The sequence below is a fragment of the Zea mays genome, chromosome 10 (assembly GCF_902167145.1).
Source record: "Zea mays cultivar B73 chromosome 10, Zm-B73-REFERENCE-NAM-5.0, whole genome shotgun sequence".
In the NCBI taxonomy this organism is placed as follows: domain Eukaryota; kingdom Viridiplantae; phylum Streptophyta; class Magnoliopsida; order Poales; family Poaceae; genus Zea; species Zea mays.
In genome coordinates this window covers 145,810,180-145,880,263 of record NC_050105.1, presented here as the reverse complement: position 1 = coordinate 145,880,263, position 70,084 = coordinate 145,810,180, and the positions used below count along the sequence as shown (strand labels likewise).

Here is a 70,084-nt window from a genome sequence, read left to right as displayed (position 1 = left end):
GTTTATATATTTGATTAATTTTTTTTGCGTTCAAAAAACAATAACAATGCATTTCCCAAGGCCAGAATAAAAACATGTAGGGAAAAAGTTGGTGTCTCTTGTATGCCTCAAGTGACCTCGTGCAGCTGTGTAGTGCTGACAGACCGACTAAAAGCTAGCTGCGACCTGACGAGCCGTAAATTGGTGCAGAGTGTTTCATCCAGGTACGGAGTGAAGGCCATGCCGACGTTCTTCCTCATCAAGAGCAAGGAGGTGGTGGGGAAGATCGTCGGGGCGAACCCAGACGAGGTGAAGAAGCTGGTGGATGCTTCCGCCGAACCCTTGGAGACTCAGATAGTCGTGGAGTAGTAGTCGTTTCAGACTTTTTTTTTTTTTGAAGAGTCGTTCGTGTCTTCCGAAACTGCTTCGGGAGACTGTGCGACCGTGAGTGCTTCTTGGTCAGGGTCTGGATCGTCCCGGACTGTCCAGTGTCGCCCGTGTGCGTGTGCGTGTGCGTGTGATGGGTTTCTGTCGCTTTGTAGCAGTAGTAGCACGAAAAATTTGCTATTTTAGCCTTTTTAACGTGGGCTAAATGTTATTATGTGACCCTCTGTCTATGACTTGTGGGACCATCTGTGTCTATGATTTGTGGGTCTGAATCTAAAATAGAGAAGTTCACAACTGAGAGTGACAAAATAGCAAATTCAGCCTTTGCCTGTTGGGCTGGTAGTGGTACTGCTAGTGCCAGGTGCTGGCTGACTGTAGTGTGACTCTGAATGCTGCATCTGTTCTGGGGTTGAGAAAAAAAAAATAGAAACCAACAAAACGAGCTCCCTTCGAAGCGCATTTGCAGTGCAGCTTCCCTCTTTCTCGATTCTACATATGCACGATCTGGACACTGTCTTAGGGCACCACCATTGACGACAGGCATGGCTTCAATGCAATTGCTATCTATCGACAGATCCATCCATCAATCAACCGATCGACACTTGGATCGGCTGCCGTTCAAACCAACGCGTGATGAACAAAACTGTAAGCTCTATGTGTGGCCCCAATCACGACGCAATATCATGGGCCTGTTTGTTTCGACTTCTGGCAGCTTCTGGCCACCAAAAGCTACTGCGGACTGCCAAACGCTCAGCTTTTCAGCCAGCTTCTATAAAATTCGTTGGGGGCAAAAACCATCCAAAATCAACATAAACACATAATCGGTTGAGTCGTTGTAATAACAGGAATCCGTCACTTTCTAGATCCTGAGCCCTATGAACAACTTTATATTCCTCCACACGTAATCGTAATGATACTCAGATTCTCTACACAGCCAGATTCTTATCACAGCTAGATTTTTAAAAAAACTGGTCAGAAAAAAACTAAACCAAACAGGCCTATGGATCCGGCTTTTCGCTCAATGATAGAGGGTAGGCTTTATCTTGGCCCGATCCGAGAGAGGCACTCATGAAGTGAAAGGAAAAGATGCCACCACACCATGCATGGACTGTTGTCTCCCATGGTTTTATTACTTTTGACCTGACGGGTCGTCGGCAGAGTAAAACTCTGCCACCGACAAGTGACAAGCTACCTGCCTACAACGAACTGCAGCAGATGGGGTCAAAGCGCCTGTTATCTGTCGCTTCAACAGATGGCTTGCTTTCTGCTGGTATCAGCTTCAGCTGGTTATTTCTCTGATTTTTTTTTCATCCAGGTTTATTTGCTTTACTACAGAGAGAATCTGTTGTTAGTTTGGTGACCACAAGGCACGCTTCTGAAGTCTGAACTGCCTGCAGGCTGCACCGCTGCAGTGCTATTTGTATTATTATATATCATCGTCGGTGTTGGTAACAGCAACTAACAGGACTTTTTCTCACGCTATCTCCCTTTCTCTCTCTCTCTCTCTCCTTCACGTGGCGCCATGCACGAGCGCTAATCAGACAAGCAGCACCAGCACCAAAAACAAGAGGCGAGGGTGGCCTGGCCAAAGTGACCCACCTCACCAACCATCACTCACCCAGTCACCCTCCATAACTCTTCTCCTCCTCTCTCCCAGTCTCACTCCCCTCACTTCGTGCATGGTCTTCAGAGTAGTAGAGAGAGCAGGAGGAGGAGCACGAGAGAGGAGCAGCGAAGAAGAAGAAGAAGAGCAGCAGGCAGCTTCCGATGTGCTGCTACGTGGGCAAGGCCACCAAGATCTTCCTGTGCCTCGTGGCGGCGCTCCTGGTCGCGGGCCTCGTCCTCGGCTTCGGCCTGGCCCGCCACACGTGGGGAGCCGAAAGGACCCGGCAGCAACCGGACTGCCGCTGGCCCGACTGCCAGCAGCAGCACCAGGGCGGCGACCCCCCGCTCGTCCCGGATGCCGTCACCACGCAGCCCAACCCGCTCACGCAGCCGGCCGTCGCCGCGTTCCCCGGTGCCACCGCCACCCCGTCGCCGTCCGCCGCCGTCGCCGCGCCGCCCACGGGCGTGCCGTACTTTGGACCACCTGGCCCGTTCGTCGTGGGCCTCGGCCCAGCTGCTCATGCGTGAGGGGGGCTGTCTTTTTCTTTTTTTTCTTTACTTTTGCTCGTAGTCCTCTCCCTTCTGGAATCAGTGCTTCAGTATTGTTTATTATTACTGTATCATTTTTTATATGTTTCGCTAGTTTTTGACCCGTTTCGCTGTACAGTTTGGTAAATTAATCCGGTTCTCCCCCTCTCTTTCGTTGGATGGATGGGATCACAGCTGTGCATGCATGTGTATTGAATTACCATCACCACGTCGGGGTCTCCGGTTCATGTTCGTGCCGTTTGGATTTCGCGAAATTTCAGGGAAATTCATATCCAATTTCTAGCCGTCGTCGTTATCTTTACCGTTTCATCCCCCGCCCCGCCCCACACGACACGATTCCTTGCATCGTAAGATAAGACGCTGGCCTCCCCGGCGCCCCCTTTCTCCGGCTCGGCCAGCCAATGGAAACATTTCATTTCCCGCTCGTTCTGTCCCGCTGACAGACGGGCCCGAGCACCCCGGGCCCACGTATTAGCAGGCATACAATACAAAACTCCGCAACCACCGCGCCGGCGCGGGTCTCGTCTCGGTCCTCTCGCGACGCCACTGCCCCCATCGTCACGCCGCACGAGCCACAACCGCCTCGCCGGATCCCCCCACGCGCGCCGATTGGCCGGTTCCGCCGCCACGGCACGTGCTCCCCGCGCGCCGGCGTGTGGCTTCTCGTCTCCCGTAGGCCTCCGCACGCGGCTCGCCGATTCGGAGCAGGTGACGTCGGTGCCGCTTTTTCGCTAGCTCGCTCGCTCGCTCCCCCGTGGTGTTTTCTTGGACTGGTTCGTTTCCTTCACGGGAAGCTATGGTTGTACTGCTTTTTTTAGGTTCGTTTTGTTTGGAAGTGGGTGCTTGGGTTTAGGGTAAATGCAAAACGGTGTTGATTGGATCCCGCTGGTGGATGATGGAAACGGCTGGCGGCTGCTTTGCCCCAAGATTAGGGCACGGCCGGAAGGGGAGTAGGCGAAGGTTTAAGCGATCGTGGGATCGGTTGGGTTCTCGAGTTCCGCTGATGTTGCCTGACGTATGTATGTTGATCGATCGACTCTATCTCTGTGTAACACGTACGTTCGTCCGAACCACCGCGCGCTCACGAGTTCGTCCTGTACCAATGGCTTGCCAAATGTCAGTCTGATGTTGCCGTGGTGCCGAATCTACTTCGCTTGAATCGTGGCCGTTGGAAAAATGATCTTTTTTTTTGCTTTGTTTTGTCGGAGGGAGGTAGCGTGGTTTGGTTCACTTCTTTGTATCCACTGCTAACATCTTGCCATCGAGACCTTGGATTCTTGTAACAATTTTGCGTTCGACGGCCTACTGTTACTAGCAAGAAACTGTCAGTCAAGGCACCGTTAGCCAAATTTGCATGTATACATAAGCCTGATGACAGTTTTCCCATTGCTGTAATGTCGAGCCTAGTTCGCTTCAATCATGACCGTTAGAAAAAATCCATTTTCCTTGGCAAGTGATGGCGTGGGTTTGGTTAAATTAGTTGGAGCTAACACCTTGTGTTCGAGTACCAGCTGTTACTGTAGTCTCGTACTTTCGTGTGCTGGTTTTTTTTATTATTGGATTAGAGTTTCACTCCAGAGTTTGTATATTTCCAATTCTGACACGTGTAGCTGAAATATCGGTTGCCATCTGGGTGCCACTTGCAGGCTAGCTAGTGAGATCTGGTCACAGGTACCACTGTGAGCTGCTTGAGGCTTGGTGTATTACTTGTTACGAGCAACAAACCATTTGGCAGGAGAGAGTTGTGATAGAATCCAAGTATAGCAGATGTCCGACAAGGCAGATCCAGCACACATGCTTCCAAGCAATATGGACATTATTGACTTAAGTTCAGATGGCGAGCAAGAGATCATTGACCTGTCTTCTGACAGTGAAGACAACAACACTCTTTTTCGCTCTTACAGAGAAGATTACGTGGACTATGATGATCCTGGTAGTCCTTTTCACCTGCCTTTTTTCCCTCACAACACAGCACCAGACTGGAATATCATGGAAGAATTAGATGATTGGCGTGTGCTCGCAAAGAAAGAATACGATGACTGGCTTAGTTCAAAGGCTTCATCCTCTTATAGCCCTGTTGATGATATATTAACCACTGAGATGAACAGTAAGGTGAGTAACAATATCAAGAGGGCTCTTCCATTATCCATAACAAACGGATCTCCAGCAAAACATGAACATTTTTTGTTCTTAAAATGTTGAACAGCAGCTGCCACAATCTTTCACCTACGGAGGCTTCATTCCTCAATCATGTGCACCCGGCCATTCAAGTTTAGGTGACAACAGGACCAAGGAAGAGCCCTCTATGACATTTAGTGGTTTTCAAGGATGCACTGCCAGTGGAAACGGAATGCCTTCATCTACAGTGCCAATAGGTGACATTTTATTTTACTATCCTGAAATATTATGATTTGAGTCGTCCTATAAAAATGGATTATATTTGTGCAAGGTGGGGATATTAAGATAGTGTTGTTTCAAACTTTCAGATGATATCTTTGTATATGGAGGTCCACGTCCACATCGGATCTTCCCTCCGCCAATGCCATCTTCTGTTAATGATATAAAAGTTGAATATGACGTAGAACAAAGGCTTTTCAGTTCTGATGAGAGAGCTGTATATGAAGAAGCCCTGAAGGTACAGGCCTTTGGTTGATTTATACAGGCATGGAATGGAACCTTGCCGTCCTCTGATATTCTTTTTTAATCACTTGGGTGAACCTTATTCAAAGAAGGTGAAACTCAATATAGAATTCCACACATAAATAGTCAGTGTGAATACACTTATATGAGGGTGTGCAGCACCCCTGATGGGTCATGGGCCACATCCTCTACAGGGCCTGTGGCCCGGGTTAGTCACACACAGTCTAACACTAATTAATGTTACCAAAAAATGCACGCAGCATATCACTCAGGAAACGAAGGAGGAAGATCTGCCCAAAGGTGTTATGTCAGTTTTACTGCTTAAGCATCAGGTAACCTTTTCTCTAATATCAGTTATGCAGTTGCTATGTTTATGCTGGAGGCCCTATTCACTTTCATGTTCTTTTATGTTTGGAAGAAAATAGCATTGGCGTGGATGCTTTCGAAAGAGAATTGTTCACATTGTCCAGGTGGAATTTTGGCAGATGATCAGGTTACTTCTCACTTTTCCTACCATATTCAGATAGCTTTTGATTCTTCTTCCTACCAGGTTCCTTTATGTTTAGCAATTGACTTCTTGTGATACAGGGTCTTGGGAAGACAATTTCAACGATTGCCCTTATACAGAAGGAGATGGTTAAGCAGTCTAGGTTCATGACTGCTGGTTCATACAGTACAAAGTTTGTCCCAAACAGTGATTATGACAATGACAGTGATGTTGTGATTGACATGGACAAGAAAGAACCGAAAGATGAACCCTTGAATGAGCTAGATGGTTCTGCACGATTGCATGTCGCCAGCAGTCTTAAGCTCTGTGATAGTAAGCCAAACACTGCTACTGATAAAGCTGAACCTAAGAAGAAGGCCAGAGTGAGGTACTCTGCATCAAACTTGAGGTCGAAGACTAGGCCAGCTGCAGGAACATTGGTCGTCTGCCCTGCTAGTGTTCTTAGGCAGTGGGCTAATGAGCTCTCTGTGAAGGTTATGGAAGACAATAAATTGTCAGTCTTGGTTTATCATGGAAGTTCAAGGACTAGAGATCCTAATGAGTTGGCAACATATGATGTTGTTGTCACCACGTATATGACTGTGGCAAACGAAGTACCTAAAGAAAATTCTAATGATGAGCGAAAGAAATGTGAAATGGACGGAATATGTCCAGAAATTTCCATCGGCAGCAAAAGGAAAAAGCAGAGCAAGCCAAAGAAGAAAAACAAACCTAGCAATTCAGAAGGTGGCCCACTTGCCAGGGTACGATGGTTCAGAGTTGTGCTTGATGAAGCTCAAACAATAAAAAATTACCGGACTCAAGTGTCTAGAGCTTGTTGTGGACTGAGGGCACAAAGGAGATGGTGCTTATCAGGAACACCTATACAAAACAAAATTGATGATCTGTATAGCTACTTCTGTTTCTTGAAGTATGAACCTTACTCAAAATTTAGTAATTTCAAATATATGATCAAGCACCAAATTACTAGAGATTCAGTTCGTGGCTATAAGAAACTTCAAGCTATCTTGAGGATAATTCTACTGCGGCGCACAAAAGGTAAGTAATTCCACCATAAATAAATAAAAAACTCAGCCGGCGAGGAAAAAACGTCCTCTCGGTATTATATTATATATTAAGAAGAGACTGAAACAAGGTCCTAGCCAACAAAACTCTCGAACGATGCCCCCTCACTAACGGGCCGAATCAACTGACTACACTGCAATGGCCCAGCCGGAGGGTGACGCATAGAATATCGACCCCGAGAGTAAACCTGAGACCTGGTGGTGCTACTCGAAAGCGTTAACCACTACGCTAGAGGCCCTTTCGCAATTCCATCATAAATACATATATGTGTGCATATTGTTCTGAGCTACACTATGAAACCTGCACTGGTGCACACTTTATTGCGCTTGCCAACAAAACTTACTAATCCCCCACTCAATTTGGTATGCATTGCAACCTTGAAAACTTTGTTCGGGATCTGGATCCTGTTAGTGTTTCAGTATATTTTTTAGAAGGGTTCCATTGTGGTTCTTAAATCTTCAAGCTTTTTCAGTATATGCCGCTGTTGTCGTTTCGTTGGTTGTGATATTGTCATTGATGTACTGTTTAACCGTTATCCATACAGAAACACTTATAGATGGGGAACCAATCTTAAAGCTGCCACCAAAGACAATTCAGCTGAATAAAATAGATTTCACCCAAAAAGAGCGAGCTTTCTATTTGACACTTGAAGAAGGCTCTCGGCAGAAGTTCAAGGTACCTTAAAATTTGCATCGTCTTTCTTCAGTAAGACACAAACTTATTCCCCCTTTCCTCAAATGTAAGGACTTCTTAGGACAACTCAAGCAGGGAGGGAAAAAACATGTACCCCTCAATCAAGTACCTAAATTGCAGTGATTCAACTAGATCAGTAAATCCTGCTGGGTGCTTCTTATCTGAAGCTTTAAACATATAAAAATTGCATTGCTTTGATAAACATGAACCAACTAATTGTATTAACTTCTGAATTTAGGCTTATGGGTCTACCATTAAATAAGAATAGCTTAAATACTGAATTCCATTTCTGCCTATAATTTTCTCCTGTTGGTTCAGTTGCTCAGGAAGTCATGTCTGATGCTCATATTGTGTTTGTAATACAGGCATACGATGCAGCTGGGACGATAAGGGAAAATTACGCAAACATTCTTGTGTTATTGTTGCGGCTTAGGCAGGCTTGTGACCACCCTCTTCTTTTGAACGGACATGAATCAGATCTAGTTGACAGCAGTTCCATAGAAAGGGCAAAGCAACTTCCTAAGGAAACAGTGACAAATTTGATTGAAAAGCTGGAAAGAGGCCCGGCAATTTGTTCCATATGCAATGTAAGCAATCGGGTCACTCAAAATTTGTTACAGGCGCAAGTGTATTACCTCTGGCGCTTGTAATACTTTATTGTACGAAGAAGCAAAAGAACGAGGTTAAGCAATGATTTATTTTCCCATTTTGCAGGATCCACCTGAGGATGCTGTTGTCACGACATGCGGTCATGTCTTCTGCTACCAGTGTGTGCATGAGAGGTTAACAAGCGACGGACATGTTTGCCCCTATGCACTCTGTGGAAACAAGCTAAGTTTTCGATCTGTTTTTACACCAGCAGTATTAAAACTCTGTACTTCGCCAAAGCCGGAGTTTGGTGAAGAAACTAGCTGTTCCACAGCAGCCGACAAACCATCCTCGATCTGTGAAAGCAGTTACATCTCCTCGAAGATCCGGTCAGCAGTGGAAATACTTAATTCAATCATCAAGACACCGGCCCTTACAGCGGGGGACACTACTGAATCGATTCCCAGCATGGCACCCCCTGTCAAGGCAATAGTCTTCTCCCAGTGGACTGGCATGCTGGACCTGCTAGAGCTTTCACTGAACAGAAATGGCATACAGTTTAGGAGGCTGGATGGTGCAATGTCCCTCGACTTGAGAGAAAAGGAAGTGAACGGGTTTAAAACTGATCCTGAGGTTTCTTTCCTTCATTCTATTCTTTTTTTTTTACTTCTTATTCAGCAATGCTAACCGATTTTTCAATAGCAAATATTTCTAATCATTTTTTCATTCTTCAGGTGAGAGTAATGCTTATGTCACTGAAGGCTGGCAATCTGGGTCTAAACATGGTAGCTGCTTGCCATGTGATCATGCTTGATCCGTGGTGGAATCCTTACGCTGAGGACCAGGCGGTTGACAGAGCACACAGGATCGGTCAGACACGTCCTGTTACTGTTTCACGGTTCACAGTTAAAGACACTGTGGAAGACCGCATTTTGGCTCTGCAGGTAATTACTTCGGTTGTTGCATTTTCAATGCGATCATGGTTTGTTTTTTTTCCACGCAGAGGACACTCTTCATTAGTTCACATAGAAGATTTTACAGCTATTACCGATGCACGTCACATGCAGTGCCAATCTCGTCTTTTTAGCAGTTTTGCATTGATCCTACGGTCTATCGGAGTAACTAGCATGAGCTTTTCCCGTTTTGTTGTTATTGGAGTAACAATTTTGCTGAATGTTCCCCTGGGCAGGAGAAGAAGAGAGAGATGGTGGAATCCGCGTTCGGCGAGGACGGTTCCAGAGGCACTGCTACCAAGCTGACGGTGGAAGATCTCAGATACCTCTTCATGGTGTGATGGCAGCTTGTGATCATCCGTAGGGCTGATGGCTTTTGTTGTGACAATCCTAACAAATAGGCTAGGGTAGACTTGATCACAGTACTTGGCACCGCAGTTTGTGCAAAAGTAGTAGGCATCTTGAAGCTGAGGTAGCGTGTGTTTATGGTAATCCCCTCTAATACACTTCAATCCATCTCATATCTAACCAAACAGGCCTTTCGAGTTCTGTTGACCTGTATTCCTGTGGGATGGAGCTCGTCCTGCTCGGCAAGCTGGTTAATCTGGGAGTTTAAAGGAACAGCTTTAAGGCTTGTTTGGTGATTGAGTATCACTATCAACGGGGAAAGTCTGAGCCGGGCATTTTCTCAGTTCTGGACAGTGTTCTCGCCTGCACCACACACACACACGTCCCCGGGGCTTGTCCTCGACACGTTCGTCATCTAGGAACAGGAGCCCGTCTGCCTCCAACTCAAGGCTCCTCTCTTCTAAATTCACTAGATATGTGCCCGTGCGTTGCCACGAGAGTTAAAAATCCGTATAAAACATAGATATAGAACAACAACCATCACTATAATATGCAAAATCCATGTAGCAAAATATCACCTTAACGCTAATATTATACTCTAAGTATAGACTGAATGCTCTGGTATCTATTCAGAGTCGAAGATTTAACTGGGAAAACTTGATTAATCATTCACTGAACACAACAAGAACCCAATTTGGAAGGACGAGAAAGAACTAAATGCACACGGTTCAACTAATCCTTCCAAATTGAACATTCATCAAAGCTAGCATATCATAGCTACATGTATTGATAAGTAGGTTAAAATAGCTCAAGCAACTTGGGAGATAAATAATGTACTCCTGTGAGTAGCTAACACGACATTTGGTATAAGTTTCATATCCTTATTTTTCACATATGAGTATTCATATCTGCTAGTTATAAGCAGCATGTTGTAAAAGTGTTGTGGAAATGATTGAATAAATTTGACGGTAATCGATAGTTAGTCATCATTTTCTATATATTGTTGAAAGTGCATTCATCCCTTTTGTGAGTTTTGGTGATTTGGATAACAACACATTTAAAGGTCTAACGAGTTTGCTAAGTGTTGAACAGGAAATTCAGTATGATGAACATACTTGAATAGTGTACAATGATCAGTGAACAAAGGTTCAACATGAGGCTAAATAACCAATGAGACAATGCAAATGGATATAATATGATCTCTATATTGGTTTGAATATATGGACAAGACCTGAGAAATCACTACATACATATTATCAGAATAGAGGATGAAGTGATTAAGAGGATAGGTCAAGCCAAAGTGAATAAGATATGAGGAATCATGAATTGGCTTGACCATATTACTATCAGTCCATATATGCTTCTATGAGAATCAAACTAGAGCTTGATTAATCTTAACAGCTATATCTAGAAGACATTCAAGCAAGGTTCACAATATTGAAGAAATGATTCTCTCAATGGATGCTCAAATTGATGTGACTCAAGAATGACTTGATAGGGTGAAGATAGCAAGGAAAGGGCTTCGAGGAACTAAGCGAAGGTGAAGGCCAAGCGACGGCTTGTAGACCGAGGTACCATGACTAAGGTGAAGAAGAGAGTACTTGCACTAAGTCGATGAACTAATCAGCTATGGAGAGTTACAACATGTTGATGCATCAGTAAGGTGATTTGAAGCCATGATTTGAACTCATATATGGTGAAATGGCACAAGTCACATGCTCGATTTGTGTTTGCTTCAAAAGGTGAGACAAAGATGTTTGTGATCCTTATGAAGCAACGCCATGGAGAAATCACACATGAGACGCCAATTACTCAAGGAGTTTACTTAATTATTTTATTTAACTTGAGTATATGAATCGTCGTACTATAAAGAGGGATCCAAAAAGAAGGTTGGTGTTTGCCAAAGCTCAAGCCTCTATATTCAAAAGCTATTTTTGAAAACCAAAAATCTCTTGAACGTTCTATGGTTGACCGCGGTTAGGTTTGAGAAACCTAGAGTGTTCTTGTTGAAAAGCAGCTGAACTTCAGCTGAGCTGAGCTTCTTCAGCTACAGCTGAGCTGAACTTCAGCTGAGTTGAGCTTTCTCAACTCCAGCTGAACTTCAACTTCAACTGGGGTCCAGGCAGGTTCAACCGGGGTCCAGGGCAAGTTCAACCGGGGTCCAGAGAGGTTCAATCGGGGTCCAGGGTGTCACACCCGGTTTTAGAAGGCAAACCGAATGCGAACCATGTACGTGCCAGGATCAGTTATTCACGTACACATCAGTTACATAATATGGACATCATCACACAGTGCTCAAAATAGTATTAATAAGGGAAATAGTCGATTACATCATACGTCTGAGACGTCCATATTGTTCTTACAATAGATCAAAGTGCGGAAAAGAAACGTAGGTAACCGCGGCCTTCACAGGCAGCCGACTGGGGGTTGCCGCTAACCCACACCTAGAACTCGTCGTAATCTTGGAACTCCTGGAAGTCTCCTTCCACAGCTTCATCTTCGCCTGATCAGTGGTTGCAATGCTGACAACCTGGGGGGGTTTGGTGTGTAGAGCAAGGGTGAGTACACATCAACATACTCAGCAAGTATCCTGTTTGGCTGTAGTGGACTAACTTTATGTGGGGATAAGTCAAGCAGTTGCTTTTAGTTGGTCAGATTATTACTTACTAGTAGAAAGCCAAGTTTTAGCATTAACCCAAGTTATTAATCCCAAACGTACTCCTTTCCAAACGGAAAGAGTACCACTTACCAGCACCATAGTCATAACCAGAATCAACAATCTCATAACCACCTGTACCAAAGTATCTCTGATCAAGTACCACTAATCACTGGAGCTCCCTTGGCCGCTCATAACCGCGAGCACGGCTGATATATCAGTTTTTCAAACACTCTGCAGAGGTTGTGCACTTTACCCACAAGCCGTGATTCCCATTCTGCCCGGAGATCATGACTCTCCATTGATCACTACCAAGGTGACCCAGCAGGGCATCACTACGTAGCCTTTACAAAGATTCCCCGGGGCTGTAGCCACCCGTTAGGTTTCCTAAATGCACCACACTCCTCCCCAAGGGGCGAACCCAAACTTGGCAGAGCGAGCCGCATACACCGAGCCCCATTGACGGCACGACGGCTAAGTGAACTACACCCCGGATCCTCTAATTAATCAGCTAAGGGCACCCCATTCCACCCTCATGGTTGCACTGTTTTCCCGGGCGGTCATCCATAGAACAGGTCCTTACGGAGAGGCACTCGAGAAACCGCTCGAGCCCCCTTGAAGACCACAAGCATAACATCATAATAAGAGAGGGGAAAACAGCGTATCATAGATAATCTCATCATGTTCATTGATTATAGTTGAGCAATAGCATAAAGCTAAACAGTAATAATCCAACCCAAATAGGTGAACAAGGACATGGATAACAAAAGCTAGTCAATCCTTAGGCATAAATGTGTAAAGCGGGAGGTGAATTAAATAATGAATAGGACATAGATAGGTCAAGGGACACTTGCCTCCACCAAACGACTGCTGCTCAGGGGCTTCTCCTGCGAGTTCCTCGGGCTCTTCAACCGGATCGTTCTCTATGCGATTGCAAACATACATACATCCACACATTTAATACAAAAGAACAGTACACCATACAATAGAATGCAATAAGTAAACAGACGTTCCACGCGGGCTCGCGAGTACGGTTAAGAGAGAAAGAGGAAAAGACAATCGAGAAACGATAACGTTACATGATTATAAATTAGCCACTAGCTTAATGGAAGGAAATTTAATGTAGACACTATATTTAGCGTAAAGTAAAGTCATGTTTCATGTCTAATTATTATAAGCAGGTGGAGATAAATAAAAGGATGGTCGCGCGGCGAGACGCGCGACAAAGCTCTCTAAAACAAATTAAGAAGTTAACGACTCGTCGCGCGACCGAGCACGCAACGAGACACTTCGCCTTAGTTAAGAGGAGACGTTAAACGTCGCGCGACGAAGCGCACGACGGCATACGTCGACTAAACTGAGTCCAAAGTGGAACGTCGCGCGAATACACACGCGGCGTCACACCTTAAACAACCTGAAACAAAATGGATCGTCGCGCGACGAAGCGCACGACGCAACACAAGATAGAATCTGAATTTAGACAAATCCGTCGCGCGGCGAAGCGCGCGACGCAACACGCTAATTAACGAATAATCACCGCGAGCGCGGGCGAGCGAAGATACGGTCGGGCGAGGCCGGGACGGGGGAACGGGCGGGCGAGCTGGGGCCAGGGCGGTTGAACCGGCCAGGGGGGCGGTTGAACCGGCCGGGGCCGAGCGGGGAGGCCGAGGGCGGGCGCCGAGCGCCGCCGCGGGGAGGGGCCGAGCGGGCGGGCCGAGCGCCACCGCGGGCGAGCGGGCAGGGGGCCGAGCCGCCACGCCGAGGGGCCGAGCGGGGGGCCGAGCGGGCGAGCCGGGGCGCCGCCGCGGGGAGGGGCGGGGGCGGGATCGCCGCGCCGGGCAGGGGAGAGGCCGAGCGGGCGGGGCCGCCGCGGGGAGGGGCGGGGGCGGGACCGCCGCGCCAGGGCCGGGGAGGGGCAGGGGGCGAGGCCGAGCGCCGCCGGGACCGGGGTCGGGCAGGGGGCGAGGCCGAGCGCCGCCGGGGAGGGAGGGGGAGGGGCCGAGCGGCCGAGCGCCGCCGGGGGAGGGAGACCGGGCGGGGGAGCCGCGCCGCCGCGCCGAGGGGCCGGGCGGGGGCCGCGCCGCCGCGCCGAGGGCCGAGCGGGGGCCGCGCCGCCGCGGGCCGGGGAGCGCGCGGGGTCGGGGTCGGGGTCGCGCGCGGGCAGGGGGAGAGGGAGGGCGCGCGTGGGGAAGAAGAAGGGGAGGGAGAGAGGGAGAGAGAGAGGAGAAGGGGAGGGGAGGGGAGCTCACCTCGGGGTCCAAAATCCGGTGATCGCCGTCTCCAAATCCTAGGGCACCACGGGGAGAGAGAGGTGGAAGAGGGAGAGGAGAGGTTGTTGCGCGGGAGATCCAAATGAGAGAGAGAGAGGGGAGGGGGGCGCATGGGGGGGTTTTGGGCGCCGGGGGCGCGCAGGCCGAGGCGGGCCGGGCCGGCTGGGCTGGGCTAGGTTGGGCCGGGCCACTTCGCGGATCGAAAACCCACGACGAGCGCGACCACTAAACGGAATTAAATCGCGAACCGAAATCCGGAACGGAACGAGACGAACATTCAACATCAGACAAAGAAATGTGCTTCGGCATGATGCAACACCCATGAGACTTAGGTTTTGGTTTATACATGACACGGACTCCTGCCGCTATACGGGTTTGAAATTGGGAAGAAGGAGCAAACGGGGAAAGAGAAAAGAGAGTAACGCCCGAATTTGGAGAGAGAAAAGAAGAAAAAATTCTACCCCCAAATTCAGGGCGTTACAAACCTATCCCCCTTAAAAGAATCTCGCCCTCGAGATTCAGGGTTGGCTAGCAAAGAGCTCAGGGTATTTAGCCATCAGATCATCTTCACGCTCCCAGGTTGCTTCTTCCTCTGAGTGATGATCCCATCTGACTTTGCACATTCTGATGGTCTTCCTTCGGGTGACTCTGTCTGCAACCTCAAGGATTTGCACTGGCTTCTCAACATAGGTCAAGTCCTCCTGGACTTCAAGACCTTCCACTGGCAACTGCTCTTCTGGCACACGCAAGCACTTCTTCAACTGAGACACATGAAAGACATCATGCACAGCAGACAAATTCTCGGGCAAACTGAGCTGATAGGCCACTTCTCCACGTCTTGCAAGAATCTGATACGGACCAATGTAGCGGGGTGCTAGCTTGCCTTTCACTCCGAATCTTCTGACTCCTCTGATCGGTGACACTTTCAGATAGACAAAGTCTCCGACTTCGAAACTCATCTCTCTTCTTCTTGTGTCTGCATAGCTTCGCTGCCTCGATTGTGCTATCTTCAGATTCTCTCGGACCATCTTGATGTTCTCTTCGGCTTCAAGCAAAATGTCTGGCCCAAACACTTGCTTTTCTCCAGGCTGATCCCATTGCAACGGAGTTCTACAACTCCTTCCATAGAGCGCCTGAAATGGTGACATCTTCAAACTAGCCTGGTAACTGTTGTTATAGGAAAACTCTGCATAAGGTAATCTCTTATCCCATCCGGACTGATCTTGCAACGCACAGGCTCTCAACATATCTTCAAGAATTTGGTTGGTCCTTTCGGTCTGGCCATCTGTCTGCGGATGATAAGCTGAACTGAAATTCAGATGCGTGCCCAAGGCTTCATGCAACTGCTGCCAGAAATGAGAGGTGAACTGCGTTCCTCTATCTGACACTATCTTCTTTGGCACACCATGAAGACAAACGATCCGAGACATATACAATTCTGCCAATACTGCACTGCTGTAGTTGGTCTTGACAGGTATGAAGTGGGCTGACTTGGTCAAGCGGTCCACTACTACCCAAATGGAATCGTAGCCGGCCCGAGTGCGAGGCAATCCGACTATGAAATCCATACCAATTTCATCCCATTTCCACTAAGGGATCTGCAACGGTTGCAACAATCCAGCAGGTCTCTGGTGCTCTGCCTTAATTCTTCGGCAACTATCGCACATAGCCACATGCTCTGCGATTTCCCTCTTCATTCCGTACCACCAGAATTTCCTCTTTAGATCCTGATACATCTTCTCACTGCCAGGGTGAATCGAATAGGCTGTCTCATGAGCTTCCTTAAGAATCAACTCCCGAATGGACTGGACATTGGGAACACACAAGCGGTCTTTGAACCATATCACGCCTTCTGCATCTTCTCGAAAATCTTTGCCTTTGCCATCTAGAATCAGTCGCCGGATCTCACTGATTTTCTCATCATTCTTCTGCGCTTCTTTGATTTCGCGCTCCAAGGTAGGTTCCAACTCAACTGTAACTCCTCGCGAATTGTTCAGAAATCCGAGACTCAACCTGTCAAACTCCTTGGCCAACTCATAAGGCATCGGACGAGCAACCATCAGATTGACTTGACTCTTTCTGCTCAAAGCATCTGCCACTACGTTTGCTTTGCCTGGATGGTAATGAATCTCCAACTCATAATCTTTGATCAACTCTAACCATCTTCGTTGCCTCATGTTCAATTCTGACTGAGTGAATATGTACTTCAGACTCTTGTGGTCTGTGTAAACATCGCATTTCTGTCCATACAGATAGTGCCTCCATGTCTTCAGTGCGTGAACCACTGCTGCCAACTCTAGATCATGGATTGGGTAGTTTTTCTCATGAACCTTCAGCTGTCGGGACGAGTAAGCCACAACTCTTCCCTCTTGCATCAACACACATCCCAAACCTGTGTAACAAGCATCGCAATACACCGAGAAGGGCTTGTGCACATCAGGCAAGACTAGGACAGGCGCTGTAGTCAACTTCTCTTTCAGCGCTTCAAAGGCCTCTTGACATTTATGGGTCCACTTGAACTCAACTTTGTTGCCTAGCAACGCTGTCATTGGTTTCGCAATCTTCGAAAACCCTTCAATGAATCGCCGATAATATCCGGCCATTCCAATGAAGCTCTTGATTCCTCTAGCATCTGTTGGCGCTTTCCAGTTCAAAATGTCTGCCACTTTCTTCGGATCCACAGCCAATCCTTCCTTGTTGATTATGTGACCCAAGAACAGGACTTCACTGATCCAGAACTCACACTTGCTCAACTTTGCATACAACTGGTGCTCTCGCAATCTCTGCAATACCCTCCTCAAATGATCTGCGTGCTCTTCTTCGCTTTGAGAATAAACCAGAATGTCATCGATGAATACCACCACAAACTTATCGAGATAGTCCATGAATACACTGTTCATCAAGTTCATGAAGAACGCTGGCGCATTGGTCAAACCAAAAGACATCACTGTGAACTCATACAAACCATACTTGGAAATGAATGCCGTCTTCGGAATGTCCGAAGGTCGGATCCTGAGCTGATGATAACCTGACCTCAGATCAATCTTGGAGAACACACTGGCTCCTCTCAACTGGTCGAACAGATCTTCAATTCTGGGCAAAGGATACTTGTTCTTGATCGTGACCTCATTCAAAGCTCGATAATCAATACACATCCTCTTGGTGCCATCTTTCTTTTCCACAAACAAGACAGGGGCGGCCCAAGGCGAGGTGCTTGGCCGAATGTAACCTTTCTCTGACAGCTCATCAATTTGCTTCTTAAGTTCATCCAACTCTGGTCCAGATATTCTGTAAGCTCTCTTGAAGATAGGGGCGGTTCCGGGAAGAAGCTCTATAGCAAACTCAACTTTCCGCTCTGGTGGCATTCCCGGTAAGTCCTTTGGAAACACATCTGGGAACTCGGACACAACCTTGATACTCTCGATCGGGTCTGCTTCACTGCTATCAACAGCTATCTGATAACAACTTCCTTTCTTTGGCTCAGGCGGGACTAACTCGGTCACCACTTCCTCTCCTAGTGGGGACACCAACTTGATCGTCCTTTTATCACAACTGATAACTGCCTGATACTTATCTAGCCAATTCATCCCTAGGATGACATCTATTCCCTGAGTACCCATTACTATAAGGTTGGCGGGAAACGCTATCCCCCTTATTTTCACACTTATATTCAAACAAATGCTATCGGCTCGAATTCTACCACCGGCTGAATCGATTTGAATAGGGGTTGACATGGTAGTAATTGGAAGGTTATGTGCTTCTACCCATGATGCAGTAATGAAAGAATGTGTTGCTCCAGTATCAAATAACACTTCTGCAATATGGGAGTCGACTGGGAACATACCTACTATCATGCTGGGGGTCTCCTGAACTGCTTCCGCCTCCAAGTGGTTCAGCCTTCCATGATTATAGCGCGGCTGAGGGCGATTGCCTGCTCCAGGCTGAGGCACATTCTGCTTTGCTGGGGCATTGGGGCCTGACTGCTGCTGGGCTGCCTTCTTCGGACATTGCATCACCCAGTGGCCTTGCTCTCCACAGTGGAAACATGCTCTGTTTCCAACCTGAGCTGGTGCTGCCTGATTGTTCTGCTGGTTTGCTGGGGCAGGAAGGCGAGGTGTCTGCTGATTCTGCCTCTGAAACTGACCTCCTGACTGATTGCTCTGACGGTTCTGGTACTGATTCTGAGGATACTGCCTTTGGAACTGCTGATGCTGAGGTGGACGCTGGTTCTGCCTGAACTGCTGAGGTTGATTGCCAGAGAAACGAGGACGACTGCTGCTTCCAGGCTGGGGTCCACTAATCTTGCGCTTACGATCTTCCATCTCCTTGCGCTTTCTCTCTGTCATGATTGCTCTGTCAATCAGGTGCTGGAATGTCGGGAAGGTGTGATTCATCAACTGATACTGAAGAGGGTCAACCAAGCCTCTCAGGAAACGGTACTGCCGCTTGGCGTCGGTGTTGACATCTTCAGGAGCATAGCGAGACAACTGCAGAAACTTGTCCCGGTACTCACTGACAGACAATGACCCTTGCTTGAGGGCCAGGAACTCCTCCTTCTTCACTGTCATCAGACCTGCAGGAACATGGTACTGACGAAAGCTACCTCTGAACTCTTCCCAGGTGATGGCGTCAGGGTGGGCATGGGTGGCGAGGTAAGACTCCCACCATGATTGGGCTGCTCCTCTCAACAGACGGGGACCATACAGGACTTTCTCCCTGTCATCGCACTGAGCGGTATGCAACTCCCGCTCCACAGTGCGCAGCCAATCTTCAGCATCCATAGGGTCAGAAGAATGAGCGAACGTTGGTGGATGACCTCTCATGAATTCAGCACGCTTGTCTCTGGGCATCTGAGGCATCTGAGGTTGAGGTGGAGCCTGCTGCTGTTGCTGCTGCTGCTGCTGAATGGCGGCCAAAGTCTGGCCGATGGCTTGAACTGCCTGAGTCTGCATCAGAAACATCTGCTCGATGGACATCGGGGGCGGGGCGGCAGGTGCTGCTGCTGAGGCACCTCCTCCTGTTGAGCGGCTCGCTCCTGCTGAGCACGCCTTCCTCCTCTGCGTCTGTTCTCTGACATCTGCAGAATGCAACCACACATCAGAACTGATCTGGCAAATCTTGCAGCATAAGAAAAGAGAATAGAATTCTTCAACAGCACTGAACAGATGAGCATCTTCACTGATCTCCAACACAGGCCACACAGCTTCTCAGATAAAGAGGAGAGTGGAATAAAAGGGGTTTCCCAACTATATAACTAGCTCCATTAACATAATAGATAAACCAAAATGCAGGGGATACCCACACTCTGGTAACAGTCATTACAAAGATCCAAACCAAACATAGTTCATCATGACAAACATAGATGCACAGGATATAGCAAACTACCCTGTCTAACTAAGACTAACTAAGACCGAAACTAAAGCTAAAACTGAAGCTTCTATGTATATATTTCGTATTAATTACAAGATCCAACTCTAACGATCTATGGTTCTAGAGTTATCTTGGTCTTGCAGTCGGGATTGCCATAAGACTGGTGTCCACGCTGAGGTGAGCGGTACGGGTGCTGAGTCCCGACGGGAGCGGGGGAACCACCATCCAAGTGACGACGTTCCGCGCGCTCAGCCCGCAGCAGGGCGATCTCAGCACGAGCCCTACTCAGCTCGTCTAATGCATGGTCCAACTCCGTGTTTAGCACGGCGGCTAGGTTGACTGTGCTGCTCAACCTAGGATTGCCCTCACCGACAGGTGAGACAATCACGCCTCCTGTGCTGCCAGATGGACGACGGGGGTAATACTTCAGGTCAAGACCATCAGCTGCCCCACCGAAAACCGAGCAGTAGTGCGAAAGCGCACGCCGTGCAGCATCCTGCATGGCTGCCTCAGCTGAGTCCCGTTCAGAGATAGAATAGTGCTCTGAACAGGCCTCCGCACCCTGGAGACTGTTCTCCGGGCAGCGCACCAAACAGGTTGCCTCCCAGCGGTCCGGGTAGACCCCGCGACTGTGCTGGTAGACCACACAGCGATACTCGACGGACCAAGTATGCCGGTTAAATGCCCGACGTAGCAGGGTGTCGAGCGCATCATGGAAGTGACACCCGCGAGCAGCGTCGCAAGTGATGGGTCGAGCAACCCATCCTTCCGGCTCAGGGTTAGCAGAGAAGTCGGTGTCGTGGCTCGAGCTGTCGTCGCCATCTCCGTCGTCTGGGTCTCCTCCAGCAGCTACTCCAGAAGCTGGGGCGCCCAGTGGTGGTGCAGGGGGCGGCTCCAGAGGAAGCACAGGGGAGCAGCTCCTCACAGACTCTATCTCCTGCTGGAGCGAGAAGGAAGAGCTCTGCTGCTCCTGTCGTCGATGCTCCTGCTCCTCACGCAGGCGGTGGTGCAGTCTCTCCAAGTGGCTGGACTGTCCGGCCACGGGACGGCGAAGTGGACGCTCAGCAAGGCGGGAGGGTAAGAAGGGGATGACTGACTTTCGTGCAGTGTGTCTAAGTCGAGCCATCTACAAAAGACATCGCAAGCAAAAGGGTGAGAACAGAATTAATATGACCAGCAAGTAATGAATCATAAGTAAATGAAGGATTAGAATAAAACGTGATTTTCAGCAAGGTATAATATATAGTAGAACATAGGTTTGGTCGGTATGACCAACTTTTGAAGGGATATCAAAGTCAAGGCAGAGACAGAGGTCTATAGTCCTTAGAGCGACCATTCTACTCTAGGTTAGCGGTCCTACAGTCAGCACGGCTTTGATACCACTTATGTCACACCCGGTTTTAGAAGGCAAACCGAATGCGAACCATGTACGTGCCAGGATCAGTTATTCACGTACACAGCAGTTACATAATATGGACATCATCACACAGTGCTCAAAATAGTATTAATAAGGGAAATAGTCGATTACATCATACGTCTGAGACGTCCATATTGTTCTTACAATAGATCAAAGTGCGGAAAAGAAACGTAGGTAACCGCGGCCTTCACAGGCAGCCGACTGGGGGTTGCCGCTAACCCACACCTAGAACTCGTCGTAATCTTGGAACTCCTGGAAGTCTCCTTCCACAGCTTCATCTTCGCCTGAGCAGTGGTTGCAATGCTGACAACCTGGGGGGGGGGGGGTTGGTGTGTAGAGCAAGGGTGAGTACACATCAACATACTCAGCAAGTATCCTGTTTGGCTGTAGTGGACTAGCTTTATGTGGGGATAAGTCAAGCAGTTGCTTTTAGTTGGTCAGATTATTACTTACTAGTAGAAAGCCAAGTTTTAGCATTAACCCAAGTTATTAATCCCAAACGTACTCCTTTCCAAACGGAAAGAGTACCACTTACCAGCACCATAGTCATAACCAGAATCAACAATCTCATAACCACCTGTACCAAAGTATCTCTGATCAAGTACCACTAATCACTGGAGCTCCCTTGGCCGCTCATAACCGCGAGCACGGCTGATATATCAGTTTTTCAAACACTCTGCAGAGGTTGTGCACTTTACCCACAAGCCGTGATTCCCATTCTGCCCGGAGATCATGACTCTCCATTGATCACTACCAAGGTGACCCAGCAGGGCATCACTACGTAGCCTTTACAAAGATTCCCCGGGGCTGTAGCCACCCGTTAGGTTTCCTAAATGCACCGCACTCCTCCCCAAGGGGCGAACCCAAACTTGGCAGAGCGAGCCGCATACACCGAGCCCCATTGACGGCACGACGGCTAAGTGAACTACACCCCGGATCCTCTAATTAATCAGCTAAGGGCACCCCATTCCACCCTCATGGTTGCACTGTTTTCCCGGGCGGTCATCCATAGAACAGGTCCTTACGGAGAGGCACTCGAGAAACCGCTCGAGCCCCCTTGAAGACCACAAGCATAACATCATAATAAGAGAGGGGAAAACAGCGTATCATAGATAATCTCATCATGTTCATTGATTATAGTTGAGCAATAGCATAAAGCTAAACAGTAATAATCCAACCCAAATAGGTGAACAAGGACATGGATAACAAAAGCTAGTCAATCCTTAGGCATAAATGTGTAAAGCGGGAGGTGAATTAAATAATGAATAGGACATAGATAGGTCAAGGGACACTTGCCTCCACCAAACGACTGCTGCTCAGGGGCTTCTCCTGCGAGTTCCTCGGGCTCTTCAACCGGATCGTTCTCTATGCGATTGCAAACATACATACATCCACACATTTAATACAAAAGAACAGTACACCATACAATAGAATGCAATAAGTAAACAGACGTTCCACGCGGGCTCGCGAGTACGGTTAAGAGAGAAAGAGGAAAAGACAATCGAGAAACGATAACGTTACATGATTATAAATTAGCCACTAGCTTAATGGAAGGAAATTTAATGTAGACACTATGTTTAGCGTAAAGTAAAGTCATGTTTCATGTCTAATTATTATAAGCAGGTGGAGATAAATAAAAGGATGGTCGCGCGGCGAGACGCGCGACAAAGCTCTCTAAAATAAATTAAGAAGTTAACGACTCGTCGCGCGACCGAGCACGCAACGAGACACTTCGCCTTAGTTAAGAGGAGACGTTAAACGTCGCGCGACGAAGCGCACGATGGCATACGTCGACTAAACTGAGTCCAAAGTGGAACGTCGCGCGAATACACACGCGGCGTCACACCTTAAACAACCTGAAACAAAATGGATCGTCGCGCGACGAAGCGCACGACGCAACACAAGATAGAATCTGAATTTAGACAAATCCGTCGCGCGGCGAAGCGCGCGACGCAACACGCTAATTAACGAATAATCACCGCGAGCGCGGGCGAGCGAAGATACGGTCGGGCGAGGCCGGGACGGGGGAACGGGCGGGCGAGCTGGGGCCAGGGCGGTTGAACCGGCCAGGGGGGCGGTTGAACCGGCCGGGGCCGAGCGGGGAGGCCGAGGGCGGGCGCCGAGCGCCGCCGCGGGGAGGGGCCGAGCGGGCGGGCCGAGCGGGCGAGCCGGGGCGCCGCCGCGGGGAGGGGCGGGGGCGGGATCGCCGCGCCGGGCAGGGGAGAGGCCGAGCGGGCGGGGCCGCCGCGGGGAGGGGCGGGGGCGGGACCGCCGCGCCAGGGCCGGGGAGGGGCAGGGGGCGAGGCCGAGCGCCGCCGGGACCGGGGTCGGGCAGGGGGCGAGGCCGAGCGCCGCCGGGGAGGGAGGGGGAGGGGCCGAGCGGCCGAGCGCTGCCGGGGGAGGGAGACCGGGCGGGGGAGCCGCGCCGCCGCGCCGAGGGCCGAGCGGGGGCCGCGCCACCGCGGGCCGGGGAGCGCGCGGGGTCGGGGTCGGGGTCGCGCGCGGGCAGGGGGAGAGGGAGGGCGCGCGTGGGGAAGAAGAAGGGGAGGGAGAGAGGGAGAGAGAGAGGAGAAGGGGAGGGGAGGGGAGCTCACCTCGGGGTCCAAAATCCGGTGATCGCCGTCTCCAAATCCTAGGGCACCACGGGGAGAGAGAGGTGGAAGAGGGAGAGGAGAGGTTGTTGCGCGGGAGATCCAAATGAGAGAGAGAGGGGAGGGGGCGCATGGGGGGGTTTTGGGCGCCGGGGGCGCGCAGGCCGAGGCGGGCCGGCTGGGCTGGGCTAGGTTGGGCCGGGCCACTTCGCGGATCGAAAACCCACGACGAGCGTGACCACTAAACGGAATTAAATCGCGAACCGAAATCCGGAACGGAACGAGACGAACATTCAACATCAGACAAAGAAATGTGCTTCGGCATGATGCAACACCCATGAGACTTAGGTTTTGGTTTATACATGACACGGACTCCTGCCGCTATACGGGTTTGAAATTAGGAAGAAGGAGCAAACGGGGAAAGAGAAAAGAGAGTAACGCCCGAATTTGGTGAGAGAAAAGAAGAAAAAATTCTACCCCCAAATTCAGGGCGTTACACAGGGCAAGTTCAACCGGGGTCCAGAGAGGTTCAACCGGGGTCCAGGAAAAGTTCAGCCGGGTTTTTTTTCCCCGGACCTCACTGGTCAAAACCGGTTGAACCGGTCCTAGGGGAGGTTCAGCCGGTGTCAGGGTCACCTGACCGGTCTGACCTCCTGACTTGCAGACTGACTGCCAGTCTGACCCCCAGGCGGTTGAACCGGCCCTAGGGGCGGTTCAACCGGTGTCAGGACCTGTTTTTGCAGTCTGACCTGCAGTCTGCCAGTCTGACTGGCAGACTGACTGTCAGCCTGCCCCAGGCGGTTGAACCGGTCCTAGGGGCAGTTCAACCGGTCCTCCACAGCCAAAATCAGCCTAACGGCTAGTTTTGAAGCCCCACCTATATATACTCACTCCTACCTCTCTCCCCATAGAAGAGCACGATTTGAACTCCATTTCTAACCCAAGAAACACCTCCCTCTCTCTCACACACATCTCTTGCCTCTCCCATTTCAAATCTTTGGAGAGAAATCTTTGAGTGAGCTTGAGAGCTGCGGTTTTTGTGCTCCATCTCTAAATCTCTCTTGCTCTTCTTCATTCGAGCTTTGGTACTACATCGAGTTCTTTGTGGATTCATTACTCTTGGAGCTTCTAGCTCCTAGACAACTAGGTGTCTCTTGTGAGTCTCCAAATCTTGTGGAAGACCACAAGAAAGTTTGTATTACCCGCTCGTTTGAGCAAAGATTATTGTGAGGGCTTGACCTTTGTGGTCGGCAAAGGGAGGATTAGGGTTGAAAGAGACCCGGCTCTTTGTGGGCGCCTCAACGAGGAAGTAGGGCACCTTTTGTGGTGTGACCGAACCTCGGGATAAATCTTGTGTCTCTTGTGTTCTTGCTCATTGTGTTTGTTAGTGTTCTTCGTTCTCTCACCATTCCGTGGAAGAGTGTTTATATCTTTTTGGTGTGTGGATTTTGAGAAGTGCCCTTCTTTGATCTACTACTTTGAACCCTGTGGATCATTTAGAACATCTCATTTCCAAAGTTAACTGGGTGAATTTCGAGATCAATTCAGTTTTACCCAGTTTGCTTCTAGTTTTTGTTGAAAAAGTTTTAACTTGCCTATTCACCCCCCTCTAGGCAACTTTCAATTGGTATCAGAGCCTAATCCTCGTTCTAACGCTTAACCGCGTGTGGAAAGATCATGTCGGGGGGACTAAGAAACGAAAGTGCTTCTAAGCTTGAAAAAGTTGAGGTTGCCTTGACTTTATCTTTTGGTGCAGATGTTGATCCTAGGGCAATAGATCTTGCCATGAAAATCGCCGAAAGGATGTTCCTCAAAATGAAGGAAGATGAGGCGAAGAACAAGATTGAAGAAGAAGAAAATGATCGATGGAGACCAAACGACGAATCCACCTCTTCACAAGGTTCGTCTTTCAAATCCACTTCTCATATGTGCTTTATTGCTAATGGGAGTGACAGTGAAAGCGAAAGTGAGGATGAGGAGGAGCAAGAAAGTGATAGTGAAGATGAGGATGATCTTCAACAATTCTTCGCTCAGCTAAGCAAGAAACATCGGATGAGCTTGCTTAAACTCATGAAAAGAGCGGAAGAACAAAAAGAAATGCTTCATAAGCAAGAAGACTTCCTCATCAGAAAAATTGAAGACTTAGAGAAGTTGACCAAAGAGCATGAGAAGCTAAAGTGCTCTCATGATGATTTGGTCCAAAGGTATGAAGACATTTCAATTGAGCAAATTAAAGATGTTAATCATTCATCATATATTGCTCAATTAGAAAATAAAAATGCTATGTTCAAGAACACGATAGAAAGGCTAAATATTGAAAATCTAGCTTTGCAAGAAAAACATGATATGCTTGTGTGCTCTCATAATAAATTTATGGATTCACATATCATGTTAGAAATGGCTCATGAGGTTGTGTTAACTAATTTGAAATCATACCAACCTCACATGTGCACATGTGTTGAAATTGAAACTATATTACCATGTGCTAACAAATGTTGCTCTCAAGAAAGCCAATCTTCCATTGAGCTAGACATTTCAGGAATTAGTGATATTTCTATCACACAAGAAAATAAAGAGCTCAAGGAAGAAGTTGGAATGCTAAGAAGGAGCTTAACTCGTTTGAAGGGAAAGTGTCATGCTCAACCTTCTCAAGATAACCATGATAATGTGGTGAAAAAGCTTGAGAAGGGGACAACCGTAGCATGCACAAAACCCCTTCAAAAGAATACCAAGCTTTCCAAGAAGGGCATGAGCAAAATCCATGGTGAGAAAATTAATGCTCATATGATTTGCTCTAACAATGTACCTATGTGCTTCAACAAAGAAAGATCAAAGAGAAGCGATAGGAGATGCTATGGATGCAAGGAGAAGGGCCATGAAATTGATTCATGCCCCCACATGAAGAATCAAGACCTTGCACGATTAAGAAAGATGACCATCAAAAAGGATGAAAGCAAAAGGCAAATGCATTGCAAGGACAAGCATCACATTTGATACAATTGCCGTGAAAAAGGTCATCTATTCAAGGTTTGTCCAAAGGGTAAAACTCCTAAGCCTAACTTGTCAATACATTCAAATATGCTTAGGAGACCCAAATTTGACTCTTGTGCTAGAAAGGTGATGAGTTCACCACATTCTAGGACCAAGGCTATTTGGGTGCCTAAGTCCTTATTGGCTAACCTTGATGAACCTATCATGAGATGGGTACCAAAATGTACTTAATAAGTTTTGCAGGTACCCAGAGATGATATGAAGCCTTGGGGTGCTTGAGTGGTTTAACTCAATTCTTATCTCAAGCTATCAATCTTACATTGTCTATCATTTAAGATTGACCCAAAGATGAATTTAGTTGTTATATCACTAACTTCATATTCATCTCTAGCAAGAACTTGTGTTGTAGGGAATAAGGATTAACCTTTGTGGGAATCAAGCAAAAGGCCTACAACCAAGTGATATCCAAAGGATGGTAACAATTAATTCTTAAGTGCACATTACTTTTAATTAGTATATTCTTTTGTGTCTTTTGTAGCCACATAGGAAAAATGAAGCACTTGAGAATGAATTTAAAAAGAATTTAATTTATGCCTTTATGTCTCATAAATGATGGTTTGTTTGCCATTCATATATAGATATCATCATTCATTAAATACTTCCTTGGACTACTAATACCTCTTTTCAAAGTGTTTTATCAACTAGTTTTAAAAGGAAAAGGAGATAACAAAAAAAGAAGTCTCCACAAATGATGAAAAGAAGAATACTAAGGTGACACCACCACAGATAGTAAGATATGTCAAATTGGTATAACAAATGGTACGTTCTATATGGTGGTAAGTATTCTTAGGCATAAGTTAATTCATTGCAAATTTTTCATGCCTTGAACAATATATGTAATGTACTCCTCATGAGTCTCTTAACTGAATTGAAAGTGCATGTGGTAAGTCATTCAAATACTTGATGCACATATCTAGTGGGAGAACATTATATATCTTGTGTCGTAGAGAATAAGTTTCCCTTGAGTAAGTTATACTAAGACAATCCAAAATGGTAATTTGTATCTCATTCATATGGATTGTAATCTGTGTTTTCTAAATAGCTACTCTTGATGCAGTTTAAAATTTCCTTATCGTTAAATCTAAAAGTGCATAAGAATTCTTTTTGTTGATATTCATCACATACATATGCACTAACATGGATATGATTTTAAACTGTAAAAGGTATAATTAGTGATCCATACTCTCTAAACTTTGGAAACCTACAAATTGATATCTCATGAATCTACTTCAATCGGTATCCATATGCTTCACTAGGATTGGATCACTATGTTGTAAATTCCATGCATAACTTGTCTTTATGATATGAATGCTTGTGCGACTAATCTTGATAAGCTAGGTGCACCCAAAGTCAAGGTAGGTTCATCATCAAGAAGGCAACACAACGATGTATTAATAAAAGGAGAAAAGGCTCCTACTCTTAACTCTAGTTTTTATCTATGTGATTAAATATTGACTTGAAACCATGTAAGATGGTTGTCAAGTATATGTGGGTGCCTACACAAAGAGAAAGGCCACAATAAAGATTGTGTGGGTACTCAAGGCTCTTACTACTAATCTCAAAGGACCCAATTCAAATTGGGTACCAAGATATGAGGCTTAAACTTGTTTTGCAGGATCACTCCTTCAATGGATCAAGTTGGGTGCTCGATAATGAATGTATAAATCATCTTTGGAGATAGTAGCAAGGGTGGTAACAACTGAATCTCAAGTGCAAATTATTTGCAAATCTTATCTCTTTTGTGACTTGTGTAGCCACTAAGGGAAAAGAAGCACTTGAGGATATACATCAGTTGTTGATTATGAAATAAAGGTCTAATTGGAAGTTGAATGAATATTATCATATGGTGAACAATCCAAAATTATGTGACGTATTCTCTATCTAGTTAATTTGGATTTGATTCTTCTATATTAGACACACACCATAATATGGATTAAGTCATCCCTCTAGGCTTCATTGAATAACCATGCATATTATCCATGTCATTCAAAATATATTGTGCATGAGGGTTCAAGGAAATTTAGTCCATATTATGAGGTTTCTCTATTTTAGCAACTCGCTTGCCTCCCACATATAAAAGGGTTGCTAAATAAGAAACTAGTGCTTGTGCTACTAATGCCATCTCTTATGTTGAGTTTATCCATAGAATATCTATGTTAAGAGATGGTGCTTGTTTTACATTGGATAAACCACAAGTTAAAGGATACTATTCAACTAAAGTAAGATGAAGTTGATAAGAGGCCAAGGTATGAAAACTTCCTCTCCTTCAGTTGTTTTAGTATTCTATCCTTAGTGGGATGTTCCATAGTATAGGTTAATTTCCTTGCAATATAAAATGTTCAATAGTGCATATAACTTTGACATCAACTATATGTGTGCACTAATTTAAAGGAATTAAATCTATCTTTTTGGGTTTCAAGAATGATGATTCATTTTCCATCCACATATAAGGATTATCATTTGTGAAACCCTCCCTTGTGTTTCTAATGCTCTCTTTTCAAAGTGTTTAAATAAGGTCCTTCCAAGTGCTTTCAAGATGGATTCAAAATCCACGGATATAAGAGTCTTGGTTGTTTCAATCATTGAGTTTCAATGGGTCTCATATCAAGTTTGATTGAACCAAGCCAAGATCAATGAAGTTCAAGATCGCCTGGTTGGATGAAATCATAAAGAGAAAATAAATCACAGTGATTCAAGAAGGGAGTTACACTTTTTGTCAACCTAATAATGAAGATGTAGTGACATATTTATATGATATCCTTCATTATGAGGTTTAAGGTTCATATTAGCATGCTTTACCCTCCAAGATTTCAATTGATATACTTTTAGTTCTTAAACTTTTAATTGGTTTAATTTTCATCATCTATATAAAGCATGTTATGTTAAACCAAGATATAGTGCAAACATCTCCTTTAACCTCGTATTGTTAATGTGCATAGGTGTACTTTGTGTACTCTTGCATGCACATATTGAGGAAGAGTTTAGCCTATATCTTGTGAGGCTAATGATTTCTTCAAGTTCATGTTTTGTAGTCTCACACCTTGGAGAACATCAAATGAGGATGAGTGGTTCCAAGGAAATGATCAAATATTTACCATATGTCACCCCATGGATTAGTTCTATTGGGGAATGATATGTGTTCTCTAGCACAAATTCAATTGTTTCATATATATTATGCCTTGACCAAGATATGTGATGAACTCCTCTAAGAATCTTAATTGAATCAAGTGCATGTTACAAGTAATTCGAGTACTTGATGCATACATTTAGGGGGAGCTCATTCTATATCTTGTGTCCTTAAAGACTAACATTTTCTTTTAGTGAATTTGTGTAGTTCTTTGAAGAGAATGAGTTTCTCTTGATCGTTTAAAGAGGATAAGTTTCTCTTTGAAATGTCAAGCCTATCAAAAGCTAAGATAGAAATTCATGATTATAATGAAGACCATATGGCATGGAACAAAGGTGTGTCACTCCATGAACTATTGTATTACATTTGTGTATTTAGGCTCTTACAAGTTAGTTTATGCATGTATATGCAATATCTTAAGTCACATCATAAGGTTGCACTTGAATCTTTGAGACTAACTTCATTTCCAAGTCTCTTATGTGTGTAGTCTCAAATTAGAAAGGAATCTTCGGGCAAAGACAATCACTTCCACTACAAATTTTGATGGGTATCAAAGATTCTTTGCTCCAATAAATGTATCTTCTATACATTTCATAAGAGAATGAGTTTCTCTTGTATATGCTACTCCAACGTCATCTAAAATTAGTAAATATGTATCACATCTTTTTGGATTACAAATATCTGAAGTAGCATAGCTTATAGATTCTCCTGTCTAGAACTTAATTGATTAAATAGTGCACATGTTTCTTATGTTGCATGATTATGTTCAATTGATACTCCTTTTATGCCAATGGTACTTTAAGTTGCAAATAAGTACTCTCAACAGGTATCAATTGAATTCGTATATATGTGTGCACTAAAACTTGAGGAGAACTTAGTGTAATATGCAATTAGTGATCTGATTATCTATCAAATTGTATCAATTGGTGGTTTTCAATTGATATTTTTCGTACATGATCACTAGTTGTATAATTCATACTTGTGCAATTTTCATGTTGCCTCTTGTTGTGATAAGAAAATGCTAGGTGACATCTAGACTCCAGGTATCAAGATTTATCTTTCAGTTAGTATGACAATCTTCATTTGATATCTTGGACCTATGTCACAATTATGCCAACAAGAGCTTGCAAATGAATTCTAAATCCAACACAAGTCTGGAAACCCCTTGAAAAGGTAAAACGCAAAGGTACATCACTTATGACACTTCTCCATTACCTTTGTGCCATATAAGGACCCTTTTCATGATAGTGTGTTCACATCTCGCTTAATCATAATTTCTACCATTTATATTCTTTGTATCCTTTTTGGAGATTTATGACAAAGGGGGAGAAATTTTGCATTAAAGCTTACCTTTAGTCTTATGTAACTAAGTGTTATAAGACTTTAAAAAGAGGAGAAATAATTAACAAAAGGGGGAATCATAAGAGAACATAAGATGTAGAAAATTGGTAAGTGCATTCTATGTCATGAGCATCACATTTATTTTATGACACACTGCACCCCATGAAAAGTATGATATAAGTTGCCTTCAAACTTTGACCTAAATATGTGCTTTTGGTATTTGAGTACAAAATTGGTATTTTCTGAAATGCACATATTTAGGGGGAGGAAACTATATCATAGGATTCAAAATCTTATTTATCAAATCCTATGTAAGCTTTAAATGTGTTGTCATCAATCACCAAAAAGGGGGAGATTGAAAGTGCATTCATCCCTTTTGTGAGTTTTGGTGATTTGGATAACAACACATTTAAAGGTCTAACGAGTTTGCTAAGTGTTGAACAGGAAATTCAGTATGATGAACATACTTGAATAGTGTACAATGATCAGTGAACAAAGGTTCAACACGAGGTTAAATAACCAATGAGACAATGCAAATGGATATAATATGATCTCTATATTGGTTTGAATATATGGACAAGACCTGAGAAATCACTACATACATATTATCAGAATAGAGGATGAAGTGATTAAGAGGATAGGTCAAGCCAAAGTGAATAAGATATGAGGAATCGTGAATTGGCTTGACCATATTACTATCAGTCCATATATGCTTCTATGAGAATCAAACTAGAGCTTGATTAATCTTAACAGCTATATCTAGAAGACATTCAAGCAAGGTTCACAATATTGAAGAAATGATTCTCTCAATGGATGCTCAAATTGATGTGACTCAAGAATGACTTGATAGGGTGAAGATAGCAAGGAAAGGGCTTCGAGGAACTAAGCGAAGGTGAAGGCCAAGCGACGGCTTGTAGACCGAGGTACCATGGCTAAGGTGAAGAAGAGAGTACTTGCACTAAGTCGATGAACTAATCAGCTATGAAGAGTTACAACATGTTGATGCATCAGTAAGGTGACTTGAAGCCATGATTTGAACTCATATATGGTGAAATGGCACAAGTCACATGCTCGATTTGTGTTTGCTTCAAAAGGTGAGACAAAGATGTTTGTGATCCTTATGAAGCAACGCCATGGAGAAATCACACATGAGACGCCAATTACTCAAGGAGTTTACTTAATTATTTTATTTAACTTGAGTATAGGAATCGTCGTACTATAAAGAGGGATCCAAAAAGAAGGTTGGTGTTTGCCAAAGCTCAAGCCTCTATATTCAAAAGCTATTTTTGAAAACCAAAAATCTCTTGAACGTTCTATGGTTGACCGCGGTTAGGTTTGAGAAACCTAGAGTGTTCTTGTTGAAAAGCAGCTGAACTTCAGCTGAGCTGAGCTGAGCTTCTTCAGCTACAGCTGAGCTGAACTTCAGCTGAGTTGAGCTTTCTCAACTCCAGCTGAACTTCAACTTCAACTGGGGTCCAGGCAGGTTCAACCGGGGTCCAGGGCAAGTTCAACCGGGGTCCAGAGAGGTTCAACCGGGGTCCAGGAAAAGTTCAGCCGGGTTTTTTTTCCCCGGACCTCACTGGTCAAAACCGGTTGAACCGGTCCTAGGGGAGGTTCAACCGGTGTCAGGGTCACCTGACCGGTCTGACCTCCTGACTTGCAGACTGACTGCCAGTCTGACCCCCAGGCGGTTGAACCGGCCCTAGGGGCGGTTCAACCGGTGTCAGGACCTGTTTTTGCAGTCTGACCTGCAGTCTGCCAGTCTGACTGGCAGACTGACTGTCAGCCTGCCCCAGGCGGTTGAACCGGTCCTAGGGGCAGTTCAACCGGTCCTCCACAGCCAAAATCAGCCTAACGGCTAGTTTTGAAGCCCCACCTATATATACTCACTCCTACTTCTCTCCCCATAGAAGAGCACGATTTGAACTCCATTTCTAACCCAAGAAACACCTCCCTCTCTCACACACACATCTCTTGCCTCTCCCATTTCAAATCTTTGGAGAGAAATCTTTGAGTGAGCTTGAGAGCTGCGGTTTTTGTGCTCCATCTCTAAATCTCTCTTGCTCTTCTTCATTCGAGCTTTGGTACTACATCGAGTTCTTTGTGGATTCATTACTCTTGGAGCTTCTAGCTCCTAGACGACTAGGTGTCTCTTGTGAGTCTCCAAATCTTGTGGAAGACCACAAGAAAGTTTGTATTACCCGCTCGTTTGAGCAAAGATTATTGTGAGGGCTTGACCTTTGTGGTCGGCAAAGGGAGGATTAGGGTTGAAAGAGACCCGACTCTTTGTGGGCGCCTCAACGAGGAAGTAGGGCACCTTTTGTGGTGTGACCGAACCTCGGGATAAATCTTGTGTCTCTTGTGTTCTTGCTCATTGTGTTTGTTAGTGTTCTTCGTTCTCTCACCATTCCGTGGAAGAGTGTTTATATCTTTTTGGTGTGTGGATTTTGAGAAGTGCCCTTCTTTGATCTACTACTTTGAACCCTGTGGATCATTTAGAACATCTCATTTCCAAAGTTAACTGGGTGAATTTCGAGATCAATTCAGTTTTACCCAATTTGCTTCTAGTTTTTGTTGAAAAAGTTTTAACTTGCCTATTCACCCCCCCTCTAGGCAACTTTCAATTGTGCACAAAGAGAAGTATGCCTAAGAAACTGGGTATATCTATTAAAAAACTTGACCAAGGTTTTTAATTAAGAACATGTGCAAAAATTTGCCTCGACAAGGACTTGGACTTGAGGGGTCTCCAAATTTCCATTTTCTAGGAGTATATATGAAAAAATGTGTGCGTTAATGTTTGAAGGAAGGGATTCCTAGAATCGCATCATTAAATCAAATGAGCTCCACACAGTCCATGTTTCATAAATATTAATGTCGGCAATAAATAATTAAATTTCTAGCATGTCTTGTGTTGCACAAGCTGAAGCACGTATTCAAGCCGAACAAGCAAATAGACGCAAAAGTGTGAAGACCGCAAGACGAGAGTCGACGGCGGGTGGTCAGAATTTGTCAGAAGGAGTCGACAGATCAGATGTGACGGTAGAATATTTACGCCACTCGATCAGGGATCGGTGGCACTGACTGATCCGATCAGGTTCAGATCTCTCCCAAACCGAACAGCGGTGCGAGTCGCCTCACCGGCCCTCTCGCCAACCAACGTCCCGAGGGGATGGGGCGTCAGGCGGGGACGACGGGGCAGGGAACGGGGGCGAGCGTTATGCGGGGGCACGGTATCACGGTGTCCATTTGTTAGTGAAGCACTTGGCGCGTTGCAGGTCCTAGAACGCACGCGTGACGTGGGCCAGTTTGCTCACACGCCATGGAGAAGAGATGAGTCGTATGGCCTTATGACGCGTGGTCCCAGGATGTGGCTGGGTTCACACGTCATTAGGCATAGCGTTCCTTAGTGCATAGTGGCCGATAGCAGTTGTTGGGTAAGTCGGCTTTGATGCTTGCATGCAGCGTGAGTGGAGGGAGCCACGAGGATCGGCTTCGGCGGCTTGCATGTAGCATGAGTGGACGAGGGGGGCATGTCGTTAGTTGGCTAAGATAAGCATTACCGTCTTGCGCTGCAGCCAGTGATGTGTGGCTAAACAACTGAGAGAGAGAGAGGAGGAGGAGACGCTCTAGATCGAGTTTAGTTTGTATTGCTTGTTTGGTACTCTAATGCCAGAACATTAGTGTTGTTTCATCTCGACATCATCTGACTTTGTCGAGTGTGAACAAATCACTTGAAAACAACGTATATGTGGCATGGTTTAATATATAAGAGCCGTGGGTTGAGGTTGCCTGCTCTGCATGCGGATTACGATGTCTAATTATATATACCCGCCTTCATCTCCTACTGATGTGTCGTCGGAGAGAGGATGGCATGTATTGGCGTAGCACACTCCCTTAGCTAGTCAGACCAAGACTAATCAAAGCTCTAGCTAGCTATGGACAAATGGACAAATAAATTTCTCGCCCGGGAAGCCGGGAGTAGGAGGACCTAGGGGATTAGGCTGGCTGCTGTCGATGCTCCCGTATCAGACAAGTTGACGTCGTGCGTGTTCTCACAGCCGTCGGCTACGCCAATACCAACATCTACGTACGCAGTCTACAGACGTGCCCGTGTGTTATGCAGGATGACAGTACGACTTGCATGTAGCGTGAGTGGGAGGGCAGCTGCATACCTGCATGCAGGGCGCCATAACGGGAGGCGGGGTGAGTGGGAGGGCAGCTGCATGCCTGCATGCTGGCACCATAAGGGGAGGCGGGGACACTTTGTGGACTACATTAGCTTCTTAATAGTTAGTAGAGATACTCCATCTAGCAGCGTCTTTCCAAAATGTTCTAGATATGGAAGATATTACTCCGATATCTATATGGAGATTATCCCCTCTCCTTTTCTATTTATTTTAATACTCTACACAATAGTTTAAGCAAAATTAAAATATGTATAAAACATTTAAGTGTATGAAAAATGCCAATGTATACAAAATTAAAAATAAAATATATATATATATCTAATTATAGTTATTTATATATAAAGGACGAGGTACAGTGGACGTTACTAAAAAGAAACAAGATACAGAGGAGGACTTTTTTCGATACGGATACAAAGAAGGGGTGTAGAAAATGGATATAGAGAAGAGACAGCTTGAAAGTTCCTCATCGTCACCATAAATCGGAATAAGGGCCTGTTTGGTTACCCTGAGCTAAAACCAAAGGGCTAAAGTTCACAGGCTAAAATTTAGCCCACCATGTTTGGATACTCTAGCTAAAACACATAGTGAAGCAATTAATGCTGTACAAAAAGACCAACATACCCATTCTTCCATATCTGTTCAAAAAACCAGTTTTATATTATTGCAAACTGTTTTCTCAACAATCAAAGTTTGTATTACAACGCAAACTGATTTCTCATCACAATCTAATGGGAACAAACAATTGCCTGGAACAGATCCAATTGTCGAGCACAGCAAACAAACTATTTCTCTTACAGCCTTTTGAAGAAAAAACTATTGTCTAGCAAACAACCCATCAGCTATCGAATCTCTAAAATGGTTCATATTTATGTCTTCATCAACTGTTGTGATTGTCAACTCATTTGTTCCCTGCGTAGATGGTCCTTCAGAGGTAATGGGAACATAGTTCTCATCATCATCACATAAATCAAAATCATCATCTGTCGTTGAATTTTCTCTAATAAAATTATGAAGTGCCATGCACGCAATTATAATCTTGCTTTGTTTAGGCATAGGATAACTAGGTAAATGTAATAAAATCCGCCACTTATTCTTCAAGACTCCAAAGCTTCTTTCGATCACATTCCTAAGCGAAGAGTGTGCAAAATTGAAAACCTCTTTTTTACCTCTTGGCATAGGACCTTGCTGAAACTCAGGAAGATGGTACTTTGTACCTCTATAGGGCGCCAGATAACCCTGCCTGTTGGGATATCCCGAATCCACAAGATAAAACTTGCCTGCAAACAAACACATTCATTGTCACGCATTTTATGTACAACTGGGCATTCAAACAAATGAAATGAACCATTTACCTGGGGGTGGATGGGGAAACTTGTTGCCATATTTGTCAACTGCATCTTTAAAGACTCTCATATCATGTACAGATCCAGGCCAACCCGCGACGACGAAAGTGAATCTCATGTTGAAGTCACAGATTGCCAACACATTTTGACTAGTGTACCCCTTCCTACCAGTATGTTGCACAACCTGATTTGCTGGAACTACAACTGGTATATGAGTGCCATCTATAGCACCTATGCAATTATCAAAGTAAGGAGAGAATCTTCGTGACTGCAGCCTAGGGTGAATTGTAGTGAACTCAGGATCTAAAGGCCTTATGTTGTCAACAGCTAGTTTGTTAAGACAATTCAAAACTTTCTCAAACTTCCTACTCAAGGTTTCCTTGGACCTAAATAGTCTGTCCTCTGCCTGCCTCATGCCTTGGGGAGTTCCACACATCCACAGAAAGAATGCTAAGGTCTCAACTGATGACATTCTTCTAGTTGAAGTCAAACCATAGGACTCAACTAGGACATTATGCAAAAGATCAAACACATTCCTATGCATTCTATAATTTTGATAGCAGTAAGTCCTATTGCCCAATGATCTCATCACCCATTGGTAACCAGACTCAGTAGGTATTCTGTAATCTGCTTTGTTCCAATATTTGTCAAGATAGTACATACCCATAGCTGCAGCAGCAATACCAATAGTCATTCTCCGTTTTCGACACTTCAATATGTACTGTGTAATCCATTGTGCGTCTTATGCGTCCTGTGCTTCTTCATCCTACAAACATTTAATACACTGATGTTTAATAATCTATCATGAAAGAAAGTAATAAACATTTGAACAAAATCTTTCAAATGAGTACCTCTGTAACCCAGTAAAATCAAGTAGTTGACAACAAAACCTTTTGTTACCAGGTCACAACACAACTTCTTCGAAATTATTCACAAGACAACTAAGATGCAAATGATTCATGCACAACCTCCACAAAATCATGCAGCACAACCAGAACAAGATTCATGCATCACGAAGTTTATGCATCACAGTCGTACATAACAGTTCACAAACCTAATATAACTAACAGTTCATAGACTTAACTTCATGATACACAAATACAAAAGCCAGTCCTATGACATAAACTAAAGTCCTTAAAAAGTCCAGCCCTTGCAGTGCTTCTTCAACCAAGCCATTCTTCCTGCATTTGAAGACAGTCCTAGGAAAACATGTCTTTGAAATTTGCAGCTTGCAAACAGTTGGGAAGCTACGAAGAACTCGTCTGTCTCCTCAGTAGCCCCACATTCCTTTGCCAGTGCCAAACACAGGTCTATCTCCTTGAAATCTGCAGCTTGCTGCTCCTTTCTTTTGTTCTCAATTATTTCTTGAATCTGCGTAGCTGTATCTACGTCTTTGCTAGTGCCAGAATCTAATCGATCAAGCAAACCCTTCATGCACCTAACCATTGCGTTCTTATTCTTCTTTGGCGGACTAGAAGCAGTGTCTGTATTGCTCGAAGGCCTTTTCGTTCCACTTGTGCTATTCTTTGGAGTCAGGACATCTATGTCATCTTCATGTTCGTCTACGGTAGTGTCATTAACTGTTTGGTCACTTTGGCCAGGCACATATGAGGTCCTTCCATCAACTGTTGTACCATGGAACATCTCAACCAACTGGTCCATGTAAGATGGCAAGCCATATTTGAATTTCTTGCATTCGTAGTACTTTTTCTATACAAGAAAACAGTGAATTCAATAAACTTTTCATATTATCAAGGATTGTTTGCAATGAGAACAATACAAATGAAACAAATACCTGGGCATACTTGTCCCACCATTTATCATCTGCAATAATGCTTCCACCCTCCCCACGGCCTAATCCGGACTCACCATTGGCCCAATTGATGAACTGATACATTGTTTTACACTGATTGTATCTATTCTTAATTTGCTTTGGTTCATGCAACAGATGTGTACGTTCATAATATTTGTCTGCCATTGTTTGATAAGCAGAATTCTTCATGTGGCCATTAGGACAGTTACCATCCCTAATCTGTTCAATAGCAATATCACACAATATGTGTGTGTTTTCTTCGGTCCAGTTGGCTTTATCATATCCTTTCTATACGAGGGCAACAAGATAGCTATAACCACAGAAAGCAGCACTAATGTACACACAAATTATGGACGAAAGAAATAGAAGTTTCTTACCACTGGCATTTCATCTGCAGCATAGTCTGGACCGGAGCCTACATTCAGACGACTTGGTTCTCCTTGGACCACGCCAGTAGTTGGCCTCCTAGCACGGCGGCCACGACCGCGTGAGAGCGGGGATCCTCCAGCACCGGATCTGCCGCCAACGTGTAATGCTCGAGGTGCTTGGAACCTCCCAGGACAAGATCTGCCGCGTGGCGCGGGAGGGGGGGAACCACGAAAAACGGGCGGCTCGCCGTACCCCGCTGGAGTCGGCTGGAATCCATGCCGGTCGCCGTATCCGTCGTTGGAATAGCTACCTCCGGCCCGTGAATTCAGATCGAGCTGCTCCAAGAACGACCTTGCGTGCCATGGTTGTTGGGAGAAGATTCCGACGTCCTCTTCGTCGGGGGGAGTAGGCCCTCGCGGTGGTTGAAAGGACGGCGAACTCCCCTGAGAAAAATAGTCATGGTACCCGCCACCGTGACCGTCCATGGCGGATCTACCGAAGGGGAGAAGAAGAGTGGAGTGAGCGATGGAGAAGAAGCCGGTAGCGTGAAGAAGGGAACCTTGAGGGAGAAGGGGGCTGTGGAAAACAGGGAGGGAGAAGGGAACATACCTCGCCGACGGCGACGACTCGGGATGGAGGCGAATGTGGTGGCGGCCGCTCGGGTGGAGATGGGGCTCGGGATGGCACCTGGGATACGGGTGGGTAGGGTTCCGTGGAGGGTATACGGTGGAATTGTGGGCAGAGAAGCCCAGTTTAGCTCCTCCTCGTGGGCTAACGCAGCTAAAGTTTTTTAGCCCCATTTTAGCTGGCCTGTTTGGTATTTTAGGCCACAAATGGGCTAAAGTTTAGCCTTTTTGCTTTTAGCCCAGGTATCCAAACAGGCCCTAAGGCTCTAGTCCGTTTGATCAGTCATAGCCTGAGGTAGTATGGTGTGTATGCAGCTGAGCATGTCTGCTATCACATTTAAGACCGTATCCAGTCTTGCAATCATGCTCGTTACCATGGAATGGTAAAGTCACTATAGCAATAACTAGGTAGTATGGTTGTACTTTACTATACTACGCTCTTATTAGGTTGTGCCAGCACCATTAAGGAACACATTCTCAATCTGAGCATGGCCTTGAGAGGTCACCATACTATATGTATAGTTATATATATTTGTGTGTGGATGGGCCCTTCATATCTGGTTCGCAATGGCCTCTGAAAAGTCAGGAACGACCCTGTAAGGGGAACTACTTCCGGTCGATGTTATTATTGTCGATGAACGTGAAGAGAAAATCAAAAAGAGTAGGTTATATATAAAAAGGGTATGTTGTACTTTTACTAATATGTTTTTATTTGTCACGTCTTAGTTGAAAAAAGAGCTAGATGATGACAAAACGGAGGAAGCATCAGTGCAATACAACTGTCGATGTTTATTCGACGGTTCATGTACAGTTTAGATTGATCCCGAAACATTGACATGTTCAATGTGTGGTTGATAGTTTAGATTCGGGCAAGAACTACACTTTGGCTTTGACATTCGACGAGGCTCCATTTATCTATAGCATCGACTATATTGAAGAAAGCCACTAACAAAAAAAAGAAAACGGAAGAATCTAGATTTAATAATGTATCTTTTTTTATTCCAAACTTCTATACGTAATCTTGCAGTAATATATAGTTTCCCTTATTGTAGAAAAAAAATACAATACAGCAGCACCAGCCGGTGGGTCACAGATAGGGCCGGCTAAGCATAGGCCACACGCCCACACCCCACACCCCACAGCCCACAGGCCACACCGCCACATGCAGTCTATTCCCGTCGCCCGCGCCGCTGTCACTGTACAGTACGGAGTACGCTGGAGCTCTGCTCCGTAGTAGGCCTGGGCCACGTCCATGGAAGACCGACGTCTGTTTCTGCCCGCCGGTAGCTGCTGTCTGTTGACACGTGATCCGCTTGTTGGCGCCTCGGCAGACGTGCCCACCTCGTGAGTCTATGAACTAGGTCTACGTCGTCCGTGGGCTGACTAGGCTATGGTAGGGTTGCCGGCGCCGGCCGCTGGCTGCTCGCTGTTGTGTGTTGACCCTCGAAAGGTATCTCACATAGACTATTGCGTCCCTCCCGAGTCCCGACGCGCAAACCCAAAGAGAAGCTCGTTTTCGCTTTTCTTGACCGCTTAAACAAAAGTACTCTAATCGTGCGTATGATCGCGTAAACATTATTTTACATTATAAAACTGAGAAGCATCGAAATAAGTGGGCTGGTTCAAAACAATATCACTATCGCTGTTTGGGACACTGTCGTATCTGCGAGAGACAAAATATAAGACCATGGGAGAAGCTCCAAATGAGTGAGGAAACGCAGGAGCATTATAGGGCTTGTTCGGTTATTTCTAACATATGTGTATTGATGAGATTGCAAAATATATGAAAGATTTTGATTTATTCGGGATTGAAACTCACTCAATCTCACCCAATCCACATGGATTGAGAGCAAAACGAACAAGTCCTAAAAGGTGCGCTAATGAAAGGAGGAGCAACTTCTATGGGAAGAGCTTCCATGGTTAGGGAGTAAGTTGGTGGTAGAGTCATCATTGTAAATAAGAGGACCATCAATGTAAGATGGAGTAGTGATACATAGGATCGGGATATAGATATGGAAACATATGTTGGTAATAGAGGAATCGTACGGTAGAAAGACAGTCGAAGAAGATCTCCCACACCGATAGGGCGCGTCAGAATAGTTATGAAGGTCGGTTGTTGATCAAGTTAATGAAGGTTTGAAACTTTGGACTAAATTTGAGATTTATATTGAAATAGAGAGTCAGATGCTAGGATAACAAAAGGACGAACGAATTAGAAAGTGAGAGATGCAAATGAATCTAAACATCCCCTATTTCATAGGTCGAATGCCAAGGCTTTAAATTTGACCATTTTTCATTTTTTTATACTCCCGACAATTTAAAATAGCTAGCTCACTGTGAAATACACCACGTCGTTAAAGGTGATCGATATCGACCGGTTCGGTCGATACCAACTGAGCCATTAAACAAGAAGACGACAGGTAACTGATCGATCGGTACCGACCCAATGGTTCAATGGCCCGGTCGGTAGAACCGATGGTTATCGACCGGGCCCTAATTCAACGTCGTTGGTACTATCCTGATCAATCGACCATTCGATAGTATGCTACTTACTACTAGCAGGACCACATCAATAGGAGCTGCCATATTGCATCTAGGCTCGCATGTTTAATACTCTCTCGGTCCTAAAACTTAATTAATTTTCGATTAAACATACATTCATTAATTAACTTATGAATATAGTTAATATATATATCTGTATTTATTATCATTTATTTGAATGTGAATAGAAAAAAGAGGGTTAGAAAAAACTACTCTGTCCTAAAATATAATTTGTTTTAGTTTTTAAATACATTTATTGATTAACATATGAATGTATTTTGTTTATATCTATTATTATTTATTCGAATATGGATGAAAAAATAAAACTAGAAAGAACTATATTTTATATTCTGATGTAGAGATAGTATATTTTAGGGCGGGGAGTAGTAATAATTTGATTGAAGGAAAAAAAATGAACCGGGGCCTGACTTCACGCTGGGCAGTGGGCACTGGGCACCCACCGGGCACCGGGGGCAGGACCACATTGAGTACCCGAAATTAATTTGCTGCCTGGTGTGGGTCAAACACTAACTCCCGGTTGACCATTCCAACAGGCCCCACCCGCTAACGGCGACGACGACTGCTTCCCCAGTGGGAGACCTGCAATCCTCAGCCACCTGCCCCTCCCCCTCCCCCATCTCCGTTCACCTCTTCCCCTCTTCCCTACCTTCCTGTATTCGCGGCGTCGAGTGCCGCCGCCCTTCGCCGGCGCCGAGCACGGAGCAACGCACCAGGTACGCCCCCCCCTCTCTCCTCCCTCCCTTCCTGCTCCTCAAAATCGAGCACCGCAAACCAAACCCTAGTACAAGCTGTAATTATTCGGATCTGACCCGGTTACATGGTGCATACTAACTCGGGGTTTCTGCAAAAATTATCGGGTGTACGCGTGTACACTCATGTCCTATGCTAGGTCCGCCCGTGGTTCCAGCGGAGGTCTCGCTGATTGTTGGGACTTACGGATTTCTCGCCTTTTTTTTGTTTCTAAAAGTTTCAGTACCTGGATTCGAACTGAGAGTGGATTACGAAGTCATGGCAAGGTTATGTTGCTTCGGCGCCGGTTGCTCCGATGTAAGTCCCACTTTTGATCGGTTTCCGCGTCTTTTTTTTTGGGCCACGGATATACTAGCATCTCTAGAATTTTTGTCAATTACTTTTGTGTTTCAATCACTAATACAACAAGATACTGACTTTCTCCTGTTTATAAGTCAAATAAATCTGAGGTTTCTGTTAAGGTTTAGTTTTTTCTTTATCCTTTCATCTTATAGCTGAACTTGAAGTGAAGAAAATATTATGTTGAAGTAATATGTAGTATGCTCCTTTGGCACTAGTAATAACAACTAGTGACCAATATTGACTTGTTGGCATGAAATACCATTATTATGCTAGCGTCTAGCGACACGAGTTGCACTAAACATAATCTCTCCAGTCTCCACCTGTAAGCGCTCCAAAAAAAGATGTTCATGAGCTGTCATTATTCATGAAACTTGTGAGTAAGCTAGGAGCTCTGCAAATTGCAATCTGGCTTGTGTTAGCACTTCAGCCCTCTTGCTGATTGTTCTGCTTGTATGCAGTTCACGGGGCAAGGGTCAATAGCATCCGGTAAAGGGAAAGGCTGTCAAGGGCAAGTCAAGATCTGCTATGGATATAACCTTGTAAGAGGGATGACGAATCATCCAATGGAGGACTATCATTTTGCCGAACTTGTTGATGTCAAAGGAAACGAGCTTGGTCTTTTTGCTATTTATGATGGTCATTTAGGGGATACCGTTCCTATGTATTTACAGAAGAATTTATTTACAAATATTTTGAATGAGGTAAGTTTTAAGCTTTTGTTTCAACAGCTCTTAATTTGCTAGCTGTGTGGTTATCATAACCTTGTCATTCTATTTTAGGAAGAGTTTTGGACACACACAGATAGAGCGATTATAAAAGCGTATGAAAAAACAGACCAAGCTATTCTGTCACATACTCCAGATCTGGGACAAGGTGGCTCCACTGCTGTAACCGCCATTCTTGTGAACGGCAGGAAGTTATGGGTAGCTAATGTTGGCGATTCAAGAGCTGTTCTTTTGAAAGGTGGTGAGCCCATACAGATGTCGATAGACCATGATCCGAATGTTGAGCGGAGTGTAATCGAAAATAGGGGTGGTTTTGTTTCAAATATGCCAGGTTTGTCCTCATTTTTTACTCTTTAAGCACGATACCCTGATTTAATTGACTGGGGTGCCTTTTTCGATATTTGGTTCATTGTCGGAAGCATTTGAACATGTGAAATACACAATCTTAGTGAAACATTTTTTATGGAATCTTATTGAATGGCTATTAGGTGTTGGAAAAATAAAAGGTGTTTACTAGCCAAGTTCAATAACATAATTTATTTAATCTTTACTGCAAAACAGAAGAACAAGTCTCCCTTAGTGGAGATAGCTGTACATACAGAGAGAGCCTCATGGGCCATATGGGTCTATAGTAGATGGACCATCATACACTTAACATCCCCCTTCAAACTCAAGGTGGAAGTGGAGGATTTGAAACATTGAGTTTATCAAGTGAAGCCGATGCTGCTCTTGAGTCTGTACTTTAGGCAACTGACGCTCGTGTCGCCTCGCTCTGGCGGCTCGGCGGCAAATCCTAGTCGCAGCCGCCACTGCCCCTCCACCTCGCCTACGGCCTTGCCGCTGCTAGAGCAGGGTGGCGGCGCTTCCCGTGCGCCCCTGCAAGGACAGTGGCGGCGAGGAGTGCTCCCCCTCGCTCCGCCCCTCCCCAACCCTACCGCCGTGACTCGGGCACCAGACCTGGACCCAATGGGGAGTAGGCGGCGTGCTGACTGTGCCGGCTGGCGAGGCGACAGAAGGAGCAGGGGACGATTGCCTGGGCGGTGGGCGCATGGCGGTCGTGGCTAGCGTTGTCGTCCTCTAGTTGGGCGGGGCGGGTCAGTGTGCAGGAGGACTCGGATGCGCAGGTGAGCTCTTGGCGTGGCGGCACAAGGTGCGGGTGCTTGAGCCTCGTGACGTCGTGGTGGCCAGGTATTGCGCCGACGACAGTGGCTTGACGGGTTTGCACAGCGGCGCACAACAAATGACATTTGTACACCATGCAACTACTCGACAATGATGGTCGTTCGTGAATCTGTGACGACACTGAGCCTTGGTTTGCACAGCGGCGCTGCCCGTTGGCCATTGGCCAAAGCCATGCCCGTTTGCGGGCAGACAACGGTGACGCATGCAGGCGCCACTAGGGGTGGTAATGGATCGCGATCCAAATGTTTCTTCACAATTCCTTAGGAGAAAATCCCTTCAATGCCATCCAAACTTATACCAATCTCTGCAATGCCATCAGAATTTATAGCTTCCCTTCAATGTCATCAAATTTAAATTTTAATCCCTTGAATGTCATCGCCGTTAGTTTGAAGCTAACATCGTTAGTTCCATTTAAAGCAAATCCCTCCAATGTCATCAAAATCTATACCGATCCCTTCAATGCCACTAGAAATTGGTTCGATCTATTTGGGTTTTAAAATTTTCAGAATAAAAAATATGGAATTGAAGGGATTTTCTCACTGAAATATGGCATTGAAGGGATTTTCTCGCTGATATATCTGAAAAACCGATCCAAGGGTTTTGGGTTTACATGCCCTAACTACTATACGACTGTATTATTAAACTTGATCTTATGCGTGGAAAGGAGCAAGCAAGGAAGCTTGCTTAGAACTGTACTAAACATAGCTTGGCTAATGGCCAACGGGCAGCGCCGCTGTGCAAACCAGGGCCCAATGTCGTCACGGATTCACGAACGACCATCATTGCCGAGTAGTTGCATGGTGTACAAATGTCATTTGTTGTGCGACCGATGGAGTCGTACACTGTTCACGTATCTAGTGTTGTACACTGTTCACGTATGGGGTCGCCAGTCCCTCTTACTCCTGCCCCACGCTTTGCTCTCGTACAGGACGGTTTCCTCACCGGTTGGGTTACCCCTGTGGGCTGGATAAAATACTCATGGCTCGTCAGCTTGCTCGGTTCGTGGTTAGCTTGGCTCAGTTCGTTTCAATTTTGTCACAAGCTGAGGTAGCATCTTAGCTCGGTTTGTTAACGAGTCAGCTTGAGCCAACTCCTTAGCTCGAATGAGCTAGCATTTGTCATCAAAACAAAGCATGCACTTGTGTTTCTCCAGCCCTACCTCTAACAAGCAAAAAAAATGAGTCATTTAGCTATTTGTATAATGAACAACATATACACGTGACATACAAAATTTTGTTTCCCCAATAGAAAACTTTGTGGTTATTTGTTTATATCGATTTGACCTATTCGGTTTTTCATATTTTTTTCCAAAATTATTAGGAAGCAAATAGACCGAACTAATATATCGGAGTAATTTTGGGGTTTCAAAAAGTATGGACTGAACTTTGGTCTATAGATTTTTTATTCTAGAATTTTTAAACCCTAAATAGATCGAACCAATTTTAGTGGCATTGAAGGTATCGGTATAGATTTTGATGACATTGGAAGGATTTGCTTTAAATGAAACTAACGACGTTAACTTCAAACTAACGACGATGGCATTCAAGAGATTAAAATTTAAATTTGATGGTATTGAAGGGAAGCTATAAATTCTGATGGCATTGAAGGGATTGGTATAAGTTTGGATGGCATTGAAGGGATTTTCTCATTCATTAGGGCCCTAAAAATATTTTAATTCAAAAATGAATAGAGATAGAGCCCGATCCTAATCCGATCCGATCCTTAAATTTTCTAGTGTAAAATTTAGATCCCATTGTCACCCCTAGGTGCCACTCCTACCCTACTGAGGGTGTCGTCCATGGATCTCCCTTGTCCTCCGTGTTGGCGTCCTCGCCTCGGCTTTCTTGGGGTTTCACACTGGCTAGTTGGCCGACACCGAGCTCTGGTGGTTGGTTCCTGCTGGGTTGGTGCGTCGGTGGACGACAGATGGTGGCAACGCGCGGCGGCTTGGAGATCTTCACTGCTCTGTTGGGTCTTCGGAGGAAACTCTGCCTGGATTGTTCTAGGCGAGCGGCGACGACATTTCGACGACGTTTCTCCTTGTTGTCCAGAAGACCTTCAATTTGGGTGTTTGTCGGCAATGTGGAGGCCTTTCGTCACTCCGCTTGGCTCGGTGGTGCTTGGGTCTTTGTCGCTCTGGACGTCTGCTTGCCCCCGGTGTTCGGCGTAGTGGCTCCAGGTTCGTCGGTGAAGAATAAGAGCTTCCTCGCGTGGGGCGTGTCGAGGCTTGGCAATGATGCGCACCGCGGTCTTCCTTCTTGTGTGCCGGTGTTTGTGTGTAGGCGTTGTCGAGTGTCTTTGATCGTGTGCTGCCCGTTTTGGGAAGTCGGAGCTACTCATTCTTTGTTGAGCTCGGCAACGATGACTCATGTTGGGCTTTTTGTGTGGAGTTGTCGTTGTCTGTGGTGTTGTGGTGGGCCTTCCATCGTTTCTCTTCTATGCACTCTGTGTAGGTTTTGAGCCCGGTTTTTCCTTAAAATTGGGTCAATTCCATTCTTCTTAATTGAGAATCAGAGCTCCTGCCAATACATTCAAAAAAGTATGTGCTTTAGTGAAAAAGTCAACCAATTGCAACTCTGAGGGCACATACTGAAGAGCAATGGTTTTCTAATGACAATGAGACCGAGTAAAAAGGGCTCATAAAAAACAATATGCTACTCATTAATAGTATTATGTGAAGCATCAATAGCAGGCTCATCATGATTGTCCAAGGTGGTGAACTAGATGGAAGAACAGTAGTGTCTTTGGGACGACGGTTGAGAACATGTGTTTTAGGTGGTTTGGAAAAAGGAGTGAAGTGGCAGAGGTGGAGGAGGTGGCGGAGATGAAGGTGTTACATTTGTAGGTGACATGATGAAAATAGAAGACTCAGGAATGACTGTATTGGACGGAGAAGGTATGTTGACAACACCACTAGATGAAACAGGAGGAAGGTACGGAAATTATGTGGACTCTGTGGGTGAGTACGAGGGTTGAGTGGAGGGGTTGTGAAAGAAAGGATGGTTCTCAACAAAGGCCACATCACGAGAGATACGATGTATGAAACACAAAGAAGGATCATAACACCGATAAGGCGATAACCTTTATGCTCAAAATATGGCCAACAGATTGTGTAGTCAACTTAGTACGCTCATGAGGTACAAGCAAAACATAACATGTACATCCACAAACTCTTAGATGATCATAGCTCGTAGGGTTATCAAAAAGAACATCACATTTGTCTGACAATTTTGAAGACGGTTGTCTATTGATGAGATAGACAAGTGTAGAAACAATTTCATCCCAAAAATGAGAAGGGACAAAAGATGAAATCAAAAGTGTATTAGCTGTGCCTGTTTCTATAAGATGACAATGTTTTCATTTAACAACTCAGAGGTCAGAGAGGATCTCTCGGAAGCAGAAGAACAACTCTCCTTTAGTGGAGATAGCTGTATATATAGTAGATTCTTCATACACTTAACAACTGCTAGTCAAATGAAAATGTTTATTGAACAACACCATGTGGTACTCTATTCCAAGTATGTTTTGATATAAACTGTACGTGACAATTCATATCATATTTAATAAAAACATACATTTTATAGCAACAAAGTTGTTGCTAATGGCTTAATGATTGCATTTCAACACGCTGTACTATGCCACTTTGATGCAATGCAATTTTATAAGCACATTTTCAGTATTGTATCTGATGGAAAATATTCTACCAAAGCAGCCTATAATGGACTATTTATTGGACCCACTCATTTTGATCACTGGGAGCGAATTTGGCATTCCTGGGAGCCTCCTACAACAACAACAACAACAACAACAACAAAGCCTTTTGTCCCAAGCACGTTGGGGTAGGCTAGAGATGAAACCCCGTATGAAAACCTCAGAGCTCAACCCCCAAAGAAAACAGGGGAAACAAAGGCAAAGGAGAACCGAAAACGACGAAACGGGGGAACACATAAAAGAGATAAAACCCACAAGAACCAGCAAGGTCTAAATGAGCACAAGAAAAGGTCAAACGATTAAGGAGGAAAAGCGGAACTATAAATCAAGGTTCTGGCACGTGAATTGCACACTTCCACCCCTTCCTATCCACGGCGAGCTCTTTATCAATATTCCACTCCTTCAGGTCCCTCTTCACTGCCTCTGTCCACGTCAAGGTTGGTCGACCTCTACCTCTCTTCACATTCTCGGGACGCCTAATTATTCCGATATGCACTGGTGCCTCTTCAGGTCTTCGTTGGATATGTCCAAACCATCTCAAACGATGTTGCATAAGCTTCTCCTCAATTGGCGCCACTCCTACTCTCTCTCGTATGTCATCATTCCGGACTCGGTCTCTCCTTGTGTGGCCACATATCCAGCGCAACATACGCATCTCTGCCACACACAGTTGTTGGACATGTCGTCTTTTAGTGGGCCAACATTCTGCTCCATACAACATAGCCGGCCGGATTGCTGTCCTGTAGAATTTGCCTTTTAGTTTGTGTGGCACCCGGGGGTCGCATAAGACACCCGCCGCTTGCCGCCACTTCAACCATCCAGCTTTAATTCTATGACTGACATCCTCATCGATGTCTCCATCCTTCTGAAGCATTGATCCTAAGTAACGAAAAGTGTCTTTCTTGGGTACCACTTGCCCATCAAGACTAACATCGCCATCTTCATACCCCATGGCACTGAAATCACACTTCATATACTCCGTTTTAGACCTACTAAGCCTAAAACCTTTTGCTTCCAGCGTCTGCCTCCACAATTCCAACTTTTGTGAAACACCACTCCTACTCTCCTCAATAAGTACCACATCATCGGCAAAAAGCATACACCACGGTATATCTCCTTGTATGTCCCTTGTGACCTCATCTATCACCAAAGCGAAAAGATAAGGGCTCAAAGCCGACCCTTGATGTAGTCCTATGTTAATTGGAAAGTCATCGGTGTCCCCATCACTTGTTCGGACACTTGTCACAACATTAGTGTACATATCTTTAATAAGATTAATGTACTTTGTTGCTACTTTGTGTTTTTCCAAGGCCCACCACATTACACTCCTAGGTACTTTGTCATAAGCCTTCTCCAAGTCTATGAAGACCATATGCAGGTCTTTCTTTTGTTCTCTGAATCTCTCCATAAGTTGTCTTAGTAAGAAAATGGCCTCCATAGTTGATCTCCCGGGCATGAAACCAAACTGATTTTGGGTCACGCTCGTCAGCTTTCGCAGGCGGTGTTCAATGACTCTCTCCCATAGCTTCATTGTATGGCTCATGAGTTTAATTCCACGGTAATTAGTACAACTTTGAACATCTCCTTTGTTCTTGAAGATTGGTACTAATGTACTCCGCCGCCACTCGTCGGGCATTCTGTTTGTCCGAAAGATGGTGTTGAAAAGCTTAGTCAGCCATACTATCGCTATGTCTCCAAGGCATCTCCATACCTCGATAGGGATACCATCAGGGCCCATCGCCTTTCCTACCTTCATCCTTTTTAGCGCCTCCTTAACTTCATATTCTTGTATCCTTCGCACAAAACCCCTGTTGTTGTCATCGAATGGTTCGTCCAATTCTATTGTAGAACTCTCATTCCCTCCATTGAACAATTTGTTGAAGTACTCCTTCCATCTATTCTTGATCTCTTCATTCTTCACTAATAGTTGGTTTGCTTCATCCTTGATGCATTTGACTTGGTTGACATCCCTTGTCTTCCTTTCACGAATCTTGGCCATCCTATAGATATCCTTTTCTCCCTGCTTTGTGTCCAACCGTTGATAAAGGTTGTCAAAGGCTTGACCCCGGGCTCTACTAACCGCTCGCTTTGCAGACTTCTTCGCTATCCTATACTTCTCTATGTTTTCTGCACACTTGTCATGATGTAAGCGTTTGTAGCAATCTTTCTTCTCCTTTTTTTATCGAATACGCAGGAGGGCTGCGTATCATTAAATTAAAGTAGAGGGAAAAAGGGCCTGTGGCCCGGGACAAACAGAACACACAACACAAACACACACTCTAAACACAAACACACACTTACCCTTACAAAGCACACACCACACAGACACAAACGACCCCAACACTCCCGTCTTTTAGTAGGCTATAAGGCTTTCCTTTCTCTATCCAGGGTCAAAAAGAGAGCGCAAGTTCTTGGCTCCAGCAGAAACCCACAATCTCATCTCATCTTTAAATCCATCCTCTAAGGTATTAAGGCAGGGTCGAGCTCCTTCAAAAACACACCTGTTTCGCTGCTTCCAAATACTCCAAGCCCCAAGGATTATCATACTATTAAACCCCTTTTTTTTGCTCTTTGGAATCTTGGTTGAAGCCTTTCTCCACCATTCAGCAAAAACTGAATCTCTTCTCTTAGGACTCACAGAAGAGAGACCAATGGGGGTTAAAATCTTATGCCAAAACTGTCTTGTGAAGACGCAATTAGATAGAATATGCTGCACAGTTTCGTCTTCCTGGTCACATAGAACACAAAATTCAGGATGCTGAAGTCCCCTTTTTTTAAGTCTGTCCGCTGTCCAACATTTGTTATTTATGGCCAGCCAAACAAAGGTCTTACACTTAGGCGCTGCCCAGCTCTTCCAAATTCTTTTCCAGGGCTCAAAGGATTCTGCTCCAATGAATAGAGCTTTATAGGCAGATTTGGAGGTGTACAGACCATCGTTGCTAAATTTCCACACATGCTGATCATTTGAATTTTGAAGTTGAAAAGATTCAATTACCTCCCATAATTGTAGATATTGCTCAATCTCAGCTAGGGAGAGATTCCTCTGGATATCTTGAACCCATAAATGAGAGGTGAGGGCCTGCTGCACAGTCCTTACTTTTTTAAACTTCATCGGAACTGCAGCAGCAATAAGGGGAGCTATATCTACAATAGAATACCCATGAATCCACTTATCTTTCCAAAATAAAGTTGAAATACCATTACCAATGGTGGTAGTCACTGCTATCTGAAATAAAGCCCGGGCCTGGGAAGATATTTTAAGATCCAGGCCACTCCAAGGCTTCGAAGGAGAAGTTTTTTGTAGCCAAAGCCATCGCAATTGTAGGGCCCAGTTCATCTTTTGGAGATTAGGAATTCCAAGGCCCCCTAAATCAAGAGGCCGAGAGATTTTATCCCAAGCTACAAGGCAATTACCTCCTCTAGCCTCCTTTCTTCCTTTCCACAAGAAGTTCCGTTGAATTTTATCAATGGCTTTGATAACCCATTTAGGAGCATTAAGAGCAATAAATAAGTAAACTGGGATGGCAGAGAGGACAGATTTGATAAGAGTGATTCTTCCCGCAAGATTTAAAAGCTCAGCCTTCCATCCTGGAAGCTTGGCAGCAATTTTATCTATCCAGTGAGCGAGATCCCCAGCACAAAGTTTTTTGCAGCTTAGAGGGAGACCAAGATAGGTTGTGGGAAAATTTTTTGAGGCACATCCCAAGGTCTGAACAGCCAGCGCAGTCCTCTCAGTATTGCACTGGATTGGGTAGGAGAAACTTTTTTGCAAGTTAGTATGAAGACCTGAGGCAACACCAAAACACCTCAAAATTTCTCTGACTACCACAAAGTCCCCAGAAACTGGTTTTACAAACACAGCAACATCATCTGCAAACATTGAAACCCTTTGGCTAATGTTTCTGCCAGCAAGGGGGTGTAATAAACCACACTCATCTGCCCTGATAAATAGGCTATTAAGAACATCCATGACTAGGATGAATAAAAGGGGAGATAAAGGATCACCTTGTCTCAACCCACGCTTGAGATTTATAGGCTGTCCAGGCACTCCATTGACAAGAACTTGAGTGGAAGATGTCCATAGCAGGTTCAAAATCAGATTGCACCAACCCTGCCCAAAGCCTAAGTGTTGAAGAATTTCCAGCAGAAATGCCCAATGCACTGAGTCAAAGGCCTTTTTAATGTCCAGCTTCAAGAAAATTGCAGGGATTTTTTTCTGGTGCAACATCTTGGCAGTTTGACTAACCATAATAAAGTTATCATGAATACATCTTCCCCGAATGACAGGCTACAAAAAACGAGGTCTCAATCATCCTGAGAGATGCCCCCTTTGTGACCAAGAGCCTGAGACTATAGATCATCTACTTGTAGGGTGTGTCTTTGAGAGGAACTTCTGGTTTATGCTGCTTGGACAGGTCAACCTCCAAAGTTTTACTCCTCAGGTTGGAGAAGAAAATGTCATGCAGTGGTGGAAAAGCTGCAGTGACCAGCTGCAACAGATTGCTAGAAAAGGTTTCAACTCTTTAATTATCCTGGGGCTTTGGACAATTTGGAACCACAGAAATAGATGCGTATTTGATGGTCTTTCTCCTAACTTGGAAACAGCCATCAGAAGAGCGGATGAAGAAAGAGAAATGTGGGAGCTGGCTGGTGCCAAGCCCAAGAGTTTGGCCCTCCTTACTGCCTCCCGGGGATTGGCTCGTAGTGTTTTTTAGTTTGTTTAGATGGATCTTCGCAGGTTTGAGTTTTAGACCTCCGTAAAGGAGTCTTTGTACCTGGTCTGTTTTTTCAGACCTTCTTTTCCTTCTTCTTAATATAACGGGGCACAGTTTTCCTACGCTTTTCGAGAAAAAAGTCAAAGCATCACTACCATATTTGAGCAGTTTATATGAAATATCGTAGTTGTCAATGTATGTGCTTCCTCTGTGGTTCAACAATATGTCTTGAGACTTGAGAGATAAGTCCTTACTCTAGTAATGTGTGATGGCATTACTATTTATTCTCATAACATAAATATTAGACCAGATTTCTAAACATGATGTCGAAGGGCTGAATTTTTTATATAATATTTGTCAACCTTCTGTGCGCACTCAACTTATATTGTATAAATGGGCAGTAAGTTGCTTTGGGTTCCTTAACTTTCTGTGCGCGCTCAACTCATTAGTTACTGTAACAGCATAAATATTTTGGGATAATTGCCAAACACATACCTGTTGCAGTGTCTAACTTGAAGATATGTTCCTGTGTGCACAGTTGCGCACACATTTCCGTGATCACGTTTTTGGTAGAAGTCATATATTTGTTTTACCTGGAAGACAATTTGAAGCTACCATATGTTATAGTTTCCAATATATTCATAATTGCAGAGAGATCAGATTAGTAAATCTTTTGGAAACTCTGGTTGCAATTCTCATCCTTTAATAATTTGTTCGTAGATAAACATTTAAACAAAACCATGTGCCTTAAAAATAAGCACAACAATGTTATCTGAATTTTTTTTGTTGACAGCAATTGAATCTAACACTTGAACTTTCAGGAGATGTTCCCCGAGTATGTGGTCAGTTGGCTGTCTCCAGAGCTTTTGGAGACAGGAATCTAAAATCACTATTGAGATCAGAGCCTGATATAAAAATCGAAGACATAGATCACACTGCCGAGCTACTTGTTCTTGCGAGTGACGGTCTTTGGAAGGTGTGGCACGTTATTTCAAAATTTGTCGAAATGGCCAGGATGTAGTTGACCGGAAGCATATCCATGGCTGCACTCTTAATTTCTTTCCTTTTATTGACCCTACCAGGTGATGAACAATCAAGAGGTTGTCGATTTGGCCAAAAGGTACAAGGATCCCTATGCTGCTGCCAAGCAATTAACCGTCGAAGCACAAAAAAGAGATAGTAAGGATGATATATCATGCATCGTTGTTCGGTTCAAGGCGTAAGTCGGTCTCGAAGGATTTTCATCGAGAGCAAAAAAACAAGTGAATTAGGCTGCCTGACGATGGTAGTGATAATCTGATGGTTGAATAATGACTGGGGTGTTGGATGTAAATGATTTGTCTGCTCCAATGTAAAGTTCATATATAAGTATGCTAGGATTATTTGGTTTGGCGATTTCAAAGGTACAGGTGCGAGGGCCCGAGAGCTACTAAATAGCTACCATCTGTAAATAATGGTTATATTGGATGTTGAATTTGTAAGAGTAGACTGAGCAAAAGACATCTGGATAGTTCCTAAAAGAACAAGGTACTCTTTATGTTCAGAAAGTTCTACAGGTGTGTATGTGCTTCAGTTAGATTTTAAATAAATCCTAGCAAGGTGGAAGAGGAATACATAGTAGCATGTTACAGCGGTAGGATGGTTAGATTAAAGGAACCTTTGTTGACCATAGATCCTTAATGTCATGACCCCTATATGATTTGCGAACCTATATTAGTGAGACAAAACTTAATTTATACTTGTACACATATACGCTCATGGATACAGATATGTACTCATACACATATCCTCGAGTATCCGCTATTCGACGGATACTCACTATCCGCCCCACTACAATTTCAACATTCAACATCAAAACAATATTTTTATTATAATTCAACAATTTTATCATTCTAACAGCATCAAACAACAATTTCAGCAACATATCATGGATAGAAACTGGAAAATGAAAATTTAGGATAGTGTATTGAATCCGGATGGCCCACTTGTGGGGATACATATTGTCGGCGTTTCGAGACAGGGGGGTCCCTAAGCCGACGAGTGAGTGTGCTGCGTGCCCCAGCCCAGATGGATCGAGCGCGTGGGCGAGCGCGAAGGGGGGAGAGGCGAGGTGGCCGGAGTCGAGCGTGAGAGAGGTGGAAGTCCCGCGGCCTTCGTGTTCGTCCCGCGCCCAGGTCAGGTGCGCTTGCAGTAGGGGGGTTACAAGCGTCCACGCGGGTGAGGGAAGCGAGCGGCCCCAAGAGAGCGCATGTCCCGTCCTCGGTCCCGCGCGGCCAACCTTCTCTAAGAAGGCCCTGGTCCTCCCTTTTATAGTCGTAAAGAGAGGATCCAGGTGTACAATGGGGGGTGTAGCAGAGTGCTACGTGTCTAGCGGAGGGAGAGCTAGCGCCCTAGGTACATGCCAATGTGGCAGCCGGAGAGATCTGGGCACCCTGCTGGCGTGATGTCGTGGCTGTCGGAGGTGCGGCGGAGCCTGGCGGAGGGACAGCTGTTGGAGCGGTCGAGTCCCTGCTGACGTCGTCCTGCTTCCGTAAGAGAGCTGGGGGCCGCCGTCGTCATAGAGCTTGTGGAGCGCCATCATTGCCCCTCCGGCGGAGCTGGCCGGATGGGACGCCGGTCTTGTTCTCCGTGACCCGAGTCGATTCGGGGTAGGATGATGATGGCGCTTCCTGTTGACGTGGCGGTCGGTGCCCTAGGCAGGGCGACGTGGGGGTTCCTCCGAAGCCGAGGTTGAGTCTGCCTTCCGTTGCCGTGGTCGAGCCCGAGCCATGGGGTCGGGCGAGGCGGAAGTCGTTCGGCCGAGGCCAGGGCGGAGTCCGAGCCCTGGGGTCGGGCGAGGCGGAGTTTCGTCGTCTTCCGGGTCTTAGCCCGAGTCCGAGCCCTGGGGTCGGGCGGAGCGGAGTTCGCCGTCTTCCGGGTCTTAGCCCGAGTCCGAGCCCTGGGGTCGGGCGGAGCGGAGTTCGCCGTCTTCCGGGTCTTAGCCCGAGTCCGAGCCCTGGGGTCGGGCGGAGCGGAGTTCGCCGTCTTCCGGGTCTTAGCCCGAGTCCGAGCCCTGGGGTCGGGCGGAGCGGAGTTCGCCGTCTTCCGGGTCTTAGCCCGAGTCCGAGCCCTGGGGTCGGGCGGGGCGGAGTTCGCCGTGGTGCCTTTGGCAAGGCCTGACTGCCTGTCAGACTGGCCAGTGGAGTGGTGGAGTGACGGCGGTCACTTCGGCTCTGCCGGGGGCGCGTGTCAGGATGAAGGTGTCAGGCCACCTTTGCGTTAAATGCCCCTGCAATTTGGTCAGTCGGTGTGGCGATTTAGTCAAGGTTGCTTCTGAGCGAAGCCAAGGCCTCGGGCGAGCCGGTGATGTGTCCGCCATAAAAAGGGGGCCTCGGGCGAGACGGAAGTCTCTCGAGGTCGGCTGCCCTTGGCCGAGGCTAGGCTCGGGTGAAGCGTGATCGAGTCACTCGTGTGGACTGATCCCTGACTTAATCGTACCCATCAGGCCTTTGCAGCTTTATGCTGATGGGGGTTACCAGCTGAGAATTAGGCGTCTTGAGGGTACCCCTAATTATGGTCCCCGACAGTAGCCCCCGAGCCTCGAAGGGAGTGTTAGCACTCGCTTGGAGGCTTTTGTCGCACTTTTTTGCAAGGGGACCAGCCTTTCTCGGTTGCATTTCGTTCCGGTGGGTGCGCGCGAGCGCACCCGCCGGGTGTAGCCCCCGAGGCCTCGGAGGAGTGGTTACACTCCTTCGAGGTCTTAATACCTCGCGCAATGCTTCGGCTGGTCTGGTTGTTCCCTCATGCGAACTGGCCGTAGCCCGGGTGCACGGTCGGGGTCCAAGCTCTCGGGCTGGTATGTTGACGCTGTCAACGATTTGGCCGGAGCCGGTTTTTGCGAGAGCAGCCCCTGAGCCTCTGCACAGGGCGAGAGGGCGATCAGGGACAGACTCGACTTTTTACATACGCCCCTACGTCGCCTTTCCGCAAGGAGGAGGGGGGGAGTGCGCCATGCTACCCTCGATGGGCACCGAACATGGTGTCTCCGGTGAGCTGCAAGCGGGTAATCCGAGTGGACGTCCGTGCCCCGTTCGTTGGGGGTCGGCTAGGGGCCCAGAGGCACGCCCAAAAGTACCTGCGGGTGATTTGCCGGACCCGGTCCCCTGGCGACGGGGTCCGAGGGCTCGATGCCTCCCTCCGATGGGATTCCGTTACAAGATCGTTCCCGCTGGTCTCGGAAATGTCCTAGGGTACCTCGAGAGCGCAGCCCGAGCCTTGGTTATGTATCGAACGTACCCCTGGTCATCCCTCGCTCGGTGTCTGAGGCGACTGTGAACCCTTCGGGGGCCAGCCTTCGAACCCCTGATCAGTAATGGGCGCGGAGCCCGAGTAGCCTGAGGCGGCCATGGAACCCTTCGGGGGGCTGGCCTTCGAACCCCTGACCAGTAGTGGGTGTCGGGCCCACGCGATCTGAGGCGGCTGTTGAACCCTTCGGAGGGCCAGCCTTCGAACCCCTGATCAGTAGTGGGGGGCTCGGAGCCCGGTTCCTTCGCGGAGAAGGATCCCTTTCGGGGTATCCCCCTTTTCCGGTCCCTGTTGCAAGAGATAGAGAAAGAGGAAAACGGAAAAGGATACGAAATCGGACGACGTGGCGTACCTTTTCTGACGCGATTATTACGGCGAAGGTGAAGCGTCGCGCGCTCCTCCTGCCAGAGGCGCCGCGTGTCCCGCCGCGGAGTTAATGCGACGGGGCGAGTGGTTGGCGGAGTTGGCTCGAGAATGGGAACCTGGTTGGCCGGAGCCTAGTCGTGTTGTCCGTCAGCGGAGCCGACGCCGAAGTCGATCAGTCGAGACCTCGGGTCGGGCTGGCGCCCTTGGAAGCCGGTTGACCGAGGCCCCAGGGGTAACCGGTTGAGCCGCCTGCTCGGGCTGGATTCCCGGAGGAGTCCCTGGGCCGCGTCGCCGCCCGAGGCTGGGTCGGGCTTTGCTGAAGACGTCGTCGATGCCGAGGGTGCTACGGCTCCCTTCAGCGTGAGGACCCGAGCCTGCAGGATCAGATCATCTTGTAGCGTGTGCTTTCTGCGGCCGCCGAGGCCAGAAAAAACACACCCTCGCCACGCTTGCGAAGCTGCGCCTTTTTTCCTCTTGTTTCGAGCATCTGGACTCTGTCGGTAACAGGGATGTTTGTGTGAGCGAGAGTTGCTTTTCGCGGAAGGGACGAGTGAGGTATCCGTATCCCAGAGGCGTGGGAATCCCTCGGCTCGGCCGGCCTTGCCGCTTACGCGTACTTTCACCCGTCCATGAGGCCCTGTCCCCGACTTAGTCGAGAAAGCTTGAAGGACTGCTTCGGCAGGAGAGCTTCCGAACGTGAAGACTTGTTCGGTCCACGGAGTCGCTTTATCCGAGCGCAAGTTACTTATCGCAGAAGGTGATGAGTGAGGTATCCGTATCCCGGAGGCGTAGGAGTCCCTCGGCTCGGTCAGCCTTGGCTGCTTACGTGTACTCCGTCGTTTCCAGGATCCGCTTTCCGAAGCAGTCAAGAAGCACGAAAGAAATCCTGCTAAAAAGAGATCCTTTTTCGAGGAAAAACTCGACGCAGAGGGGGTCTCCCCCCTTTTAGCCCCCGAGGGAGGGTCGGGCTTTGCCGAGGCTAAGCCGACCCTTCCTTGACGACTAAACTTTGCGTAGGTGCGAGGTATATGAACAACTTGAAAACATCTTAAGGATAGAAGCGACGTAGCTGTTTGATGTTCCAAGCGTTGCCGTAGATCTCGCCTTGATGGTTGGCCAGCTTGTATGTTCCGGGCTTCAGAACTTTGGCGATGACGAATGGCCCTTCCCAGGGGGGCGTGAGCTTGTGCCTCCCTCGGGCGTCTTGCCGCAGCCGAAGCACCAGATCGCCCACCTGGAGTTCTCGGGACCGGACCCCTCGGGCGTGGTAGCGTCGCAGGGACTGTTGGTACCGCGCCGAGTGTAGTAAGGCCCTGTCCCGAGCTTCCTCCAGCTGGTCCAGCGATTCCTCTCGGCTAGCTTGGTTGCTTTGTTCGGTGTAGGCCCTCGCCCTCGTGGAGCCGTATTCCAGGTCAGTGGGCAAGATAGCTTCAGCCCCGTAGACCAGGAAAAACGGCGTGAAGCCCGTGGCACGACTCGGCGTCGTCCTTAGGCTCCAGACCACCGAGGGGAGTTCCTTCATCCATCGCTTGCCGAATTTGTTGAGGTCGTTGTAGATCCGAGGCTTGAGCCCTTGTAGAATCATGCCGTTGGCACGCTCTACTTGCCCATTCGACATGGGATGAGCCACGGCGGCCCAGTCCACCCGGATATGGTGATCCTCGCAAAAATCCCAGAATTTTTTGCCGGTGAACTGGGTGCCGTTGTCGGTGATGATGGAGTTCGGGACCCCGAAGCGATGGATGATGTTGGTGAAGAACGCCACCGCCTGCTCGGACCTGATGCTGTTCAGAGGTCGGACCTCGATCCACTTGGAGAATTTGTCGATGGCGACCAGCAGGTGCGCGTAGCCCCCGGGCGCCTTCTGCGAGGGACCGACGAGGTCCAGACCCCATACAGCGAAGGGCCAAGTGACAGGTATTGTCTGCAGAGCCTGAGCGGGCAGGTGCGTCCGCTTCGCATAGAATTGGCACCCTTCGCAGGTGCGGACAATTCTAGTGGCGTCAGCCACCGCCGTTGGCCAGTAGAAGCCTTGCCGGAAAGCATTTCCGACAAGGGCTCGGGGCGCTGCGTGGTGGCCGCAAGCCCCCGAGTGTATTTCTTGCAGCAGTTCCCGACCTTCGGCGATGGAGATGCATCGCTGGAGGATGCCCGAGGGGCTGCGATGGTAGAGCTCCTCTTCGTCGCCCAGCAAGACGAATGACTTGGCGCGTCGCGCTACCCGCCGAGCCTCGACTTGGTCGAGGGGTAGCTCTCCTCGACGGAGATATTGCAGGTACGGGGCCTGCCAATCTTGATCTGGCGTGGCCCCGCTCTGCCCCTCCTCGACGTTCAGTGCCTCACCCTCGGAGGCCGAGGGTACCTTGGGCTGTGCCGAGGGTACCTCGGGCTGTGCCGAGGGTACCTCGGGCTGAGCCGAGGGTACCTCGGGCTCGGGCGCGTCGTCGAGCTTGACGGAGGGTTGATGCAGATCCCGGGAGAAGACGTCCGGGGGGACTGTCGTTCGCCCCGAGGCTATCTTAGCCAGCTCGTCTGCGGTTTCGTTGTAGCGCCGAGCGATGTGGTTGAGCTCGAGCCCGAAGAACTTGTCTTCCAGGCGCCGAACCTCGTCGCAGTAGGCCTCCATCTTTGGGTCGCGGCAGTGGGAGTTCTTCATGACTTGGTCGATGACGAGCTGCGAATCACCGCGGGCGTCGAGGCGTCTGACCCCTAGCTCGATGGCGATCCGCAATCCGTTGACCAGAGCTTCGTACTCGGCCACATTGTTGGACGCCGGGAAATGGAGGCGCAGCACGTAGCGCAAGTGCTTTCCGAGGGGCGAGATGAAGAGCAGGCCTGCGCCGGCCCCCGTCTTCATCAGCGACCCGTCGAAAAACATGGTCCAGAGCTCCGGTTGGATCGGAGTCGTTGGCAGCTGGGTGTCGACCCATTCGGCCACGAAATCCGCCAACACCTGGGACTTGATGGCCTTCCGAGGGGCGAACGAGATCGTTTCGCCCATGATTTCCACCGCCCACTTTGCGATCCTGCCCGAGGCCTCTCGGCACTGGATGATCTCCCCCAGGGGGAAGGATGACACCACAGTTACCGGATGAGACTCGAAGTAGTGTCGCAGCTTCCGCCTTGTCAGGATCACAGCATACAACAGCTTTTGAACTTGCGGGTAGCGGATCTTAGTCTCGGACAGCACTTCGCTGATGAAGTAGACCGGCCTCTGAACGGGCAATGCATGCCCTTCCTCTTGCCTTTCGACCACAATCGCGGCGCTAACCACCTGAGTGGTCGCGGCGACGTAGACCAAGAGGGCTTCTCCGTCCGCCGGGGGCACCAAGACAGGCGCCTTTGTAAGGAGCGCCTTCAGGTTGCCGAGGGCTTCCTCGGCCTCGGGGGTCCAAGCGAAACACTCGGCCTTCCTTAAGAGGCGGTACAGAGGCAGACCTCTTTCGCCGAGGCGTGAGATGAAGCGGCTCAGGGCCGCGAGGCATCCCATGACCCTCTGTACCCCTTTTAAGTCCTTGATGGGTCCCATGCTGGTGATGGCCGCGATCTTCTCCGAGTTGGCTTCGATGCCTCGCTCGGAGACGATGAACCCTAGGAGCATGCCTCGGGGCACCCCGAAGACACACTTCTCAGGATTAAGCTTGACTCCTTTCGCCTTGAGACACCGGAATGTCACTTCAAGGTCGGAGAGGAGGTCGGAAGCCTTCCTTGTCTTGACTACGATGTCATCGACGTAGGCCTCGACTGTGCGACCGATGTGTTCGCCGAACACATGGTTCATGCACCGCTGGTACGTCGCGCCCGCATTCCTCAAACCGAACGGCATGGTGACATAGCAGTACATGCCGAACGGCGTGATGAAAGAAGTCGCGAGCTGGTCGGACTCTTTCATCCGGATCTGGTGATACCCTGAGTAGGCATCGAGGAAGGACAGGGTTTCGCACCCAGCGGTGGAATCCACGATTTGGTCGATGCGAGGCAGAGGGTAGGGAACCTTCGGACATGCTTTGTTGAGACCAGTGTAGTCTACACACATCCGCCATTTCCCCCCTTTCTTCCTCACAAGCACAGGGTTGGCAAGCCATTCGGGATGGAATACCTCTTTGATGAACCCTGCTGCCATTAGCTTGTGGATCTCTTCGCCAATCACTCTGCGCTTCTCCTCGTCGAATCGGCGCAGAGGCTGCCTGACGGGTCGGGCTCCGGCCCGAATATCCAGCGAGTGCTCGGCGACATCCCTCGGTATGCCGGGCATGTCCGAGGGACTCCACGCAAAGACGTCGGCGTTCGCGCGGAGAAAGTCGACGAGCACTGCTTCCTATTTGGGGTCGAGCCCGGAACCGATCCGGACCTGCTTGGTGGTGTCGCCACTGGGGTCGAGAGGGACGGCCTTGACCGTCTCCGCTGGCTCGAAGTTGCCGGCGTGGCGCTTCACGTCTGGCACCTCCTTGGAGAGGTTCTCCAGGTCGGCGATGAGGGCCTCGGACTCGGCGAGGGCCTCGGCGTACTCCACGCACTCCACGTCGCATTCGAACGCGTGTTTGTACGTGGGGCCGACGGTGATGACCCCGTTGGGGCCCGACATCTTGAGCTTCAAGTAGGTGTAGTTGGGGACGGCCATGAACTTCGCGTAGCATGGCCTCCCTAGCACGGCGTGGTAGGTTCCTCGGAACCCGACCACCTCGAACGTCAGGGTCTCCCTTCGGAAGTTGGAGGGTGTCCCGAAGCAGACGGGGAGGTCGAGTCGCCCGAGGGGCTGGACGCGCTTCCCAGGGATGATCCCGTGGAAGGGCGCAGCGCCTGCTCGGACGGAGGACAGATCGACGCGCAGGAGCTTGAGGGTCTCGGCGTAGATGATGTTGAGGCAGCTGCCCCCATCCATCAGGACCTTGGTGAGCCTGACATCGCCGACAACGGGGTCGACGACGAGCGGGTATTTCCCCGGGCTCGGCACATGATCGGGGTGGTCGGCCTGGTCGAAAGTGATGGGCTTGTCGGACCAGTCTAGGTAGACTGGCGCCGCCACCTTCACCGAGCAGACCTATCGGCGCTCTTGCTTGCGGTGCCGAGCCGAGGTATTCGCCGCATGCCCTCCATAGATCATGAAGCAGTCGCGGACCTCGGGGAATTCTCCTGCTAGGTGATCTTCGTTCTTGTCGTCGTCGCGGGTCCCGCCACCCTCGGCGGGTGGCCCGGCCCTGTGGAAGTGACGCCGAAGCATAACGCACTCCTCGAGGGTGTGCTTGACGGGCCCCTGATGGTAGGGGCACGGCTCCTTGAGCATCTTGTCGAAGAGGTTTGCACCTCCGGGGGGCTTCCGAGGGTTCTTATACTCGGCGGCGGCGACAAGGTCCGCGTCAGCGGCGTCGCGTTTCGATTGCGACTTCTTCTTGCCTTTCTTCTTGGCGCCGCGCGGAGCAGACGCCTCGGGAGCTTCTTCCGATGGGCGGCCCTGGGGCTGCTTGTCCTTTCGAAAGATAGCCTCGACCGCCTCCTGGCCAGAGGCGAACTTGGTGGCGATGTCCATCAGCTCGCTCGCCTTGGTGGGGGTTTTGCGACCCAGCTTGCCCACCAGGTCGCGGCAAGTGGTGCCGGCGAGGAACGCGCCGATGACATCCGAGTCGGTGATGTTGGGCAGCTCGGTGCGCTGCTTCGAGAATCGCCGGATGTAGTCCCGAAGCGGCTCCCCCGGCTGTTGCCGGCAGCTTCGAAGGTCCCAAGAATTCCCGGGGCGCACGTATGTGCCCTGGAAATTGCCAGCGAAGGCTTGGACCAAGTCGTCCCAGTTGGAGATCTGCCCCGGAGGCAGGTGCTCCAACCAGGCGCGAGCAGTGTCGGAGAGGAACAGGGGGAGGTTACGGATGATGAGGTTGTCGTCGTCCGTTCCACCCAGTTGGCAGGCAAGGCGGTAGTCCGCGAGCCACAGTTCCGGTCTCGTTTCCCCCGAGTACTTCGTGATAGTAGTCGGGGGTCGGAACCGGGTCGGGAATGGCGCCCGTCGGATGGCCCGACTGAAGGCCTGCGGACCGGGTGGTTCGGGCGAGGGACTCCGATCCTCCCCGCTGTCGTAGCGCCCCCCACGCCTGGGGTGGTAGCCTCAGCGCACCCTTTCGTCGAGGTGAGCCCGACGGTCGCGTCGATGGTGCTCGTTGCCGAGGTGGCCCGGGGCCGCAGGCGCGGTGTTGCGCGTGCGCCCGGTGTAGACCGAGGCTTCCCGCATGAATCGAGAAGTCGCGGCATGAGGTTCCGAGGGATAACCTTGCCTTCGGGAGGCAGTGCTCTCGGCCCGCCGGGCCGCAGCGCCTTCCAGGAGATTCTTGAGTTCTCCCTGGATTCGCCGACCCTCGGTGGTTGACGGCTCCGGCATCGCGCGGATGAGCATTGCTGCGGTTGCCAGGTTCTGACCAACCCCGCTGGATGCGGGCGGCGGCCTGATCCTGACATCGTTGGCGACGCGGTGCTGGAGACCTTGGGGCAAGTGACGTATTTCTCTGGGCAGGGGTTGGCCCACCCATGCTTGTCCGACGTCCCGACGGATCGGCTCAAGCGCTCCTGTTCCCTCGTTGAGCCTGGCCTGCGCCTCGCGGACTTGCTCGAGTTGTGGGTCGTAACCCCCCGCCGGAGCGGGGACCACAGCTAGCTCCCGTGGGATGTCGGCGCGAGGCACCGGCCTAGGGAGATCACCGTCCTCCGGCATGCCAAGATGGTTGCCTTCGGAGGGATTCCCTAGCTCGATGTGGAAACATTCGCGGCTTGGGCCACAGCTCTCGTCGCCAAGGCTGCGGCTTCCATCGGAACAGTCGGATAGGCAGTAGTCACATGCGGTCATGAAGTCCCGCACGGCACTGGGGTTGCCAAGTCCGTAGAAATCCCAAGCGATGCTGGGATCGTCATCTTCCTCGGACCCAGAGGGCCCGTAGGTCGAGACGTCCGTCAGTCGGTCCCAAGGCGACCGCATACAGAACCTCAGTGGGGTTGCACTCGCCTCAATGAGAGCGCCCGCCAAAACGAGGTCGTTTGGCGGGTTGAGGCCGAGTCGAAATGACGCAAGATGGGAGTTAGTCGGCACCTTTTTGTCGACGAGGAGCGACGTAGTCACATCGGGGACTGGTTGCACCGTCAACTCTGGTTCGAGGGCGACGTCCTACAGGCTTTCCGCGAGCGCGCCGGCGTCGTCTTCTTGCTCGGGGTCAGCGTGCCGCGGGGGGACGGCGCTTGCCTCCGTCTTGAACGCGAGGTCGACGTCCGGCGTGCCTTCCGTCGGGGCGTCGGGGGCGTCGATTCGCTCGGCGGCCGACGAAGCGCGGCCTCCCACCTGGCCTTGACGGCCCCGCCTCCTCCTCCGTTGGCGGGGGAGAGGACGGAGCGAGCCCGAATGTTGCCCTTCCACCACGCGGGGAAGACGTCGTCGATTCCGCCGCCGGCGGGCGGGTTGTCGGCCGCCATTGTCGTAGTCGCGCGGCGGTGGAAGAAGTATCATGTTGTAGCTTGAAAGGGAATTAGGCTTACACCTAGTTCCTAAATAATTTTGGTGGTTGAATTGCCCAACACAAATAATCAGACTAACTAGTTTGCCCAAGTGTGTAGATTATACAGGTGTAAAAGGTTCACCCTCAGCCAATAAAAAGACCAAGTTTTGGATTCAATAAAGGAGCAAAGGGGCAACCGAAGGCACCCCTGGTCTGGCGCACCGGACTGTCCGGTGTGCCACCGGACAGTGAACAGTACCTGTCCGGTGCACCAGGGGACTCAGACTCAAACTCGCCACCTTCGGGAATTTCCAAGGCGACTCGGCTATAATTCACCGGACTGTCCGGTGTACACCGGACAGTGTCCGGTGCGCCAAGGGAGGTCGGCCTCAGGAACTCGCCAGCTTCGGGAAACGCCAACGGCTAGCCCGCTAAAATTCACCGGACTGTCCGGTGTGCACCGGACTGTCCGGTGCGCCTCCGAAGCAACGGTCATCTCCGCGCCAACGGCTCTCTGCCGCGCATTTAATGCGCGCTCTGCGCGCGCAGAAGTCAGAATCGCCCATGCTGGCACACCGGACATCAAACAGTACCTGTCCGGTGTGCACCGGACACCCAGGCGGGCCCACAAGTCAGAAGCTCCAACGGTCAGAATCCAACGGCAGTGATGACGTGGCAGGGGGCACCGGACTGTCCGGTGTGCACCGGACTGTCCGGTGCGCCATCGAACAGACAGCCTTCCAACGGCCACTTTTGGTGGTTGGGGCTATAAATACCCCAACCACCCCACCATTCATTGCATCCAAGTTTTCCACTTCTCAACTACTACAAGAGCTCTAGCATTCAATTCTAGACACACTAAAGAGATCAAATCCTCTCCAATTCCACACAAAGCCCTAGTGACTAGTGAGAGTGATTTGCCGTGTTCATTTGAGCTCTTGCGCTTGGATTGCTTCTTTTCTTTCTTACTTGTTCTTGTGATCAAAACTCCATTGTAATCAAGGCAAGAGGCACCAATTGTGTGGTGGCCCTTGCGGGGAAGTTTTGTTCCCGGTTTCGATTTGAGAAGAGAAGCTCACTCGGTCCGAGGGACCGTTTGAGAGAGGGAAGGGTTGAAAGAGACCCGGCCTTTGTGGCCTCCTCAACGGGGAGTAGGTTTGAGAGAACCGAACCTCGGTAAAACAAATCCGTGTGTCACACTTCATTTGCTCGCGATTTGTTTTGCGCCCTCTCTCGCGGACTCGTTTATATTTCTAACGCTAACCCGGCTTGTAGTTGTGTTTATATTTGTAAATTTCAGTTTCGCCCTATTCACCCCCCCTCTAGGCGACTATCAATTGGTATCAGAGCCCGGTGCTTCATTAGAGCCTAACCGCTCGAAGTGATGTCGGGAGATCACGCCAAGAAGGAGATGGAGACCGGCGAAAAGCCCACTACAAGCCACGGGAGCACTTCATCGGAAGAGTCCCACACCAAGAGGAAGGAGAAGAAGAAGGACTCCTCCAAACGGAAGGAGAAAAAGTCTTCCTCTTCTCATCACAAAGAGAAGAAGGAAAAATCTTCTTCTCACAAGCCGCATCGGAGAGGAGACAAGCACAAAAGGATGAGGAAGGTGGTCTACTACGAGACCGACACTTCATCAACATCGACCTCCGACTCCGATGCACCCTCCGTCACTTCTAAGCGCCAAGAGCGCAAGAAGTATAGTAAGATCCCCCTACGCTACCCTCGCATTTCCAAACATACACCTTTACTTTCCGTCCCATTAGGGAAACCACCAACTTTTGATGGTGAAGATTACGCTAGGTGGAGCGATTTAATGCGATTTCATCTAACCTCGCTCCACAAAAGCATATGGGATGTTGTTGAGTTTGGCGCGCAGGTACCATCCGTAGGGGATGAAAACTATGATGAGGATGAGGTGGCCCAAATCGAGCACTTCAACTCTCAAGCAACAACAATACTCCTAGCCTCTTTGAGTAGAGAGGAGTATAACAAAGTTCAAGGGTTGAAGAACGCAAAGGAGATTTGGGATTTACTCAAGACCGCGCATGAAGGTGATGAGCTCACCAAGATCACCAAGCGGGAAACGATTGAGGGGGAGCTCGGTCGGTTCCGGCTTCGCAAAGGGGAGGAGCCACAACACATGTACAATCGGCTCAAGACCTTGGTGAACCAAGCGCGCAACCTCGGGAGCGTAAAGTGGGATGACCACGAGGTGGTTAAGGTTATTCTAAGATCACTTATTTTCCTTAACCCTACTCAAGTTCAATTAATTCGTGGTAATCCTAGATATACTAAAATGACCCCCGAGGAAGTTATCGGAAATTTTGTAAGTTTTGAGTGCATGATCGAAGGCTCGAGGAAGATCAACGAGCTTGATGATGCCACCACATCCGAAGCTCAACCCGTTGCATTCAAGGCAACGGAGGAGAAGAAGGAGGAGTCTACACCAAGTCGACAACCAATAGACGCCTCCAAGCTCGACAATGAGGAAATGGCGCTCGTCATCAAGAGCTTCCGCCAAATCCTCAAGCAAAGGAGGGGGAAGGATTACAAGTCCCGCTCCAAGAAGGTTTGCTACAAGTGTGGTAAGCCCGGTCATTTTATTGCTAAATGTCCTATATCTAGTGACAGTGACCGAGGCGACGACAAGAAGGGGAGAAGAAAGGAGAAGAAGAGGTACTACAGGAAGAAGGGCGGCGATGCCCATGTTTGTCGCGAGTGGGACTCCGACGAGAGCTCAAGCGACTCCTCCGACGACGAGGACGCCGCCAACATCGCCGTCACCAAGGGACTCCTCTTCCCCAACGTCGGCCACAAGTGCCTCATGGCAAAGGACGGCAAAAAGAAGGTTAAATCTAAATCCTCCACTAAATATGAATCCTCTAGTGATGACAATGCTAGTGATGAGGAAGATAATTTGCGTTCCCTTTTTGCCAACCTTAACATAGCTCAAAAGGAAAAATTGAATGAATTGGTTAGTGCTATTCATGAAAAAGATGACCTTTTGGATTCCCAAGAGGATTGTCTAATTAAAGAAAACAAAAAACATGTTAAGGTTAAAAAGGCTTATGCTCTTGAAATTGAGAAATGTGAAAAATTATCTAGTGAGCTAAGCACTTGTCGTGAGATGATTGACAACCTTAGAAATGAAAATGCTATTTTAAATGCTAAGGTTGATTCACATGTTTGTAATGTTTCAATTCCAAATCTTAGAGATGATAATGTTGACTTGCTTGCTAAGATTGATGAATTGAATGTATCTCTTGCTAGCCTTAGATTAGAGAATGAAAATTTAATTGCTAAGGCTAAAGATTTTGATGTTTGCAAAGTTACAATTTCCAATCTTAAAGATAAAAATGATATTCTTCATGCTAAGATTGTGGAACTTGATTCTTGCAAACCCTCTACATCTACCATTGAGCATGTCACTATTTGTGCTAGATGTAGAGATATTGATGTTAATGCTATTCATGATCACATGATCTTAATTAAGCAACAAAATGATCATATAGCTAAACTTGATGCTAAAATTGCCGAGCACAACTTAGAAAATGAGAAATTTAAATTTGCTCGTAGCATGCTTTATAATGGGAGACGCCCTGACATTAAGGATGGCATTGGCTTCCAAAGGGGAGACAATGTCAAAATTAGTGCCCCTCCTAAAAGATTGTCAAATTTTGTTAAGGGCAAGGCTCCCATGCCTCAGGATAACGAGGGTTACATTTTATACCCTGCCGGTTATCCCGAGGACAAAATTAGGAAAATTCATTCTAGGAAGTCTCACTCTGGCCCTAATCATGCTTTTATGTATAAGGGTGAGACATCTAGCTCTAGGCAACCAACCCGTGCCAAGTTGCCTAGAAAGAAAACTCCTAATGCATCAAATGATCATGCCATTTCATTTAAAACTTTTGATGCTTCTTATGTGCTTACTAACAAATCCGGCAAAATAGTTGCCAAGTTTGTTGGGGGCAAACACAAGGGTTCCAAGACTTGTGTTTGGGTACCTAAAGTTCTTGTGTCTAATGCCAAAGGACCCAAAACCGTTTGGGTACCTAAAGTCAAGAACTAAAATTGTTTTGTAGGTTTATGCATCCGGGGGCTCAAGTTGGATACTCGACAGCGGGTGCACAAACCACATGACCGGGGAGAAAAGGATGTTCTCCTCATATGAGAAAAACCAAGATCCCCAACGAGCTATCACATTCGGGGATGGAAATCAAGGTTTGGTCAAAGGACTTGGTAAAATTGCTATATCTCCTGACCATTCTATTTCCAATGTTTTTCTTGTTGATTCTTTAGATTACAACTTGCTTTCTGTTTCCCAATTATGTCAAATGGGCTACAACTGTCTTTTTACTGATACAGGTGTCACTGTCTTTAGAAGAAGTGATGATTCAATAGCATTCAAGGGTGTGTTAGAGGGTCAGCTATACTTAGTAGATTTTGATAAAGCTGAACTTGACACATGCTTAATTGCTAAGACTAACATGGGT

At 47.6% G+C, this 70,084-nt stretch overlaps 5 protein-coding genes across 8 annotated transcripts in view; 4 read left to right on the top strand and 1 right to left on the bottom strand.

Moving 5' to 3' along the window:
- LOC100216603 (uncharacterized) overlaps positions 1-796 on the top strand; it is a 2,319-nt gene extending 1,523 nt beyond the window's left edge. The window contains exon 3 of the mRNA NM_001349857.1: positions 190-796. Coding sequence (NP_001336786.1) covers positions 190-348 — 159 coding nt within the window. The 3' untranslated portion in view covers positions 349-796. The remainder of the gene's footprint in view (positions 1-189) is intronic.
- Positions 797-1,977: 1,181 nt separating this feature from the next.
- On the top strand, positions 1,978-2,667 carry LOC100278392 (uncharacterized). The gene has a single exon (NM_001151686.2). It carries the CDS (start codon positions 2,046-2,048, stop codon positions 2,619-2,621), a length of 576 nt encoding a protein of 191 aa, NP_001145158.2. The 5' UTR covers positions 1,978-2,045; the 3' UTR covers positions 2,622-2,667.
- A 362-nt stretch (positions 2,668-3,029) lies between these two features.
- Positions 3,030-9,590, top strand: LOC103642087 (Putative SNF2-domain/RING finger domain/helicase domain protein). Of its 2 annotated transcripts, none has more exons than XM_008665409.3 (12): positions 3,030-3,228; positions 4,167-4,632; positions 4,730-4,895; positions 5,007-5,155; positions 5,421-5,492; positions 5,579-5,653; positions 5,749-6,706; positions 7,278-7,408; positions 7,792-8,013; positions 8,141-8,647; positions 8,749-8,958; positions 9,204-9,590. In XM_008665409.3, exons 2-12 carry the CDS (start codon positions 4,288-4,290, stop codon positions 9,306-9,308), a joined length of 2,940 nt encoding a protein of 979 aa, XP_008663631.1. In that variant the 5' UTR covers positions 3,030-3,228; positions 4,167-4,287; the 3' UTR covers positions 9,309-9,590. The 2 variants fall into 2 exon arrangements, with proteins under 2 accessions (XP_008663631.1, XP_008663629.1); XM_008665407.4 differs by having other exon boundaries at positions 3,059-3,228; positions 4,727-4,895.
- Positions 9,591-37,778: 28,188 nt separating this feature from the next.
- Positions 37,779-39,335, bottom strand: LOC103642927 (uncharacterized). The gene is made up of 3 exons (XM_008666084.4): positions 38,859-39,335; positions 38,464-38,769; positions 37,779-38,378 (listed from the first exon to the last, which is right to left on the bottom strand). The coding sequence occupies exons 1-3, from the start codon at positions 39,333-39,335 to the stop codon at positions 37,803-37,805; spliced, it is 1,359 nt and encodes a 452-aa protein (XP_008664306.1). The 3' UTR covers positions 37,779-37,802.
- Positions 39,336-42,533: 3,198 nt separating this feature from the next.
- On the top strand, positions 42,534-55,074 carry LOC732729 (putative protein phosphatase 2C 9). 3 transcript variants are annotated; one of them, XM_008664115.4, is made up of 6 exons: positions 42,534-42,751; positions 43,012-43,085; positions 43,589-43,831; positions 43,910-44,186; positions 54,285-54,439; positions 54,546-55,023. In XM_008664115.4, exons 2-6 carry the CDS (start codon positions 43,047-43,049, stop codon positions 54,684-54,686), a joined length of 855 nt encoding a protein of 284 aa, XP_008662337.1. In that variant the 5' UTR covers positions 42,534-42,751; positions 43,012-43,046; the 3' UTR covers positions 54,687-55,023. The 3 variants fall into 3 exon arrangements, with proteins under 3 accessions (XP_008662337.1, XP_008662336.1, NP_001296416.1); XM_008664114.3 differs by having other exon boundaries at positions 42,928-43,085; NM_001309487.1 differs by having other exon boundaries at positions 42,658-42,751; positions 43,006-43,085; positions 54,546-55,074.
- The last annotated feature ends 15,010 nt before the right edge of the window (positions 55,075-70,084 follow it).

Coding starts and splice junctions, on each gene's coding strand:
- LOC100278392 (NM_001151686.2), top strand. CDS start 2,046: ATGGTCTTCAGAGTAGTAGAGAGAGCAGGAGGAGGAGCACGAGAGAGG.
- LOC103642087 (XM_008665407.4), top strand. CDS start 4,288: ATGTCCGACAAGGCAGATCCAGCACACATGCTTCCAAGCAATATGGAC. Junction 5,493..5,578: donor TTTTACTGCTTAAGCATCAG/GTAACCTTTTCT, acceptor TATGTTTGGAAG/AAAATAGCATTGGCGTGGAT. Junction 5,654..5,748: donor GAATTTTGGCAGATGATCAG/GTTACTTCTCAC, acceptor CTTGTGATACAG/GGTCTTGGGAAGACAATTTC.
- LOC103642927 (XM_008666084.4), bottom strand. CDS start 39,335: ATGGACGGTCACGGTGGCGGGTACCATGACTATTTTTCTCAGGGGAGT. Junction 38,770..38,858: donor CTGCAGATGAAATGCCAGTG/GTAAGAAACTTC, acceptor GCCCTCGTATAG/AAAGGATATGATAAAGCCAA. Junction 38,379..38,463: donor GGTGGGACAAGTATGCCCAG/GTATTTGTTTCA, acceptor TTTCTTGTATAG/AAAAAGTACTACGAATGCAA.
- LOC732729 (NM_001309487.1), top strand. CDS start 43,047: ATGGCAAGGTTATGTTGCTTCGGCGCCGGTTGCTCCGAT. Junction 43,832..43,909: donor TTACAAATATTTTGAATGAG/GTAAGTTTTAAG, acceptor ATTCTATTTTAG/GAAGAGTTTTGGACACACAC. Junction 54,440..54,545: donor CGAGTGACGGTCTTTGGAAG/GTGTGGCACGTT, acceptor TGACCCTACCAG/GTGATGAACAATCAAGAGGT.